A 72,089-nucleotide genomic window follows, 5' to 3' on the forward strand; every position below is an offset into this window, starting at 1 on the left:
GGCGGTCGCTGTCCTGCAATTGCTTGAATTGCAGTGGTCATAGTACGCATCTGCTCCTGCAGATTGGTGATAGCTTGACGCATCAGCTCTGTCTCGGTTGGAACAACAGTTTTCTTTCCTCTTGGCATCGCGATAGGATCGTAGCAGGGCTCTGATACCAACCTGGCGCAGCACAAGAATCGAAAGAGTAGCTCGATCAAGAGATTTGTTAATCGCTTGAGATCTACGTTCGCTCAATCAAGAGTTTTGGATTAAAACTCTTGAAACCGACTTCCTGCTTCGATGAAGTTAATCAAATTGATACAAGGCAATAAGAGAAAATCTTCTTTGATTAATAAGATATCAAAAGTGTCCTACAATGAAGCCTTAAGCGTAGCTTATATAGGCAAAGCCAAAGTCGAAAGTATCTAGAATAAGGAAATATAACTAAATCCTAAAGAGATTAGAAAAATGAAAATCCACTAATTAAATAAAAGAGTAATAAAGATTATGTTATTAAAAACAAGTTGTCTTGCCGCCATTTAAGAGGATGCTACTGCATCACACAGCCAGTACTTCTGAAGCATCGTTCATCTGAGCATGTCCACCATATGACACTCCAAGTTTAGGTTATTTGATATAAGCAAAAGTTTACTCTGTATTAGTATAAATATTATAAACCGGAGATCAATTCCTTTACCTATTGGAAGAAACTGCTATGTTGTTTCAATATACTCAAATCAAATGTGGGAAATTAAGGAACCACTTTTTTCGTGTTTCACTCGAAGCGGTAGCCTAAAGCAGTAAAAAATTTATACAATGAGCAGATAACACAAGGATCTCCCACGTGATGGTGCTCTAGTGCTGAACTCCTAGAACTCAGCCTGAAACATCTCCAGATTCCATATAGATTAGAGACTTAGATAAAAACAAAAAACTAAACTAAAAAAATACAGCAAATAGAAATATTGACATTGATCATACTCATGAAATGAACCAGCTTTTTAGAATGAGGGCTACCTGTATGATAACATTCAAAAAGAAAGCATACTCACCAACTACTTTAACCACTTCTTGTGAATGGCCTTTATGACTTTCATCTTCTTCAATGCTTAAATGGGATTTCAAATCTTGGCTCTGTGACCTTTTCACCAAGCTTTTCCTGACTTTCACAGTATATAGAGAAATCAGAGACTCCAAATAAGAACTAATAAAGACTTGCAAGAACTTGAGAGTACCTTTGCAGATCTACATTCTCGTCTTTGTATTGATACCTCAAAAGTATCATTCAAAAGACAAAGAAGCAAATTCTGCTGAGCTTTGTTTGGATGCAAAAAAAAAAAAAACAATGTGGTATGATAAACATTAATGCAATAAAGAGATAAAGAGAAAGAGAACTAACATGCAACAGTGGTTTTGAATTTGAATTTTGGAAAAGAAGAGAAACATAGCATGGTTTCAACTCTAAATTGCATCAACATCAGCAAAGTCAATCGAAGTCTCTCCCACCAAACCAGACTTTGTAAATCCCTGGAAAAAGTTAAGAAAACTTATTAGAACACAAACGTCTGAAACTATCTTATACATCACTTCAACTATTTGAATTTTGATATTTTCGTCATTGTAGTTGACAAAATTAGATGATACATTCTGTGATTATAAACCAGACACATTCTAAAACCAGAAACCAAATCGAGATCATAGGAGCCTAAAAGATTTAACAGTCGATCAATAAGTCATAGAATAATTCTCTGATTATAGATCAGACACGTTCTGAAACCAGAAACCAAATCGAGATCATAGGAGCATATTTGACAGCCGATCAATAAGTCATAGAACAATATTCGTTGGCAATCAATCAATCGCAAAGCTGAAATATCAACTCCTCCTCATTCATCATAAATGCAAACCCAAGGTCTGGAAATTAGAAAACAAAACCCTAATTGATTTTATTCTTATAATCTTCATATCTATATATTTTATAAAAAAAAATCAAACTGTGTAATATAACATACACCAACAACACGAACATAAACCCTAATTCTATATGTATTTCAAACCCTAATTCTTCAAGATATACCTCAATCGTTATGCAAGATGGTGCCTCCAAAAACAAAGAATGTATAAAACATTAGATGAATTTATAACTGTATACGAAGTTATAAGCAATCTAAAAAAGAACGTATAAAACATTAGATGAACACTTACAAACTATTTCAAAATAGTTCAAAACACAACAACACAATCGCAAGAGACAAGAAAACACAAAAAATACATATTAAAAAGAAGGACATCAAACAGAAAGGAAAGATAGGAGAAGATGCCACACAGACAAAATAAAATAAAAACAATCGCGAGGAGATAACAACAAAGCGAAACAAACGCAAAGTTACAAAACCGCAAACATGAGAACTAAAAAACCTATATATAGCTCGCCAATCATAAAATGCCCTAAAAATTACCAACTCGAATATTCTCTTCTTCATAGGTCGATGTGTTTTAAACTTAAGTATTTTTGGTAAATATTTTTGAAGTTAATTAATTAAGTATATTTTAAAAAATTATTAAGGGACAAAGGATAATTAACCACCCTCAAACTCATTGAGAGAGCTCAAAAGTTTATTTTTACTTTACTTTTTATGAGAATATTAAAAAAAAATACAGTCAGATTTCATTTAAGAATGAGTCATTAAAAAGAGAGTGTAAAATCTTCAAATCTTTGCCACCGAATTTGAAAAGAACTATAAATTTCAAATAATCCGAGAATCATGTCAAGTGATTGATATGCGACACTTTTGAAAAACGAAGCACTGAAAATAGAAAAAAAGTTCCTTCATTAAGACGAAAGAGACTGAGGTACCCAAAATTTTTTTTTGAAATAACATAACATATGATGGGGTTTTAACAACTCAACATGAACCACAAAGATAACAATTAGCTGACTAAGCAGCATTAGAATACATTCGGTAAGCCTCAAAACAAGGAGGAGAGACCAAAATCATTTGCCGCAATGGGCCTCGTGTGAGATCTTCCACCTTTGATTTATAAATCTATTACTAATAATTTTATATGCCGCTAAAAATGCCCACATATGATTTAAAAGTTTAATTTTATTTATCAACATCAATTTTAAAAATTAAAGAATTTCCAAATTTTAAAATTATATCATTAAAAAAAAATTATATTTATAATAAAAAAATAAAAGTTGAAGCTATATGCCTTTAGAATATCCACATTAGATTTAAAAGATCAATTTTATTAATACACATTAATAACTAAAATTAAAAAATTTCTAAATTATAAAATTACATTGTTAATACAAAACAATATAGAAAAAATTGTTAATTAAAATTATTCTATTATTAATAACAGTTAAATATAAATTATTATCAAGGCATCCTTATCAGTATTTAAAATTTTAATTTTCTTTAATTTGGAAATTTTCCTTAATTTTGAATGTTGATGTGGACCAATAGAATTGCTCTTTTTAATCCTATGTGGATTACTACTAGGTGTACTTTTTGAAAGTATAATTGCCAAAAAGGCACTTTCTGTGAATCAGGTGGACTTATCTTACTTTACTCCCATTTTTGGACTTTTTTGTCCATCTTTCCCTTTTATCTTCTATTTACCTTTTTCCCTTTTAACCTTTTTTCACCCCATAGTAACTCACTCTTTTTGACTTTTCACCAGAAAGAATAATTACATAACCCCAACAAGGAAACGAGACTATTATTCTTCCGACTTTTCTCTCTCGTCTCGGCAAAGAAACGAGACTGTTATTTTTGGTTTCCGACCTATCTATCTCGGCTTGTATAGACTTTTTCCGACCTTCTGCTCTCTGCCGCTGTCGTTTTTCTGCCGTCTATAACAGGTCGCTTTCTGTATTCTGTAATTGTTCAGATATGTAGGCACACTCACTCGTTCTTGGTTTCTTCGATTAGTATAGTAATTTTCCAGCTGTTATTTCGTGAGAATTCAATCTTTTGTGTACCAATTTCTTGTCTAGTGCCTCCATGTGGTTGGATTTTTGCGTCTGAATTTTAACCAAATTAAACACTCCATCCACGTGGATGCTTTTTTGCGGCTGAAGTTATTGTTATATTTTGTATTCTTATAGACAGGAGAAGAGAATGCCGAGTTTGGGTAGTGACACCTCATCTAAAGACCCTGAATAGACTTAAGCTGGGCATATGCTGATGCCGATTATGGTATCCCAAAACGCTGTTTTTGTAGCCGGTACATGAAGCTAGAGTCTCCTACTGACTCGGAAACTGGCCTACCAGGACGCAAGTACTACACTTGTCCAGACTGGTTGAAAGAGGTCATATATGTGTTTGTTTTTGCCGGTTTTGTAGTACACTTGTCCAGACTGGTTTTTAACTTTGCAATCTTCAAAATGTAGGAAAGTGGCCCCCATCTTTGGAAATGGTGGGATGAGGCAGTTACAGAGCAATGTGACAGATTGACCATAAGATTTCAGACGCAAACAGAGAACCTGCGAAGGATTGATAGCATCTAAAAGCATTCGATCCTCGCCTCGAAAGGTGCCTTGAATCCTTGGAGGTAGGTCTTCAGGAAAATTCCTTTGTTGCTGATCTTGTGGTTCTGAAGGAAGAGCTAAGCGTTACGCATAGAGAAGTTGGTATGTTGAAGGAACAATATGCCAGTAGAGGTGAAAGCTATCTGATAATGGCGTCTTTCTGTATTTTATCTCTGATCACATACATTTTTAACTAGCATGACAACGTAGTTCCAACGGCTGCTACATAACTATGTTTGACTTAGCGTTAAGACGCTTAATATTCTCAATTATTCCTTTTCTTGTTTTAATCGTCGCGACATATGTATCCCAAACTCCCAGCTATGATGTTCTCCTCGTTTTTGAGAATCCACGTATGATCTATGTTATGTAACACCCAAGTGTCATCCATATGGTTATTCAAAATGTACTTTTATCCTGAAAATTTCTTCTTCAAGACCAAACTCAATTCAACTATGCCCTATAAATAAAACGAGTTATTGCAATCAGCATGGATTGCTAAAAAATTATAATTTGTCTCACCTACACATTGCATATTCAAATTTGTAATCCCATGTTTTTGATAAGGTTCACATTTGCATGAACTGACGAGACAAATGTGTACAAATATACAAAGTAAGATCCACACTTCATACGTAGTAACATGTTGAACTTCAATATCATGTTTCGGTTGGATCTGAATAATTAAAAATCATACTATCCATAATATAAGTAGCATAAATAAGACGACCCAAAATATTAAACCATGACAAACAAGATCACATAAACCATTAGTTCACAACAAACATAAACAAATTCTTAGTAATACCAAACATAATCATATCGATAACCAACTATCTTATTCACCACTCCTCCATTATCGGTCCTCTCACTGCCCATGTGATGTACATAAAGGAATTCCGTGCTTCTTGTGCCCAGTAACATGAGTCGCACATGGCTGGTCCCTTGAGGTTCTCGTGGTGCCAACTTAGCCGCCCGTCTCAAACACCACACTTACAAGAAAACAGTGTGAGGTATTCAGAATGTGTTTCATCCTTCCTCCTCTCAAATTCTTCCAGATCTTTATGCGGATATGCCTGTTCCCCATCATCGATGGTTTTGCCAATTATTCTGCATACTTCATGAACATTTCATACGTGTACACAGCTCTTACATAACCCTTTTACCATCCTCCATCATGTATACAAAGTAGTCCTGCATGCCCCTGATGTAGAGTACTCCTGGATTACTGACTGCATACATCTTCTGGAATAAATCTAAATACTCGATGTTGCCATCTAGAGGCATCGACAGTCCGATTGGGTCAATAGATTTTAGAAAATGCTTTCTTTCCGTGCACGCCTTGAAACGTTTGCATAACATAGACACGTTAGCAATTTGGTGGAAAATTGGCTTTTTCATACCTGATCTTTCTTAAAATGTTAAATTTAGGCTTAACCAATTTTTTTTGGCGTAAACATGCTTAATCATTTGAATTATTTGAATTTCAACCTTAAAGATTCTTTTTTGTGCGTAAACATATTTCTGTCCAGTGAAAGTTAAGTCTCCGTTAAAGCACATATACGTGGATGCCACATCAGCTACGCTGTCGTTTTGGAGTGTTGATGTTTGTTAAAAATAACGACAAAACGACTTCGTATAGTTTCTGGGCTTTAATAGATAAAAAATAATGGGCTTAAGATCACGTGTAAAACTACGTCGTATATTGGTTTGACACACTTCAATATTAAACCTAGAGATGTCAAACGGGCTAACCCGCGTCCAAATAATCCGACCCGATGCGGGTTTAAATTTTTTTCGGGTCTGGCGGCCTGACCCATCATAAGCTGCGGTCCCAAATTGATGTGTCCAAGCCCGACCCGCCTATATTCTGCGGTTTTGCGGACTGGCCCGCGGGTTCATACTTTCTTTTTCATCTTAAAGTTTTTATGACATTTAGATTTATAGTACCAGAAAATCTACAAGAGGAAAATAAAATTTTACTCGTAACTGAATCACAATATGCATAAGAAACAAAACTAAAAAAAATTCTTGTGTAAGCAAATTCGATGAACAAACAAATGAATTCGATAAACTTCTTATACAAAACTCCTAACCCTATGATACCATAAGATTTGAAAAATCAATTTAACGGTAAAAATAGACACTTAGTTTTGAAATGCAAATAAATGAATTACAAATAATGATACACATAAAAACTGGTAATTTAAGCTAAATAACCATCAAGATACAAGCAACAAGACATTCACATATATATATAAAAAAAAAAGATGAAGACAACTTATTTGTTAGTCTAGCGTACAAACAAATGTGATTTTCAAGGAAAACTATTTATTGTCAATTCAAGATTTAAGCGATTTTAAATTACCTTTGTATCGCTGCGGACAAAAGAAATACCACGTCCGTGATATAGTCGATGAGCAAAACCAACAAAAAAACAAACTTATGACATTAAACTGAAATTAAAACTTTAAAAAAAATACTAGTTTTTAGCCGGGAAGACAATGACCAGATTTTCTTCCAAATTCAAAAATCCAATTACAGAATTTGAATCGAATATAATATAAAACACATACTAGTTTGATGATTCATTGATCTCATTGAAATGAAGCTACCACAAAGCCCAATAGTTGAATTGTATGACTCCACTAGGCTTTGATTCATTCCATAAAACTACTACTTCGAAATCCACCAATAAAAATGACAAAATACTTCACTTTTCGAAGTTTACAAGAAAACATCAAATTTTGCGGGTTGGCCCGCCAACCCGCGGATCCGCTTTGACCCGACCCGCAAAAACCCAACTTCCACGCAGGTTTGGACCGCAAAACCCGCATTTTATTTGGACAAATTTTATGGAGCCCAAGCCCGCACCACTGCGGTTTTACTTGGGCCGAACCCGCGGATCAGAGCCCAATTTGACACCTCTAATTAAACCTCTCAGTTTTCTTCTCTCCATCGTCTTCTTCATCGAACAGAGTAGCACCGAAGTGATTTCTGCAAGCCCTAAAAGCGAATTCGCTGTTGAAGTGGTGTTTGTGTTTGCTTATCATTCAGTTCGGTGTTGATCATGAGGTAAATCCTTATGTCATGTTTTTTCATTCTAAATTAGTATAGATCATGTAAATGGTTTATTTTTTTTTAATTCTGTAGTACGATTGTTTTTGGAATTTATGTTTTGATTCTCAGCAGGCTCTTTTTTTTGTCATGAGTTTGCAGTGTGTTAGGTGAGCATAAGCTGGTCCTCGAGGTCGTGAAGAGGAGGAGTGGTGTTTTTGAATTTCGTTTGGTTTCAGTTTTAGTTCTTTGTTTTTCTTATTCAAAACTATTGCTATCGAAAACAGTATTTGTGGCTTTCGTTTTAGTGTTTTGCATCCTTCGGTATTGAAATGAATATCTCTTTGTTTATCTTGGTCAAAACTATTGTTATTGGAGACAGTTTTTGTTCTTTGTTCGAAATGGATTTGAATGTCTCTTATAATGATGTTATGTTTACAACTTTTGAAAAGAGAAGAGCAGAAAGTTAAATTATCAACTGATATTAACAAAACTACAAACGTGACAATACCAACTCTGTTTAGGAGTCTTGGTTACTGTTTTTTTTTTTTAAACTCTGTTTTCGTGATTCAAACTCTGTTTCAAACATTTGTCTAGTACATGGTTTGTTAATGTAACTCTTCGTCAATATAAAACCCAAACTCAGAGTTAAATAAAACTCAGAGTTAAATAATAGCCTGAAAAACAAGAACATGTTATTAGTTCCATAAGGTAAAGTCAGATACATCAGCTAGTTACAGAAAATCAAGACCTATACAGGGTCTATTCTTTTCATAAACGCTGACGCAGCAGTTCGGCGACAAAAAATATACTGTGGATAACTTAAAATTGGTGTCCGTGTTCACACACGTCGGCGACGCAGCAATTACTTTTAACTGTGATGCCGGTGTCGTTGGTGCCACTTGGAAAATTCAGCGTCACTTTTTAGATACCGCGGTCACCTCCGCCACCTCCTGCGACATCTTTTTTTCCAGCAACATCTCCAATCCATCGTCGTTTTGCCTCATTATCTATTACAGTTGTCGCCGTTTCACTCTACGAAAAGAACAGACCCACATTAGCAGCAGTCAAGTCTTCTAAAGTGACAACTTTTGTGCCCAAGTGTTAATCATCTCAGTACACAACTGCAAAGTTCTAACAAACAGACAGCTAGAATCGCTTCAATCAATAATGTGGAGCATGAAAAGATCAAGATTTCCAAAACAAGCTAACCTACTAATCACTCCAATTTAGAACAGCCAATACGCAAAAAGCAGTAGAATTCCAAAAAAACAAAAAACTGAAGAAGAGGCTCTGTAATACTGAGGAAGTAATACCAAGTTATGTAACCCATAACTGAGTAATAACTTGAGCAGTAACAATTTCATATTTAACCAACTATAACTATCCATGTAGTTAGACGTCTTATTAACCGAGAAAATCTCCACTTACTTCCTTCATCTCTGATGTGACACCACCTCTCAAAAACCATACCAATAAAATTACATGGTTATTTTGTCAATTTCTGTTACCTTCTTACTATCTATTACAGCCCTATCCATTTTTCTTACTGACTTCTCGGTTTTACTGTTCCTGTTCCACTCAGCGAAATTCCAAATCGCCGTAACCCTCCCCGTTTCTGACAACGACCACAATCCTCCCCACAATTGATCCAAGCTTGACTACCAGTTAGTTGTTCTCTACTCCAACATTATAATTTCTAATTATCCATGCGCTGCTCTGACTTCTATTTCGTCGGTTACCCCGCTGTACACAGTTACGAACCCTAAAATTATGATGCCCTCTTTTTCGGCCCATTGTTATCCCTGCGCCCAGCGCCATTGTTATCCATTTTATTTACGGTGCCCGTATAATTTTGTTTCAATTCAATACGGAAACGATGACTCACTTCCCTTAGATGTTGCAAACCATATAATATATAGCATTTCTGTTTATTTTGAAACTTCACATTTACTTCAGTCTAATTTCTACTATCTAATTGGCCATTGTAGGACCAACTATGGAACTGGATTTGAATCTTCCCCCCCAGACTCTTTGCAACCGATAGATTCCCGAATAACTGATTCAATATCTACTCGAAAACAGATTGCCTAACTCTTATACGTGACATCATAAAAGGAACTTCCGAGTTTGATCGCATCAGACAATCATGTTTTGGCCCTCTCTTCGACCTACCTGCGTTTAGATGTCCCGTCTCCTGCAAACTTATCCACACCCTATTAACCAGGCAACTGATGACCAAAAAACAATATGAGTTGTGGATAGTGTTTGGTGGTCACCCTTTCCACTTCTCCCTCCAAGAATTCTGCACTGTTACGGGTTTACCGGCCGGAGAATACCCTGAAGACTACGTCCCTGATAACAACACATCTTCCAACAAAAAACTGGACGACACATGGTTGGAGCTCATAGGTGATGACCCTGGGACGTCTTTGGCTGATATTGCAAAACTATTAAAAGAAAAAACGGACATGTCCAGTGGGAAGAAATTACGTTTAGCTCTGCTACTTATTGTTGATGGTGTATTCATTGCTAACACCCAGGTGCACAGACCAACTCCTAAATACGTCAGAATGCTCACAGATGTAAACGGTATCCTCAGTTTCCCATGGGGTAGAGAATCTTTCCTCAAGACCATTTCTTGTATGCGTCCAGCGAAAAAGTCAAATACCTCCAACAAAGATCCGGTGGCTAGTTTTCGACAACAAATGAGACAGTGTTCCTTTAGGCTCGTCGGTTTCCCCTTAGCTCCACAGCTGGTTGCCTTTTTGTGCTAGAGGCTAGAGATCAGATACGCTGTCAAAATGAGAAAATAAAGGATCTCAAAGGCTCTCTAAAACCATTCACACAGAAAATTAAGACAGGGTCATTTGCGGAATCATCTGACAGCTTTGCTGACATGTTTGAACAAATTGCACAGGAGAAGAAGAAGCTGGAGCTTAAAGCTACGACTTTGAGAAATAGGGAGAGCTGGTTGCGCTAGGTCTATGTTCTCTCCTGGGCTGGATTCATTGTCACGACAGGCATGATTCTAACGATTGTATGCAACAAATAATTATTAATTCGTGTCTGATCCCTTTATATCTAAATTTCCATCGCTGGTTCTCGCATGACCTAAAAATTGTTGCATCGTTCTTATTGTTAACTCGACTCCTATGTGAGAATTTGGTGAATTAAATAATTCGATATCTGTAATGTTGTTGTTCATAACTCCCTAGTTTAGTTTGTTTGGTAATAAACAAGTTAAAGCACTCAAAGCTCTAACATTGACCATATACATTTACTCATATGATTAGTGTTAAAATAACTAAATCTAATCGTTTTCTACATATTCCATTATATTCTGCTTGCACAATCAAATTTACACAGTTTTGAAAACAAAGCAACAACAACTGAAACAAATTCTCTAATATTATATATGTCAAAATGCTCTGCAATTTAAAATGCTATCATTTTAAAATGTCCCTCCTGCACCACATGATTTCAAAATGCTATCAACTGCAGGTAATGCCTTATATCCTACCCCTATAATGCTCATAACTTTTTCTTCAACAAAAACATCCACAAAAACCCATCCATACGGCCTTACATAATCCAAACTATCAGAGTTTAAATCCCTGAAATAAAGGTGACAGCAGTCAAAACCGAAATGATGGATAGCAGCTATATGAAAAAGAATAACTACACACATCTGTCTATCAAAGGCGTCACACCTAATTATTTCAAACTGGGAGCTAAATATACAACTGGATACTATTCAAATCAAATGTTTTCACAACCAGAAAGGTTAAAAAGCCAAAAACAGGATACAACATTACGTTATATTAAAGTTACTAGTTACTACAGACCATCTCCACTATAAATACAACAGACCTGATAAGTTAGTAGTCACTCCCTCATAAACACTTCTTCACCATCCACATACGCCTTACTACTAGATGGCTACCGATTCATACTCTGAAATACCAAAACTTCTATTCTCCTACTCAAGGAAATTAACCCAGAGACACTCGCGGAGTTGCAGACATCCACTGATGTTTCTGGTCAACTTCGATTTAAGTCATTGCTCCTTTTGTTCAGAGCTTCACAAACAGGTTTTCAGTTTCTCAGGCCTGTAATTGTCATAGCTGGTCGAAGATGTGGCGGTAAAGAACCCCGGGCCTTATTAGTTGCTACGGCTGAAGATGCCAATATGCAGTGTTTCCCTTTGGCATTTGCCCTCGTCAGAAGTTTCCAAAGAATCATGGCGTTGGTTTACCATGATGCTACAACAACAATTTCAAGACAGCAATAACCTAACACTCGTTTCTGACGGGAATGCTATGATCAACCGCGCCTTAGAAGCCAGTTTTCCCCAGGCGAATAAAGCTCACTGTATTGTTCAGTTACACCGGATTATCAAGCTTCTCTATAATCGGGAACTCGCTGCTTTAGTGTTAAACGCAGGAACAGCATTTACTGCCATTGAATTCATAAACTACTTCAATCTCATTGAAGCCACTGTTCCACACTGTGCACGATATTTGAAACGCATAGGTTTACCGAAGTGGTCAAGGGTTCATTTCCAAGGCAACAGGTTCAACATCATGACAACATCACTGGCAGATAATGTTCTGAATCGCATTGGATCTAGAAATCAATCGTGCATAACCGGTATCATTGTGTTCATCCAATCCTGGATGAATCATGTTTTCACAACAAGGCGCACACGTGTTTTGGTTCGTATGGAGCACTTCACGCCTGCCGTTGAATCCCAACATAAAAAGTTACAAACGCTGGGGTCGCGACTCAAAGTTTACATCCTCAACAAAACGTCCTGTGAGGTTGTAGGAACAAATGGCGTTCGCCATCTCACTACTACTACTAGCTGTACGTGTAAGGCTTTCGAGAAGATTCAAATCCCTTGCATCCATGCTACCAAAGCAGCTCAACTTTGGGAATTGCTTTGGGAATTGCTTTGGGATCAATGGTATGATCTTATTACACAAACCAAACATGGTTCAAGACATACCCCTGTTCAATCAACTCGGCTGAGGATGCAAGTGATATTACATTTCCCGAACACATCGCTTCTTTTGAACTACACCCTCCTACACCAGGAATTCCTTTGCCGGGGAGGCCAAGGAAATTCCGCAACTTGTGGATACGTATATATTCTAGAACATAACTCATTCTTTACATTGAACTTCCATTTTCAAATTTAATATTTGTTTGTTCACTAATGTCACTATATTTCTGTCATTTATCATTTCCCCTCCCAGGTTCTACGATGGAGGAACACCTGTAGGCTATGCGGAGATGAAGGCCATAACTCTGCGACTTGCCATAACTAAGGCGTCTTCTGAGTTTAATACCTTTTGGACTTACAAGAAAGACTTAACTTCTACCTGATATATGCATGTCTTTCGATTTATTCTCTTTTATTTTCTGTTGCAATTAGTTCTCTTTTGTTTGCAACGTTGTCTACTCGCTTAATTAATATATGATGATTCTGTGGTTACACCAAATTAAGTTCCGACTCTGTAACGACTATGTTGCAACACCTGTGGATTGTTACCACTACGTCTGAGTATTTCATTGAATTGGTTTTCCCAAATTGATTAAAATGTGGTTCCATTGCTAACTAATATCTTTAGTACATAATTGGTTATTGAATATCCACTTAGTATCTATGAAATTATAACATAAGTTTTAAAAATACGTGCCAAATAGCAAAAGATACTGTTTGATACTTTTTACCAGGTGTTGCAGTCTTATTACACAAACCAAACATGGCTTTCGAGAAGATTCACATCCATCGCATCCATGCTACCAAAGCAGCCCAAACATTGAGAATTGCTCAGGGATCAATGTTAGCATCTTATTTCACAAACCAAATATTGTTAGAGACATACCCCCTATTTACTCTATAATTTGTTTTTGAACATCGCATTAGTCTAAAAATAATAACAAAAAACTTTTTAAAAAAGCGGACTAAAAGGCAAAATCTATATATGTAACCATATGAAGCTCTTTATGTTAAAAATCTGAATATGTCAAAGTCTAACCGAAGTAGTCTTCTTTTCCGGAAAATAACCACATAGACAATGCGTATTGGATGACTGTTAATTAAACGAATTATATCCTTGGGAAATGCTACTGGCTTTAGAAAATTCATGATTACACGTAACTATTCGGTGAATAGCTGTCTTGAGTCGTCGCCTAGTTAACACCCTATATAAAAATTCGGCGTTTAACCATATTGATGCAACCTGAGAACACAAGACACAAATAAATTTTAGTGCGACAATGGCTACTTTCACTGATCTCCCAAAGGATCTTATAACAGAAATCCTCGTCAAGGTTGCGAATACTTCTTTTGCCGACTTCATCAGGATCAAAGCTGTCTCAAGGTCCTTCAATGAGATAACTCAAATCGATGGATTTCTAAAAAATGTAAATCTTCCATTCATGCATTATCCATGGGAACATAGAGACCCTTTCCTGACAGATTTCAAAAACCGATGCCTCGATCGCGGGAATCCAAGTGCCTTGTTCCTCTACGGCGCATCTGAATTCTTCAAGTTTAGCAAGACCGGTGAGGGCTACGTCATCATTTTACAAGCAGCAAAGGCTGGATCATCCATGGCGCAATATTACATCACCATGTTTGACCTTCTAGCTTTTGAAAACATCAAGGAAAACACTCATATCTTCGCCAACTTGTCCCTTCAACTTGATGTTGCGATTGCGCTTCGGAAGGCTATGCAAAGGTGGTGGCCTAAACATTGGGCTTACCCTGTTCCTCAAGAGTTTCTCGACAGACAAGAAGCATTATTCACTCTATACTTTCGATGACAAATGTTCATGTTTCTACTTTCTACAAAGAAAGCTACTGGTGTAGCGGTCTGCGATGGGCGTCTTCTCCTCCGTGCAGAACGTGTGCCTGGATCTTCGAACTCAGGACGTTCTGCAACACAATGCCCGAGTTCATTTATTACTGGCCTTACTAGAAAAAATGCCATAACGCTCTTTTTTTCCTTCTATTTTTGTGATTTCCTATCTACTCAGTTTTAATGAATATTATCGACACAATGACAGTTAATGAATGTTGTATTCTCTTATTTTCTTAATATGTGAATTACCTTGTGATCTCTATCTATAGTTTAACTTTCAGAGTAACATTCAAAATTACCATATCAAATGGAGATCCTTAAGGTAACAGTTTCCAATACATTGTGACAGTATCTATACTGAAACGTCAAACGTTTCGCCTAACTAGATAAAATTTAAACCAATATAATAACCATTCTCGCCTACCATGTTTTCTAGGGGATATGACTCGCTGAATGTCGTTACACTTCACTTACAATAAATTAAAAATTTATGGTTACAAGTAAAAATATAGTAGGCTTTATCAAGCGTTTCCAAATTAACTATATAATTACTAATGTAATAAGGCAGGTTTTGAAAAATCCTATAAGAATCCATCAGATTACAAAATGAAATGTCTTAATGGCAAATTGTATCACATGCCGAATATTTAACCACATGGATATCATTCAGTGGATGTAATTAACTTAAGTAACACTCTACCTAAGTAACTGCCTCTGTCAGTCAAAAAACATGATTACACTTAACTTCCCGATAATAGTTGTGTTGATTAGACTGCTATTACCCCTACTCAACATTATTTTTTACTCTAACCAAATTAGGTATAAATATGGAAATACTGTGACAAGATATTTTCCTTTTCAACCCTATGGATGCTTTTAATTAAGTATACACTATACATTGGTAACTGCTAAACGTCTTAATTCAATTTTATATAAATATATATCTTGACAATTAAGTCCGAACAAATTACCGAGGTAAAAACTTAACCAAATGGATACGAATCAGTGGATGTAGTTTCAAAAAGTTACTGTTTACCTTGGTAACTGCGATTTTCTGTAAAAAGGTGTGGTTACACGTATCTTATCGATGAATAGTTGTAATGATTCAACTTGTATTACCCCTAATATATTAACTCCTTTAGTCCACATAAAAAAAACAGAAGCCAAAACACAAACAGAAACTCAAACGCCTTCCCAATGCCTACTCTCAATGATCTCCCAAACGATCTTAAAACGGAAATTCTCATAAGAGTTGGGAACAACTCGTTGCTAGAACTTGCAAGAATTCGAGCAGTTTCAAGATCCTTCAAAGAACTTGCTCAAAGCGATGGGTTCCTAAAAAAGGTCAATCTATTCACGAGTTGTCCATGGCGAGAACCAAGCGCTACCGATTTCAAAATCCTGTGTCTCCAACACCGCAACCCAAGTGCTTTGTTCCTCTACGGTGCCTCTGAGTTCTTCCGAGAACACCAGACAGGGGAGGGCTTTGAAATAATTTATGAAGCAGCAAAAGGTGGTTCTCAAATGGCTCAATATTGTGCCACGATGTTATACCTTCTAGCTATGGATAACATCAAGGAAAACTCGGGCATTTTCGAGGAGTTGTCACTCAGTCTTGATGTTGCAATAGCTATGAGGCATGCCATCAAAAAATTCTCCATCAGATCTTGGGATTACCTTACTCCACCCGAGTTTGATGACAGGAAAGATGCTTTCTACTCTTTTGACTGGGATGACAAATGTTCCTGTAGCAAAAAGACAGCTATTGGCTTCGGTGTCCCTATTGGGCTACTCCTCCCCCCTGCAACACGTGTTCATGGGTTTATGAAGTCAGGAAGTTCTGCAAAATAATTTCCCGGTTCATCTTTGAATGGCCGTACTAGAAGAACTATGCTCTCTGTTTACGTACTCTATTTTTTATGTTTATCCTATCTACAATGTTTCTTGGATATTATCTATTATTTTTGGTTTCTCAATTCACATATACAAAGTCGCCTGGTTAGTGTCTACTATGGTTTTGTTTTTCTGGCTTTGTATCTGTTCCCCATTACACTCTAATCATATTTTCTGTTTACTATGGTTTTGTGTTTTCCTGCTTTTTGGGGTCTCTGTGCATCATTACCCGCTAATCGTATTTATCTGCTGTCTGCTCTCTAATTAAGGTTATCAATATATGTAACAACTTAATGATTAATGCGGATTGGGGATAATTTTTGTAATGATAATGCGGATTGGGTAATAAATCAAAGACGAATTAGAATTATAGATATAATCACCTAATGCTATAATTCCCTGTCTTGTTGAACAAATTGTTGTAATTCAAGGAATTTAAACACCATTAGTCATGAAGTTTACCATATAATTACCGTCCCCGGAAAACAACATTCCAAAGAATCATTCAAAAACTCATTTGCTTATGAAACAATTTTCAGACAAAAAAATGTTAAGGGTCATATAGCATGGTCCGCCATTGACTGTCAACGTCCATACAAATAACATATTTAGTAACCAGGAAATCCAAAGCAACATCCATTATACCATGAATATATGGTCGCGATCATGAATGCTTTAACAGAACTCATATGATATGGACCTTGCAAACACAATAAAATATGTTTCTATAAATGTTTTAACAGAACTCATATGATAATGATTAAACAACCATATAAATTCGGTGTTACCGTATGATGGTAAAGAGCAATGCAATATGAAAAGTAAAGTGCAATTAAATTTGCATAAAAAAAACATAGATATTCCTTCACAATTCACTGTAATACTTATGTAACTTAGAAGCAAAGTGTTGATTTGATTACATAACCATTAAACGAATAACAACATCATAAGTATTCCAATCCGCCAATCTCTATCATGCATGTCAAACTTGTATGCCCTTTGCCATTACAGCGATCACAAATACAAGCTTGGGAGGGCTCCAAACAATAATCCTGATAGATGAAAGCAAATCAAGCTTACAGTTATTTTCCACATAGTAATACTAACGAAACTTACTTGTTACAACAATAAAAAATTTTGTAAACACAACTTACTTGTAAAATTTGACTACGTCGACGCGGTCTGGCAATGGAACGCATTAAGGGAGGCCATACACACTTTTCCAAAACGTACTGCGGGAGTTCATCATCTGCAATTATTGCCAACAGCATCACAGGAAAACTATACGTCTTCAACCATTGCCCAGTACTGTATGTTTTACTCACAAGTATGTCACTCGGGATCCCCAAATAATACGCAGCAACAAGACTATGTTCTCAGGGAACCATTGCCTTCTGTAAAACCATACACGAGCAGGTTTTCTTTATCAGATCTACTAAGAAGACATCTCCATATATGGACACAACCTCACAAATACGTCCACAGACAATACTATACCCCACCGGCCAACCGTCTTCAACTTTTTGCTAACAAGCTCTTCGATATATGGACTTAGGGCGCCTGCATGGTCAAGGGTTTTGCTGTACCTCGTAACGAAAATAGTTCAGACATAGTAGTGAATATGATTCAGCAATTCTAATATAGTTTTTTCTACTCTCAGGTGTCGCAACATCAAGAATTCGTTTAATAAAATGTCGTGTCGATCACCCTTAGAATGTGCCATGCTCCATTTTTCAAAACCAAGTTTATTTAGGAAATCGGCACAATGTATATTATTCCTACTAATACCTTTGTATGCTTTTCCGAAATCAGTTGACGTATACGCCTTCGTCGCATCTTTTACTAACCCGACCAAACCAGGGTTTCTGTAGCTTCTCCGAATCTTGGCCCAAAGATCAATGACACATATCCCCTTCTCTGCTTGCGGATACAAGGTGAATAAGGAGTTGAATGAATACTGTTGGAGAGTTGCGACTATCGTCAACTCAGGACTATCTGGAATAAATTTATCAAATTCGTTAGAAACCATTTCCATGACTCACGAGATTTCCGATCCACACAACCGAAAGCAAGAGAGATTTGTTGATTATTGGCATCAACGGCTGTCGCAAAAAACATAAAACCTTTGGTAGCACATCTGAGATACGAACCATCGATGATTATTACTTGTTTCATTTTAGCAAATGCACGCCGACAAGCTCCATACGCCAAAAACAGGAATCTAAACCTTTGACGCCCATCAAGGTCCGCTTCTGTTTCCAAGTCATAAACAATTCCAGGGTTAGATTCCTTTAAATGGTAGAGAAATCTCGGAATCTCAGAGAAAGACTCATCCATTTGCAAGGCCATTTGCAAGGTAAACAAATCTCAAAATCTTAGAAAAAAGGGACGCCTAATTTTGGCTGCAAGGTCAGAAGTTGCAAGTAATAATTTTGCTTATTCTTGCTCTAGTTATAGTGTCCACAAAGGTATAGAAAATGATGTTCTTTTAGACTAACTATGTGGACATCCTTTTTGTGGTTTCCGTTATTCATAACCACATACTACAGTTATAAAGACAGCCTGATTCATATTTAACCACCTTTAATAACTGTAAACATCTTACCTTGTAACTGGCCTATTAATTATTTTAAATCTTCTTAGTAAGGTGTTTTTTCATCTTCCTCCTCTAAAATTATTATGTTGTCCCAAATCTAATAATTGGGAAACAATTAAACTGTAAACATAATCACACGCACATCCACCTATTCCACTTTAACAACTCACTTTGTATCGCGTACCATTGTTTAAAAAAAAATATTCATACATTTATTGTCATAGTCTGCACCACTGTGTTCAACATATTCTTTCCAAACAAACCCACAATTTAACACAACTCACGAACACACTAAAAAATAAAACAAAGGTAACTAAAAGAATCAAACATATGACTAATTAACAAGGACTCGGAAGCACCATATCTTGGACAATATCCAGTACATAAGCCTTTCTGATGTCAGCCACACTTTCAGAAGTGAGTACTGGCAACGGGCATCCAAACAAATGAATTTCCATATAATTTAAAGTAACGGGTCTTGAATCGGCACTCCCAACCTCGGTCCTTGCTTCAGAAATCCTCTCCAAAGTAAAAGGGCCCAATCCCCGCGACTGAGTCTGCTGGGCGGGGCAAAGATTCCTGACAATTAGTGGTAGGAAATACAACACTAGATTCATATTCTCAGCCACTTTTTTCTCACTTACTATACCTGGGGCCGGATCAAGAATTCGTACAGTCCACAAAACAAGTCAATCACTACGCAAACTCAATGATTTGTTCCCCATATCAATTGCTTGTCCCACCGGTGATGAAAATTTGTTTCAACCAACCAGGGATCGGCAAAAATGGTCTTATCCCATACCAAATGCAATTTGTGTCTTTGACCAAGAAAATACACCATCTTCGCCATGTCCTGATAAGATAGACGATGGGTTAGCAGCAAATGTATACATTTTAAGGACCACAATTTCAAAGAAAATGACAACTCTAGCACTTTAGCCAAACAACATTTTCCACTTACATTTGTAGTCAAAGGTTTTCGTGGCATTGCGACCCCAGCTAGGAAATTGTTGTCAAACTACGTATGACTGACCAGATTATAGTCCCTGCATGTAACCTCTAATTATCCGTTCGTAATTATGCACACTAACAAAAACATAAGTTTAGATACATACATTCTCTTCGCCTCAACCAGAAATTCATGTAACAATCTGAAAACTTCTTCATCCACCTTAGGGAATAGCTCATCTATTTTTCTACGAGGTAGTCCTTTAACAAATTGTGAAGTCTTTTGTAACAACTCACCCACGTCTTCAGTTAGATTTGAAAGTCCAGTAACACTTGCTGATGCCTCATCTTTATTAAACCTAGGAACCTATACCAACAAAAAATATGCCGGGCAATTAAATTTTAAAATTTAAGTATATGTTAATGGATATATAAATTTCAAACCACTTAAAAATATCTATTACCTTCTCGATTAGAGTTTCTTGGTTAACGCCTACTCTGCCACTACCTTCTTTGTTTGACCGATTAATATCTCCATTCATATAGACAGTATTATTCAAATTTCTCTCTTTGGGTAAATTCATTTGATCGGTGCCTGAATCCTTCGCAAAAACAAAAACCAACACAAGTCAAAAAAAACAAATCCTTAATGGACGGTGTTAACCATATAGTTAGTCGGCGTGGTCAGTGTTTTTTACAACAACAGAAAATATGCTCTAGTACCACGAGATATAATTCTTTGACTCCCGAAACAACGTTTTGGACTCCACTAGGCAAACACCTTCCCTCAATAGAGAGTAGTGACTCAGCAATTGCTGTTTCCTGGAGCCTTACACCTTCCGTTATTTCTTCCGTGCCCCCTGCTTGTACCTGTTTAAACACACGTTTTAAATATTCCCAAAAAACTCTTATTCAAATATAATTGCGGGTACTTATACCTCAACAGTATCACCAAGCTTCTTTCGCTTGTAAATGACCAACGAATTACATCCACCACTCAACCTTTCTTTACAACAAACCGATTGAACTACTGTTAGCGGAGCATTTAACTCCTCCCCAAGGTATTCTTTTGCTTCCTGGAAAAATGGAATTTAAATAGATGAGCGTCAAACTGCTTAAATTATGTTTTCATTGCTATTCACACAAATGTCAAAATGATTTAACCTCTGTAGGATTCGCAACCTTAGCATTTTGGGACATCTCGTTATTGTTCTCTTCCTCAGTTTTCTGCAAATATCCAATATAAAGGTCAACAATGCCCATTTCCAAAAGGTAGTGACAAATTTATCCATTGCAAACAAACACCAAAACACCATCCTAAGATACCAAAAATAAGCGTACCTCCGTCACATTCCTTTCTATCTCTTCTGGTTCGTGATACGCTAAGTATATATTTCTAACCACACAATCAGTATCATCTCCAATAAATACGTCATTCTTCGGAAAAAACGAACAAGCTGGTAACTGTAAGCGCTAATTCTCCATTTAAAAGTACAAGTTAATGTATCTATTTGGACATACTTCGGTATATCCTTTCTTCATCATTGATCCCATCTGGTTCAGAGGCGGTGACTACACATCCAAAAAAATCATAAACATCTAACTTAGAGTCTAGTTTACAAAATTATCTTAATAAACATTTAGAAACACACAAATTCATTATCTTCGACTTCGCCTTCAAGAACTGCAGGGACCTGCAAATAAAGTCATAGTTTAATACCCTATACATTGATTTCGTAAACAGCTTAAAATTTATGTTTACATCGTCCAAACCTCTTGCCCCGGAGTTTACTTGAGGCTATCTCACCACCACACGACTCCGCCAGTTTTTCGTGGTCACTAAGGTTTCTAATCCCATCTTTTACAGGTATCAACGCTTTACTAGGTCCTGTCTCCTGCTTTGCTGTTTTAACCCTTCTTTTCCTTTTCACTCCAGCAGTACATGGTTTCCTAATTAGATTCTCCAGTTTTGCTGCCTTCTCACTTAACAAAAACAACTGCTCTATAACCCATTTCTGACAACCCTCGGGATCCTCGGGTGCTTCTGTCAGAATGGAATTACAGCTTCTGACACCAACTTTCTTATGCTGTTCCTCTGTCCTCCCTTTCTTATTCCCCCTCCTTTCTATGAGATGAATCATATGATTACATTTGGTTCCCTCAGGCTCTACCCTGCTTAACGGTTGAGAATTATCACCGCCAAGCCAATCAAGTTTTTGAAACTGATGCCCGTTCTTTATCAAACCCAACATGTAAAAAACCTTCTTATCTCAGTCTTTGTCATCCCACTCACCCCATTCATCAGCTTCGTTTGTGTCATTAGCTAAACTGGTGTGTACTACCAACTGAAAATATTTACAATTATCCTCACGAATTCAAAAATAATAAGTTATCAACACTACTAAATTAGTAAAGATTAATTACTTACAGTATCATCTGACTCAGCTTCAAGCACTTCATTCATTGACAACGAAGAATGCTTAGATAACCCCAACGTGTTTAAATCAAGAAGTGTAAGATTATCAGTTGTCTCAGGAAGCTTAGCTACCAAGGTGGGCACACATCGTAACGTTACTAGCTGTAGGACCAACAGAAATCATTGCGTTCTATATGTCTCTTGTTTCAATTGTTGAGCAAAATGGGAGACTGGGTCTTCAGCTCTTTTAAAATGTCTTACGCGCTGGAATCATTGATGCAATTGTCACCCTGAAAGATTCTCGGCCCCATGGAAAACTTAAAAATGCGTCCACGTCATCTACAACCCTGACATAACGCGGCGTAGGTCTATGTGTCTGTGTTTTTGCAATTAAAACACACTCAACTATGAGAATTAGTGCAAGGCGAAGCCGTCTGCCACCGTTCATGTCTTTTTCAGACATCAACATCTTCGCAATATCAGCGCATGTCGTCCTCTTGTCATCACCAATCCACTTACGCCAACAATTATCCACCCCAAGTGCTTCGTTTTGAAATACTGAATCAGGATCGTAATCCTTGTTAAACTCACCACAAGGCAAGCCAGTCTCCAGCTGAAACTCTTTCAACGAAAACCTTATTGGATATCCACCGAAAACCGTCCACATCTCGTATTTCCTTTTCGTAACCAACTGACGAGTTAGTAACGCGTGGATAAGCTTGCACGATATTGGTGCTCGAGCTACAGGGATGTCGTAAAGCTTTCCAAAACACGAGTTTCTGATGCAATCGAACTCAGGCGTGCCTCGTAACACTTCGTGGACCAGTGTCAAAGTATCTGTCGGTCGTGAATAGATGTTTAAACGGCGACAAGGAAACCGATCTGTTGCGAACAAACGCCATGGTAATCTTAAATTAGGCCGGTCACCTATAAGATGCACAGTTTAAGTCTGAGTGTCACCAGAAATTTACAAATCATAAACTACAAAACAAATATTCAAATACGTACTAACCTTCCATCACTAGCTCTTCAATATCGTCTTATGCAATAACAAAAGTCTAACCTGAAAAAAAAGCTTGTCGGAAAATTTTCGCCGAATATAAGAATGAATATTAAAGTTGTCGGAAATATAAAATTTACTGTTAAGAGCTCAGTAATAAGGAAAAGAGGCGAAAGGGATATTATTGTCATTTGTATCAGACAAACAGTAGAAAAGTGTGTTTTGTGGTAATTAAAATACAAAAGTCCCTTTTTTAGACATTAGATAACTTAAAAGTCCACCTAATAGTAACACACTCTTTAATATATATGATAATATATATGAAAACCGGAAATTATCTACCATTTTTATAAGATTTTTCTACACTTTAATTAGTAAAACAGAACATAAGCTATAGTCACAAAATACAAAAACTTTATAAAAAAATACACACAAAGAAAAAGAGTTTTTTTATAATGCCAGATCTCAGAATAGGAGATGTGCAACAGATTCTACACGATTCAAAGGATATTTGTAATGAGTTAGCAATTCAATTAAAATTATGAAAGACCACCATCTGAAAAACAAACACATAATATACATGGTCAATACAGTTTAAATGAACAAACAAAAACTATTTTACGAAATTTTTATTATGGATCTTTTTTAAAAAAATAATGATGATGCACGATGTATTTGTTCTTTAAACGGATGATTCACAATATTAGTGTACACTAAACCAACAAAGATTGATGTTAATATATCTAAGAGAGATGTATCTACATCCTTTTTTGGTCGTCAGTATGTATATATCCTTTATTAGAAGATTTACTTATGCAATTTTTGTTGTTGATTCATTTTGTTTAATGATATTTTATTTTATTTTTGACAAAAAAATAAATTTTCATGCAAGTCCAACCATGCACCAAAACACCAAATTTCGTGTTGATTTTTTTATGTTTTGTGAATAGGTGTAACACTATTTACAACATATTAAAATATTATTTTTTCATTTTCTCATATAATTATATTATTATTTATTAGTTAATTAAATTATGTTGGTTTAGAAATGTAAGATCCATTTTTGTAATTTAGAATTGCACAAAATATCGTTATTAATATGTAAATAGATTAAGATTAAAAATACATAATAAAATTCAATTAAACAATTCAACATAAAATTACTGAATAAAAAAAACATAAAAAAACAAAATACAACAAGATAATTTTAAAGACATATATAATCAAATTACATAAGAAACATTATATAAAAGTTTATAAGATTACTATAAACTTATAAGAGTTTATAAAACTATAATTATTTTGTCAAGATAGGTAAATTAAAGACCAAAAAACTCATATTGAACTTCGAAATGCATTTATTGAACATTTATGTTCAGGATATGCTAATTCTGAAAATTAGTACAATATAATCTATTTGGTACTATTTTTTATCGATTGTAATCTTTTTTATCATCGAATGTAATGTTATATGAAATTTATAATTAATATATTCTTTGAATAATTAGTATTCATCAAAATTATTAAAAAATAAAGAGAATTTTAAATTTAATAATATAATAATATAAAGTATTATTTTTAGTGTAAGATTTTGTATTGTGGTTGAAAATAAAAAAAAACACTATTTATTTTTACACAAAATTTTACTTTATTATCAATAACAAATTTGGTGTTATAATTGGAAATGATCTAAGTTCTAAGAAAAACACATTATTTTTCGGGCCAAAACAAAAAGGCTCTTGCTTTGCTAAATTAAGAGAAAATGAAAACAACAAAACTATTTGACCAAAAAAAAAAACTACAAAACTGATGTAACTAACAACAAATTACAACACAAAAAAAAAACAACAACAAATTACAAAACTCCTGACCTTACGTCCTATTAGCAAAATCCAATAAAAAAAGAAGTAAAAAAAAAAAATCAACTTTAACATTAGCTTGAGCGCGAGAGTTTCTTAATTCCAGGAGACTCGACCTCTTAAACCAATCATAAAGCACGACCTTCTCCAAATATCATCTGATCGGGATCGAGATATAGTGCTTTTAAATCACGATCGTAGTGGAGAAGATGGATGATCGGAGCGAAGACCGTGATATAGAGGTTGAAGGAGGTATTTACGCGTATGACAGGAAGATATCTGGGATTACTGATGATGGATCTGTCGTATACCAACCTCTGCTCGCAAGCAGGAATCGAAAGAACACAACTTCGCAGATCGCAATTGTCGGAGCAAATACTTGTCCGATCGAAAGTCTTGATTACGAGTCTGTGTTTCTTTTCCCCTTCTCTCTTTCCTATTCTGCGCAGACTTTCCAATTTCACTTCTTTTATGATCAAATCTATGAATTGTATAAAGTTTTGATTTTGTAGATTATGAGTCTATGAAGTTTCCATTTCCTGTTCAATTTCGTAATAGAGGAAAATCAATGAGATAAGGTTTATGATTATGTAACTTTTTTGGGTCCCATCTACTTTTAAACATAGTGTTTATTAATAAGTAAAAAAAAAAATTGAAGCTTTTAGCTTTTGGAACATCATAGCCATTTGAAAAAGTGCAAAGCTTTTTGTTGGGTCTTGTCGGAAATGGAGAAGAAGGAACTAATCTTTAAGATGCAATCTTATTTATTTTCAGACTAAATTAACTTTTTTGTGCGTGTGTGTGTGTCCTACTGCTAATGCTTAATTGTTGTCTTGCCTAATTTTGGTAGGATAGTTTGGTGTGTCTTCTCTATGTAACGTATCAGGATCTTGATTTATAAGCTCAATTATGGCAGGATATTTGAGAATGATCTTTTCAAGCAGGACTGGAGGTCTAGGAAGAAGATTGAGATACTTCAGTATACAATTCTCAAATGGGCGCTTGCTTTCCTTATCGGTTTATCCACTGGACTCGTTGGCTTTTTGAACAACCTTGCTGTTGAGAATATTGCTGGATTCAAACTCTTGCTCACCGGCAATCTCATGCTCAAGGAAAAGTAAGTCTAGTTCTTTCATTGTTTTCATCTCTGCTTCTTCTGCCTAATTTAACTCTTATGTGTGTGTTTGAATTCAGTTGATCCTGTTACTCTTATGCACCGATTATAATGTAAGCTTTCTATAATACTGCAGATATTTTCAGGCATTTTTTGCATTTTCCGGCTGTAACTTGATTCTGGCAACAGCTGCTGCTTCACTCTGTGCTTTCATTGCTCCGGCAGCTGCAGGATCCGGTATACCTGAGGTTAAAGCCTATCTCAATGGTATAGATGCTTATTCAATATTAGCTCCGAGCACACTCTTTGTCAAGGTAAGATCCCCAAAACATCTTTTCAAGCGTCTTTCTTCATCTGATTAAAGGATATAGTTACGGAAGAACAACTTCCAGTTAGGCTCTGTAGCCTTTTTCTAAGATGAAATATTTCGTATTGGCAGATCTTTGGTTCTATATTTGGAGTTGCTGCCGGATTCGTAGTTGGAAAAGAAGGGCCTATGGTGCATACTGGTGCTTGCATTGCTAATTTACTTGGACAAGGTGGTTCTAAAAAGTATCGGTTGACTTGGAAGTGGCTCAGATTCTTCAAAAACGATAGAGACAGAAGAGACCTGATCACTTGCGGGGCTGCCGCTGGTGTGGCAGCTGCTTTCCGTGCTCCAGTTGGGGGAGTGCTTTTTGCTCTTGAAGAAGCTGCTTCATGGTAATTTTCTCTTCCTCTCAAAGTCCTTATAATAACTTATCCAGTGAATATGCAAGTGAGGTCATTGTAGTGTGCAGACTCTGCTTTTGTATAGTAGCTTATGGCGTATGCTTCATAATGCAAAAATGACATTTTAATAGTCAAAACTAGGACAGAAAAAGGTATACTGCAAAAGTTCAAAAAAATCACTATGCTTGTCTAGTTTAAAACATAATTCATGCAACAGGACTAGTAAGCGAGAAATCTAATTGATACGTAGTGTAGACGATTTGCATATTTTCTTATATCCAACTTGGAAAAGATTATGTCTTATTTTGTTGAACTTCGTTAGGTGGAGGAGTGCCCTTCTTTGGAGGACCTTCTTCACTACCGCAGTTGTAGCGGTGGTGTTACGAAGTTTGATTGAGCTCTGTCGATCTGGGAAATGTGGACTGTTCGGGAAAGGAGGTCTCATCATGTTTGACGTAAACTCGGGACCAGTGCTTTATAGCACTCCAGATTTGCTAGCAGTAGTATTCCTAGGAGTTCTTGGCGGTGTGCTTGGAAGCCTTTACAACTACCTTGTGGACAAAGTCCTCCGCACATACGCTTTAATAAACGAGTACGTCACTTCTCAACAAGTTAACTCTTTCGTAAAATTTAATTCTTTCAGTGAATCAGTTCCTTGCCTCTGTTGCTACTAGATCGTGCCTGGAAGTTTTAATGTAATTTTAAATGTAATTGGATTTGGTTTAATTTGCAGGAGAGGTCCGGGATTTAAAGTTATGCTTGTTATGGCAGTTTCCATTTTGACCTCGTGTTGCGCATTTGGTCTCCCATGGCTTTCACATTGTACCCCATGTCCTATTGGAACAGAGGGCAAGTGCCCAAGCGTAGGTCGATCCGGAATCTATAAGAGTTTCCAGTGTCCTCCAAACCACTACAATGACCTTTCCTCCTTACTTCTCAACACCAATGATGATGCAATCCGCAGTCTTTTCACTTCCAGGTCTGAGAATGAGTTCCAAATCTCCACACTTGCCTTGTTTTTTGTCTTTATCTACTGCCTTGGCATCATAACATATGGCATAGCAATACCCTCTGGGCTTTTTATTCCCGTCATTCTCGCTGGAGCCTCTTATGGACGGCTAGTGGGTAGACTTCTGGGTCCAGTATCTCAGCTTGATGTAGGTCTGTTTGCTTTGCTTGGAGCTGCTTCTTTCCTTGGAGGCACAATGAGAATGACGGTCTCTCTATGTGTCATACTTCTCGAGCTTACAAATAATCTCCTTATGCTGCCATTGGTGATGCTTGTACTCCTAATCTCAAAAACTGTCGCCGACTGTTTCAACAAAGGGGTCTATGACCAGATTGTGACAATGAAAGGACTGCCTTACATGGAAGACCACGCAGAGCCATACATGCGCAATTTGGTTGCAAAAGACGTAGTTTCTGGACCTTTGTTATCCTTTTCAAGTGTCGAAAAGGTTGGGGTAATATGGCAGGCTTTAAAGATGACAAGTCATAATGGTTTCCCTGTTATTGATGAGCCACCTTTCACAGAAGCTTCTGAGCTATGTGGAATCGCCTTGAGATCCCATCTCCTTACGCTTCTCCAAGGGAAGAGATTCTCGAAACAGAGAACAGCATTTGGTTCTCAGATCCTGAGAAGTTGCAAAGCCCGTGACTTTGCGAAAGCGGGATTAGGCAAAGGGCTCAAGATTGAGGATTTGGATATAAGTGAAGAGGAGATGGAAATGTATGTTGATCTCCATCCAATCACTAATACATCTCCTTACACTGTGCTTGAGAGTTTGTCTCTAGCTAAAGCGGCTATTCTTTTCCGGCAACTTGGCCTTCGCCACTTGTGTGTCATTCCCAAAACAGCAGGGGTCAGTCTCCCTCTCTCTTTCTCTCTCTCCCTCATTATTTGTCTAGAGATTTGTTTATGTTTATAATGTGTTTATCTTTGTATCGCAGAGACCGCCTATTGTTGGGATACTTACAAGGCATGATTTTATGCCGGAACATGTCCTGGGACTCTACCCTCACATTGATCCTCTCAAGTGAATATGGTTAGCCGTTTAGTCTTCCTTGTTGCCTGCATTTGATTTGAGTTTTTTTTTTTTCATCTAATTCCAAACTGTTTCATTTGATTTTTTTTTTTTCAGGGGATGAGGAATGGAGAAACAATTCCTTAAGAGTTCCTCAGTTTATAATCGATATAATGAATATGCACATCAAAATCTAAACCCCAGATGAGCTCTGCTTTGCTCTCATGCCGGCATTTATATTTATTTATTTCAATTATTTGTTGAAGAATATTGGGAAAGTAGGGGAATGGAATTGTGCAATGAAGTGAATTGGGTAATACAAGGTTGGTTTGGCTTTCAAGTCTAAAAGGCTTAGACTAAAATCTATTATATTAAAACAGAAACACATTTAGTACTTGCTTTCAAACATTTTTAATTTTTTTTTAAGTGTTTAAAAATAATTTTAATAATTATTTATATTTAATTTCGAAAATTAGTTATTAATTTAAATATTTTTAGAGTTCCTTAAATATAGGTAATTTAGATTTGATGATTTGATTAAAATAATAAATCAGATATTAATTTAGATTTGATTTAAAGATTCTAATTTAAATAATTTCTATACTATTAAACATTTTTATCAAAAATATCTAGAATTTTAATAATCATAATTAATTTTAATACTATAAAAATATATCTAAACACAAAAATCAATATTTTCACTTATTAAAAAATATTTTTATAAAAATAATTATATCTAAACTCAAAAACACAAATTATATTACAAAATTCGTTAAACAATAAAAAATATTCTCGTACGGATGCACGGAGTTAGATTCTAGTATTAAATTAAAATAGAAAATAAATCACATGTATCTTATTATGTTGTAAGCCAATCTCATTTTTGTGCTTTAGTAATCTTTAGGGGTGTATTCCAATGAGGCATTTGATGTTGTTTCTGTTAAAAAAGAAAATTATGATGCTATTCAATATTAGATTTTAAACACTCCTATAAAATCTGGTGTTGTCACTGGTTTTCGTAAATGTTTCTTAAAATTTCAAGATTATTGAAGTGGTGATTTAGAAAGTTACATTCAAAGCTACTGTTCTTGAAAATAATTTATGCATTATTCTTTTTGTTATTTTAGTGTGTAGAAAATACAAAGATGATTACATGGATTTAAATAATTTAAAATGATTTTAATAACAAATTATAACATCTCTAAATTTCATCCAAAATCAATAAAATACTCAACAAAAACTCAAACCATTCCAAATAGTGTAGATTAAGGAAAACTCCAGACATTCCCTATCTATTTCTGATGTTGCAATAAATGTTCTTTTCTGATGGACTCAATAAAATGCTTAGTGCACTTTGTTTGTGTAAATTAGCATAGATTCCATAACACAACTTCTCATGATGTCATTATTCATTTTTCAATGTGTCTAAATAGAATAGCAATAAAATTTAATATTTTAATAAAACAACAAAGCTAACACATATTTTAGTGACCATGATCCAGACACACATTTAGAGACATTATATTAGAACAGAACTTGGGCATTGTGTACAAATTAAACTACACACTTGAAGAATGAAGACATGGGAAGTGGGTACATCAAAAAAATAGAAGTGTTGGAGTTTAGATAGAAATTCGCATTAAGTCCTACGTGATGTAGCTACATCTTATCTCTATTTCTTAAATTGCAAGTTACTCTATTTTTGAGTTATTTTCAACTTTTATTACTATTTCATTTTTCCTAGATCGAACTTCTATTAGGGTTTATTTGTGTTTAGGTCGAGCTTGACCATACCTATATAAGGCTTTGTATTCTTTCTTTTGATACTCGGTTTTTGATCATTAATAAGAAGAGCTCTTCTCTTTAACGAAGTCTTCGAATTCTCCTTATTTTAAAAAGAATTTTGAACAACAAAACAGAGCCTCTTGATCCATTGATCTTTGAGTTTTGTCTTGCCATTTTATCTGCTGCATTAGTTGGTATCAGAGACCAAAACTTCCTGAAGATGCCGCCTAAAAAGAGCCTTTAAGCAACCCTCAAGGATCACAACGAGGCTTTTAGGGATTTGATGATGGAGTTCAACAGAATTTGAGCAACTCTATGCGCACTACAATGGAGGCTGTGGTGCGAACACTCGTGCAAGCGCAACAAAATGCTGCTCCAGTGTTTCTACCTCGACGGGATTCAGTCTTCGACATTGATGACGATGAAGAAAAAAATATCTTCGCAGATCAGTTTGATCAGCAGGGCGAACCGATCCAACGTGGAGGGCGTCAACATCGCGATCTTATTGCTGTGCCTCGTGAGGATAATTGAAGATGGGAGTCTGGTTTTAAACTCGACTTACCTGAGTTCACCGGTGGACTCCAAACTGAAGAATTTCTTGATTGGATCAACACAATAGAGGAGCTGCTCGAACTTAAAGAAGTCCCTGATCTGATGCGAGTGTCCCTTGTGGCCACGCTTTTTCGAGGTCGGGCTTCTATGTGGTGGCAGCAATTAAAAGAGTTCCAAGCTCGAGCATGGAAGGAACGCATATTGTCGTGGGAAAAATTGAAGAAGATGATGAGGAAAGCTTTTCTGCTGTATAACTATACTCGAACTATGTATACAAAGCTGCAGAACTTGCACCAAGGAAATCGTACGGTTAAGGACTATGCTTCTGATTTTTTTCTCCTTGATGGCTCGTAATTCATTGACAGAGAACGAAGAACAGAGGGTGTCTCGGTTTATCGGTGGTTACGTGCACCCATTCAGAGTGCACTACTTCAGTTTGATCCTTTGACGGTTTCTGAAGCTCACCAACGAGCTGTGTTAATCGAACAGCATTCACGGAACCAGAACTTGTCATGGATCTCTCAGCGTATCAGACTAAACTCTGTTTCCCAAGCCAGTTTGTCAAAGTCAATGGAGCAAGCTAAAATTGCAGATAACACCGACGGGAATCCTCCTATGGTACAACAATGCCGACAACTTTTAAGTGTTTCAAGTGTGGTGAAACAGGTCATCGACAATCGGCTTGTCCTAATCTTCAGCGTCGTGGCTTGTTGGCGAAAGATGATCCTGTTTGACGATTATGGAGATGACAAAGATGTTGGTGATGATTTAGAGGAAAAGGTGGTTGGAGATTCTGGTCCTATGTTGATGTTGCGCAGGAATATCTCATTCCCCAAGGCATCGAACAATCATGGCTTCGAACAAACATATTTCAATCGACTTGTACGATACGTGGAAAAGTTTGCCGCCTGGTTATTGACTCTGGAAGCTGCATCAATGCAATCTCTGGAAGCTGCACCAATGCAATCTCTGGAACTGCACCAATGCACTGAGGTGTGAAGTTTCCATGGCTTAGCCTCTTTTTATAGGCGATTTATTCAGAATTTTAGTAGCATTATGGCACCAATTACAGACAGTATGAAGTCTGTTTTTTTTTGCTGGACTCCCGAGGCTGAGCTTACGTTCTAGACGATTCACTTTAGCCCCTGTTCTCATTCTCCCTAACTTCAATGTGGCTTTTAAGTTGCATTGTGATGCGTCTAAGACAGGAATTGGAGCAGTTCTTAGTCAGTCAGGCGTCCTATTGCCTTTTTCAGCGAGAAGATTGCAGGTTTGTTTGCGCGTTATAGCACTTATGACGTTGAGCTCTATGCGGTGGTTCAGCCTGTGAAGCATTGGACACACTATCTGTTTCATCGGGAGTTTGTTTTTTACACTGATCATGATGCTCTTAAGCATATGGGTTCTCAGTACAAAGTCTCCGCGCATCATGCTTCCTGGATTGCTTACTTGCAGCAATTTTCTTTCGTCATCAAATATACTGCAGGGACTCTCAATAAGGTCGCAGATGCACTTAGCTGTCGACATTCATTGCTCACAACTTTACATGTCTCCATACCTGGTTTTGAAGTACTTTCGGAGCTATATCCTATTGACCCTTTTTTTAGAAAGATTTGGCGCGATGCAGAGCAGGGTGTGGGTTCTGACCACTTGATCTTTGATGGCTTCCTGTTCTGTGGTGCTCATCTGTGCATTCCCGAGTGCAGCTTGCGTCTGCAGTTGATCCAAGAGCCCCATGGAAAGGGTCATATTGGGAGAGATCGAACACTTAAGCTGGTCAGTTCGTCGTATTTTTAGCCGAGTTTGAGGCGTGATGTTGAGCGGTTCATTCTGCGTTATGGAATTTGTCAAGCCGCTAAAGGAAAAGCCACTAACGCGGGTTTACATTTGCCTCTTCCGATTCCTACAAAGCTGTGGTCTAACATAAGTACGGATTTTGTGCTCGGTTGACCTAGCACTCAACGAGGTAATGACTCTATATTTGTTGTTGTTGATCACTTTTCGAAGATGGTGCACTTTATTCCTTGCTGGAAGACGACTGATGAGGTTCAAGTTGAGATTTTATTATTTCGGGAGGTGTACAAACTTCATGGTCTTCCTTTGTCTATCGTGTCAGATAGAGATTTACGTTTCCTAAGTCATTTCTGGCAATTTTTTTGGCGTCTCCTTCGCACGAAATTGGACATAAGTTCGGCCTATCATCCTCAAACCGATGGTCAAACCGAGGTTACTAATCGAGCATTAGGAGATTTTCTAAGTTGTCTCGTTGGAGATAACACTGAGACCTGGGATTCAATTCTGTGCCAAGCCGAGTTTGTGCATAACCGTGTGGTTAACCGCAGTACAGGTTTTAGTCCATTTCAGGTGGTTAATGGATGTTTACCTTGCTGTCCATTGGATCTCGCTCTCGCCCCCGATCGTTCACGTTTTTATGGCCGCGCATGTGATTTTGTTGATGATTTTTGCTGCAGTTCACGAGCAGGTGCATTCAAATTTGGAGGCTGCAACTGCAAAGTATAAAGCCGATGAGGATGTTCGACGTCGTGATGTCTAGTTTGCTGTTGGAGATATGGTTTGGGTGGTGCTTACTAAAGGTCAATTTAAATCGGGCACTTACAATAAGCTCAAATCAAGGAAGATTGGCCCTCTTCAAGTTGTGGAGAAGATAAACAACAATGCTTATCGTTTGCAGTTGCCTCCGCAGATGAATACGTCTGATGTCTTTAATGTCAAGCATCTTGTTCCTTTTGTTGCAGACGATGATGCTGAAAATTTGAGGTCGAATTTTCTTCTTACCCCGGGGGAGCTGATGTAGCTACATCTCATCTCTATTGCTTATTCTATTAAGGTTTATTTGTGTCTAGATCGAGCTCGATCATACCTATATAAGGCTTTGTATTATTTCTTTTGATACTCGGTTTTTGATCATTAATAAAAAGAGCTATTCTCTTTAACGAAGTCTTCGAATTCTCCCTGTTTTACAAAGAATTTTGAGCAACAAAACAGAACCTCTTGATCCATTGATCTTTAAGTTCTGTCTTACCTTTTTATCCGCTGTATTACTATGACTCTTGCATGTTTTGGCATATTTCTAGGTGTTTTGGAGTTCTTGGAGGCAGTGAATGGAATGGGAAGCTTGGAGCAACTGTCTTTGGAGTCTTGGCCACAAGAAGAAGCTTAGTAGCAAGAAGGAATCCGGACCAGCCAATATCGAGCTGACCAGCTCAGTTTGGATGGTGGCTGAGGTCTGTACTTACGTTTTTTCGAGAAGAAGGAAGTCAATACCAAGCACACAAGCTCGGTATGGATGAAGGATAGGCTTGGTATAGACTATCACGATCCAGATTCACCAGGTCAGAACCTGGTTTATTCCTTGCTGACCCGGTTCAATGCAGAACTCAATAAATATGCTTTTGACCTAATGTTTTGGATTATTTTGATTTTTCTAAAGAAAAATTCTTCTTTTGAGAGATTAAGGGTGATTGTATTGAATCTTTCTAAGTTTATGTAAATTTAGATTTCTGTTTCATTTTATTTTCTCTTTCTCTTTTAATCATGATTAACACCCTAATCTCTTTAGATTTTCTGGGTTTAGTCATGATTAGTGAATAGTTATCTATTAAGCTTTTGGGTCTATAGAGTAGGGTGCTTAGATGTTTGATCTTTGATGTTTAGGGTTTAGATTTTTCATTTTCTTTCTCATTTAGCTGTTCTTAATGTTAGATTTTTCTTGATCAGCTTAATGTAGACTCATAAACATTTTCTGTACCAAAAGTGTTTGATGAAATGCCCGAATGAGTTAAATGAGAGTTTAATACATCTTGTGAGAGTGTTTATTAGATCATTAAATGGTAACTAGAATTGGATATTAATGCTTGTTGATTATTTTTTTCATTAATGAGAATATATCTTAATTAGTTAATTGACATGTTAATTATCATCATGAGAGTGAGTTAATTGAGATTAAGAGTTCTTAGCTAAAGAAAATATCTTTTTGATTGCTTTAACATTCTGGATTAACATTGAATGCACTCTGATAAATTATCACACCCAAGAGTTTATATTTTTATCAGATGAATCAATCTCTGATTAGTTATTGCTTGTTCTTGCGTAATATGTTTACTTGTTTAGTTCTGATCATTAGTAATTAGTTCTTGAAACCTAAACCAATCTTGTTTGCTTAACTCATTAAGTTCTATGTATTTTTATTGTCTGATTCATCTCATTTGGATTGATCATGAAGTTCTACAATGACATAAGTAGACTTTGGTAATTGATTTAAATTCCAAAAAGACATACATAAGGCTGAACTCTTTTGATGGGCCAAGAAGGTGTGATGGCTTCCTCCTGAGCTGGGTCGTGTGTTGGTGAAATTATGAACATGGTTTTTTTGGCTCTACTCCTTATCAGGCGGGCTGAGGAGCGGTACAGGTAAGATCTTAGTCAACAAAGCTGATCTTCTAGTAACTTCTGTTTTAGCTAGAACCGGTAGAAATGTGGCTCGACCAAAAGCTTCTCCACAGTCACTTGGTTGATGAATAGGTGATCACTCAGTGCCTTCCTTGCATGGTTTCACCGCTACAGCCTCTACAAGGCGTTTCTTGGCTTCAGATGGGCTAAATGACTCTTTTCAGAGTATTGTGATCACATTGGACTGGCTAGATGGATCGATGACCACATCAGGCACTACCTCCTAAACATAGCCAATCACAACCATATTGAAAGATGATTGACGCATGCCTTTGATAGTGTTAACGAGGACATATATAATAGAAGAAAAGAAGAGATGAAGTTTATAACCCAGCCAAACTTAGCCATTTAGCCTTCTCACATATTTGGATTTGCGATTTCTAACATGAACATGGCTGCTCAGGTACTACCTCACAAACATAAGCCAGTCACAACTCTATTGGAAAATGCTTCCGCGAGGTTAAAACAATGAAATGATCTAACATTAGAGTCGTGATAGAGCCATGTCTTTGAGTGTGCTACCAAAAACTCATGATGGAATAGAAGTGTTAATTAAGGTTCAACCAAGCTCAGCCTTATGACATATACATATCGTGGATGATGTGTCAGTTCAGAAATAACTTTAAAACCCGGCCAAAATACTTGTAGTTGATGGTATTATTGGAGTTTTTTTTATTTTAGTTTGTTGTATTTGTTTAACCCACATTCTATAAACTGTATTTTTGTTTAAATCTTGAATTCAAGAGTTTAGTTGGTTCTTAGATATTCGAATTGTTTTCTAAGTAACCGGGCGAATGAATATGTAAAAAGTAAAAACACTCCCAAAAGTTTATTTCTTAATAATCCCTTTATTACATTCCCAGCCAAAAACATTTTGAAACAAATTAAATTTGTGTTCATTAGTATTTTCGTTCTAATATAAACCAATATAAGAATTTCTTTACCATCCTATTTATTACAACACTGGAATCTCCGGGGCATATTACTAGGATTTGGCCATTTGCTATTGTGTCATTTTTTCTGTTAGTTTTTAATGCAAAACACTTTTTTCTTTGGTAAATTGCTTCCAACTAGTATGTTTATCTCTATTCGCATTGTTTCGATGATGTGTCTAGATGAACCGGCGTCATTAGTACTTATAAGAACAAAAAGAACCGCTCCGACTAGTGAGTTTAACATGCTCTTTCTAGGCCCGTGGATCCACCTTTAACCAATGATTGGTGCATTGTCCGGAAGGCTTGTAAGACTTGTTTATTAATCTTACAAATCATCACGTGATCTTTTTCCGTGTTTTGTTTTCATTTGCACGGTACCGTGGATCACTTCCTGGTAGGAGATTTTTCCCAACTAAAGCACGCTTAACTCTGAAATTCTCTCAAGACCAGTGTCTAGAAAAATAAGTGCACTTTAATAATATTGATAGCCAAATCAATTCTTATAAGTCTATCCACTGGATGTTACAAAAAAGTAAGCATACTTTTTCTGTTTGCGTAATTGGTTGATTCTTCTTTCACTATTATTTTGATACTAGATTTTGCATCAACGCTACGCGTGGGTAGTTTGTTGATAAAATTTATATGCAATCAATTATATTTATTAAGATATACATTTTATATATTAGTATTTTAACAATATATTAAAAATATTACGGTGTTAATCTAATAATTTTTATGTCATATTTCAAAAGCGTATTATTTTGTCAAACACTTTTAAGTTAGGGGTACTTGCACATATGACCCATAATTTGAAGTCAAATGCAAAAATAACCTCTTTTTTCTCCCTCTTCAACAAATGCCATTTTCTTCCTACTATCTCCTCACAACCACATATATTCACGAAAATGCCATTATGTTTTCAATTTTTATTTTTTCTAAAAAATAGCAAAAATACACAACCATCCTAAAATATATCACTTATTTACGAAAATGCCATCTTCTTCAATTTTGCCAACCACCATTACCAACCAATTTTGAAGCTCTAAATGTTTGCCCAACCAATTTAGAAGTCTGCTATTAAATTAATTAAGATTCGGTCAAATGCAAATCTGACCTACAAGCAGACTTCATAAGCAGACTTCTCTACTATAGCAGACTTCTTTACTCATTAGCTTTAGAAGTCTGCTCTAAAAGTCAAACTTTTGGTCAATTGCAAAAATAACATTTTTTTCTCGCAGCCTGCGAAAAGAAGTCTGCTACGAAAAGTCAAATATTTGGTCAAATGCAAAAATAACCTTTTTCTAGAAGACTTCAACGTGAAATTTTCTCAGCGGACTTTGAACGGATGTCTGCATTTTAAAAAAAAAAATAAAATGCAATTTTATAAAATATTTGTAATGTTTTTTTTAATTTTTTAAATTTGTAAATGCATTTTAGGTATGATTCTTTCACTTGTATGAGTTTGGTGTGTTTATGTGTTATAATTATAAAGTTATGAATTTTCTTGATTTAAAAGGTAATTAGCACATCTAAGCAGACTTCTAAAAGAAGTCTGTAGATGAAGTCTGCTGTTACGTATTAGCATATCATAGCAGACTGCATAAGAAGTCTGCCTAATTATTTTTTTTAAAAATTCATTTTTGAAATATTTGTTACTTGTAAAAATGATTTTCTTGTCTTGACATGTTTATTTGTTTTTTATGTTGCATCTATATGAATTTGACGTTATTATGTGTTATAATTACAAAGTAATGAATTTTCTTGTTTGATTTAGCTATTTTCGCAGACTTCTAAAGAAGTTTAGAAGTCTACTTCCTTTCAATTATTTTTATTTGTTATTGTTCTTGCATTTGTATAAGATTGAAAAATCAGTTATTCTTGCATTTACCTGTCATGGTTTGTCCTCAACTTTAACTATTGGCCACTTTTGTTAACGGTCTTGATAGTATATAAATTACTTTATTAACGCATACAACGTTAACAAACTCTTGTGGTCTGGTGGAAACAGATCCTCTTGTTGCCCAAAGTACGTGGGTTCGAACCATTATGCTTCCAATTTTGGTTATTTTTTTATGATTTTATATATATAAAGGTTATATACTAGTAAAGTTGAATATATGACCTATATGTCAACGTGGTGTATTGGTTAGGGAGTCATATTTATTGCTTCCAACCCGAGGTTCGAGACTTTTAAAGAGCATTTGTCTTGTTTTTTACTTAAATGAGAAGGATAAAATCGTCATTTTTCCATGAGTCATCTTCTTCCCCTAAAAACCCTAGTGGCCACCATTGTCTCTGTTTTTTTTCTTCTGACATTTTCGTATATCTACCTTTTTTCATCAGTTACACACATATCTTGATCAAAATAGCTTAAATCTTTCATTAGTTTACCGATTTATAACCAAAAAATTAAGTTTTAGATAATTTTTTTCATTTTAGCCGATTTTTTAACCGATTATAGCCAAATCGGGGCGGTCCACCATCTATTAGCGCCTACTCGGTGCCTAGGCGGCCGAAGAAACCGATTTTTAGAACACTGGTTTATATTATTATTAGTAATAAAGATAAACGTCGTAAAACATAAGCATCTCTGATGATGAGAGCATAAAGACCAGCGAATCTAAAAAGTCACCGGCTCCTAAAATTATCTTCCAAGTTATATGTGTTTTTAGCACGAGCCATAGCCTGAGACAGCACAAACAAGCCCTTGCCATTGGACGGCGTCGTTTTCCAGAACGAGACTCCTCTTCTTCTCCATTATGAATTTCTCTACCTTCAAACGAAACTCATCACTGCTTAGTCTCTCTATCGCCGATTCCGTCCTCCGAAATTCTGTCACCGGCCGAATATTTTCCTTCTTCGTCTCCGATTTCGTGATAAACGCCGGAACGATCTGCTTGTTCGAATCATTCTTCTCATCGGAGGCGGTTACGATTACGGCGGAGGAGAAGGAGGTGTGTTGTTCTGGTTGATCGGTACTAACAATAAGATGAAATAACAAAGAAAACGACCAAAATAGCATTAGAAGAAGATGAAAATCAACAAAAATTTGTAAAATAATTAAATGGGACAGATTCTTACGTGGTCGTCCGAAGCTTGGTCCTTGTTGTAGATGATTGCAGATCCGAACTCAAGTGAACAAAGAACATAGCAAAAATGGAGAACAGAAAGAAAGAGGTTACAGCAACAGAGAAAATGCAGCGCCGTTTTTGGAGAGAGGGATCAAAGTGGAGAGTTTCTGAATTAGGGTAAAATCTCATTTATATAATAGGGCAAAAATATCCGGTTATATCTGGTTAGGTTAATTATTTCCGATTTAAATCAATATTTTGTTTTAATTTCGTTTACGGTTTGAGCAGACTTATAAAGAAGTCTACAACCCTAGTTTAAAATTATTCATTTTTGATATTTATCTTAGATGGTTTAAAATGATTTATTTTATTAAATTATAATTTATATAGATCATACTTGTTGACATTTGATTTATAGAAACAAATTTCAATTTAACTTATTTTTATATAATTTTAAATTTTAAATATAAAATTTAATAATATAGCAGACTTCTTATAAGTTTGCTCTGCAGACTGATAAAGAAGTCTGCAGCCCTAGTTTAAAACTTTTCACTTTTTATGTTTATCTTAGATGGTTAAAAATGATTCATATTTATTAAATTATAATTTTTATAGATCATACTTGTTGACATTTGATTTATGGAAACAAACTTCAGTTTACATTATTTTTATATAATTTTTAAATTTAAAAATAATATTTAATATTATAGTAGACTTCTTTATCAGTCTGCTGAGCAGACTTCATTAGTATTTGCAGACTTCGAAAGGTTATAATCGTAATTGAGACATCCGTTTTATTGTTTACTCATGTAGGAGATAATGGTAATTTTTCTACCCCTCTGACCTATTTTTGCAATAGGTTGAATTTGGGGTATACTTTTGCATTTGGAATCAAATTGTGGCCTATTTTTAGCAATTTCCCCTTTAGTTAATATACCCAAACCAATTAATTTTTTTACAAATTAATCAAATGCTACATTTTAAACATATTATTGACATGATGATAAAATATTATACATTGACTTTCATAAATCAAGAAGATAATTTTTTTAATCATTTTTCACTTTTATTCCAATTATAGATGTGTTTTTTAAGCAATTAAAAACAATTAAATTTAAAATTAATCTTTTTTCTTCTTTTGTTTACCAATACAAATTTTTATTTTGATATATTAATTTAAAAATAAACTAATAAATAAAATGTTTGTTTTGATTGAAATCAAAACAATAGTTGAATTAATATGAAATGTGTGAGTGTTATGTCTTTGAGTCGAGAGAAGAGGGAGTTTTACGTCTCAAGACTAAGTACAAGAAGACTCTAATGCTGAGAGAGGGTTTCGTCTAAGCAGATCAGAAGTGACGAAGCCCATAAGTAATCCGTCAGGCCCAAATGTTGAAAGGAAAAGGAGCATCACGTGGCGCGCGCGTGAGGTTTTCCGAAAACGGTTTTAAACAGAGATAGTTGGTGAAGACTCTGTTTCTACTTGAAGAAGAAAGGTTGCAGAGCCAAGTTTGGACTATTCTCTAAGGTCGGCTATAGGGTTACAGGCTAAAGCATGCGTGGTTTGTAGTAGGTGGTTGTATGGTGTATAAAACTAAAGAGATTCTAGTGGATTCCGGGTATCAGATCCCGGCGACAGTAGGGTTCAAGTTTATGACCCGAAGTCGTTAAAAGCTTTTGTGTTCTTTACTTTTCTGCAAGTTCTTTCACTTCTTTAAAACACAAATAGATCGAACAAAAGAGAGAGAGCGAACTAGAGTGATTAAGAATACAAAACAACATCATCGTATTGTCTTTAATCCTAACAAAATGAATAAAAGTACACAAACTTTATGAATTAAAGATATTTATGTCAATTGGTTGTGTAAACTTCTAAATAATTTTTCAATGATTATACGTCATCTCTTCTAATAAGAATGAAATTTTGTTTTTCATTATGTTCATTATTATTATTGTTATATCTGTTTTTAATTGAATATATCATATTTATTTAATTTAATAATTTTTATGATTATATTCAGTTTCATCATATTCATTCTCACTTTTTCTAATTATAATTAAGTAGGCAAAACTGGTACATTTTAATACATACAAATTTAGAAAAATGAAATAACTAATTAAATAACTCAAAACTAAAAACTTTTACATTAATGTATTGCAGTTCCAAGTCGAATATACAAAATATAATTTTTTGATCATTTTTGCATAATATATTACATGAGATTATGTGGAAATATGTTTTGCATATATTAAAAATTTTAAATCATTATTATTATTTGAAATTCTTGGTGAAAAACCTTATAATCAAGTAACCTAAGCTTGTATAAGTAGCATGTATTTTTAATAGAAAAAAAATTAAATTTGTAAGTTAGAAGAAATTTTAATATCATGTTGTTTTTTCTGTTAATAGAGATTTCTTTATTTTTAATTTATTTTCCTAACCATAATATTAGAATTCTAATTTTTTTTTTAATTTACAATTTTGATATATATAAATAAAATTGAATTTTTAAATACTGATAAGGATGCCTTGATAATAATGTATATTTAACTGTTATTAATAATAGAATAATTTTAATTAATAATTTTTTCTATATTATTAATAATTTTATAATTTAGAAACTTTTTAATTTTAGTTATTAATGTGTATTAATAAAATTGATCTTTTAAATCTAATGTGGATATTCTAAAGGCATATAGCTTCAACTATTATTTTTTTATTATAAATATCATTTTTTTGTTAATGATATAATTTTAAAATTTGGAAATTTTTTAATTTTAAAAATTGATGTTGATAAATAAAATTAAACTTTTAAATCATATGTGGGCATTTTTAGCGGCATATAGCTTTAAGTTTTATTAATAATAGATTTATAAATCAAATGTGGAAGATCTCACACTAGGCCCGTTGCGGCAAATGATTTTGGTCTCTCCTCCTTGTTTTGAAGCTTACCGAATTTCTAATGCTGCTTAGTCAGCTAATTGTTATCTTTGTGGTTCAGGTTAGGTTGTTAAAACCCCATCAGATGTCATGTTATTTCAAAAATCTTCTTTGGGTACCTCAATCTCTTTCGTCTTAATGAATTAACTTTTTTCTATTTTCAGTGCTTCGTTGTTCAAAAGTGTTGCATATCAATCACTTGACATGTTTCTCGGACTATTTGAAATTTATCATTCTTTTCAAATTCGGTGGCAAAGATTTAGAGATTTTACACTCTCTTTTTAATGACTCATTCTTAAATGAAATCTGACTCTATTTTTTTGTTTCTTTTTTTATTTGAAATGGTTGAATATATAGAAAAAACCTTAAAAATTATTATAGTTATGTGACAAAATTTGGATGTTACTGTAAGAGCCTCTAAATATGTGTATATACATCTAATTTGAATTTAAAATTTCTTATGTTAATATTATTTATTTTAGTTTTTAATATTTATTTATCTTCAATAATTTTAAAAACAATAATTAAATTGAAAACTTTTTAATTTTCAATGTTAAGATGGACCAATGAAAAAATTATACAGAATTCTTTATTCAGAAATAATATTAGAATTTGTAAACTTTCTTAATTTTCTTATTCAACAATAATATTAAAAATTAGAAATTTTCCTTAATTTTGAATGCTGATGTGGACCAATAAAATTAGTCTTTTAAATCCTATGTTGACGCATTGAGAAGCATTTAGCTTCAACTTTTATTAGTATAAGATTACCATTTTTCTAATTGATTTTAATGGAAAGCATGCAAAAGGATGTGAGTTATTTAAATTCAGATATCATATACAGTTTCTTGTGTTTCTCCTGTACTCCCTTATGGCCTTGCCAAATATTTGTTGACAGACAAGTTGATGTTTTACCAAACCTGTCTTTTGTATGCCGAACCATTTTAGTTCTTGAAGAGAATAATAACAGCTCTAAAGGAATACCAGAAGAAGAGCTTTCTTTTTAAAGCAGCTCTTTACGAAACCTGCCTACGCATGTAAATGTTCTACCGAACAACCTTTAGTTCTTAAAGGGAATAATACAGCACTCAATGAAAACCAGAAGAAGCTTTCTTTTGAGATCCTAGGAGAATGGAGAATACCGTGAGGAACAAGCAGGTGATACTGAGAGACTATGTGAAGGGTTATCCTAAAGAGTCTGATCTAATGATTATCACAGCTTCAGACAGGGTGGAACTCAAGGTTAAGCCCGGATCCATGGTGGTTCTTGTGAAGAATCTTTACTTTTCTTGCGATCCTTACATGGGGATTCTCATGAAAGAACCAAATCCTTCGACTTTCACACTTTTGGATGCTTTTGTCCCTGGCAAGGTAATAACATTACAAATACATACATACCCCACAAGAACACATGGCTTTTAACGAAGAGTTGTTGATTCTTCTGTGCAGCCCATATCTGGATTTGGAGTATCTGAGGTAATAGATTCTGATGATCCAGCTTTTGCAAAAGGCGATTTTGTTTGGGGAATGGTCGATTGGGAGAAGTATAGTACTATCAATCCGATTGGTAGTTTCAAAATCGATATCAATATCAATGTTCCTCTATCGTACTACACTGGAATGCTCGGTTAGTATCACGTTTATATATCACGGGAATGAGAAACGAGAATGAAACACTAAGAAAAGAGCATGGAATTTCTTAAAACTATGTTTTTACATAACAGGTATGACAGGTTTGACTGCTTATGCCGGGTTTTTCGAGATTTGTTCACCTAAGAAAGGAGAAACGGTCTGTCTCTGCTGCTTCTGGTGCTGTTGGACAGCTCGTGGGTCAGTTTGCTAAGTTGATGGGCTGCTATGTTGTTGGAAGTGCCGGATGTAAACAAAAGGTTTGTGCCTTTGTTCTGAAACTTATCTATCAAAATTTTTTAAACTTTTCTGCTTTTTCTCGTACATTTTTTGGTTCCCTATATGTATGTAGAATTAAAACAAGTGGATTCATGCTCTAAAAGAGGTGATTAAGATGAGAATGAAATCAATAAAAGAGATAGCTCATAGAGCTTTATTCAAGTGCATAAATAAAAAGAAAAGAGGAAAAAACTTAGATTGTCACCAAAAACAAAATAGTTTTAGATTGATTTTCTTAAAAGGAAAGGAAGAGAGTAGCGCAAATCGCAACCCTCAAAGTTGACTTACATTGATACTCATAACACACACACACACATATATATATATGAATTACTTGTAAAAAGACCTAATTACATGGGCTTAAAGATCATGTGCTTATAGTGTTTCAAAATGTGGGGTTTGTGGACTTGTGTCATGTTCTCTAATTAATACCTTAAAAAGGTCGATCTTTTGGTAAACAAATTTGGATTCGACGGTGCATTCAATTACAAGGAAGAACCTGACCTTGATGCCTCCTTAAGGAGGTACAGTCACTGGTTTACTCTGCTCCTTACAATTATATTTCTTGAACCAAAGAATTACATTGCCTGTGTATTTCAAGGTGTTTACCACAAGGCATTGACATATACTTTGAGAACGTGGGAGGCAAAATACTTGACTCGGTGCTAATGAACATGAAAAGTTATGGACGCATCGCTGTATGCGGGATGATATCTCAGTATCATCTTGAAACCAAAGAAGGGATTCAAAATCTGCCACTCGTTATCTACAAGAAAATCAGGATGCAAGGGTTTGTAGCGCTCGACTTTATCGATAAATTCCCTAACTTCTTGGAGTTTGTGCTTCCATATATAAAAGAAAGGAAGTTGATATATGTTGAAGACATTGTTGAAGGAATTGAGAATGGTCCCGCTGCGCTTGTTGGACTCGTCCATGGACAAAACGTTGGGAAGCAAGTCCTCAAGATTGCTCGAGAGTGAGATATATCAATTATTGGTATCGGTTATGTAGAACTTATACTCCGACTTACAAAGTGTAAAACTCTTAAAAATAGAATATTTGGTTTACTGTGATCATAAAGTAGAAGGAATAACCAAAACCCAAATGAGAAACGAACATGCGCCAATTAAATGGTACACTGAGTCATAAACCTAGGGCTTATACAATACATGTCAATACAAATAGATGTACAAGAATGTGTGCTAATGCGTCTACTCTATTGTCTCCTTGAAGGGTCCAGATTCATGTAACAGCTTGATGACATAATCCACCTGCGAATGTACAAAGTTACATTGTTTAAAGCAACGATCCAATTAGATACCAACATTGCATTTACCCTTAAAACTTTACCAAATCACCATAACTCCAAATGTACCTGATTTGATTCGCGCACTAAAAACTCGTCTATGGCTTGCTTGAAACCTTCATCGAATATGTAATGGCAACTATATGTTTTAACAGGAAGGTAGCCCCGCTGAATCTTATGCTCACCCTGAGCTCCTGCTTCTACTGTTTTTAGATTAAGCTCTATTGCTGCTTCGATTGCCTGTGACCATTATTGTGAAATATGACCTCACAATCATATATTTAGTGAATGTTCGGTCCCAGAATATCCATTTCTGATATTTTTGTCATCTGAAATATGGTCCTACAAGAAAACTCTGGAACTTTGTAGCAACAAGACCAACCTGGTAATAGCACGCTTCGAAATGGAGACTAGGATAATAGGAATCAGGACGACATCCCCATAATCGACCAAATAAAGTATCTCCTCCAATAAGATTCAATGCTCCTGCAACAGGTTCCTCGTTTTCTTCAGCAAGAACAAGCAATACCCCATCTCCTAACTTTGATGCCATGTCGTGGAAGAACTCCCTTGTTAGATAAGGTGTTCCCCATCTACAAAATATCCGGGAAACGTTTCAACATGTGGAATTACAAGCATATGTATTATCAGAATCGCAACGCAGGTGCGAAACACTTGAAGATGCCAGTATGTGCATTATACATAGAGACAAATGTTTGTATGTAAAATATGCTCGTGTTGCTAAGAAAAGCAAATTGTCTCAATGATATGGACTATACTTGTTATCAGTTGTGTTTCTGTAGAAATCATAGAATGAATCCCAGTGCCTAGCCTGCAAAAACATTAGGAACAAAAGATAGATTGAAAAAATGATTGATTATATCCATTAAATAAAAAGATACTCTGAGAAATAATCGACTACAAAAGATAGTGCCATCTTGTGGCAGTCTAGTTGCGTACCTTAATTTCATCTCCTCGAAGTCGTCTCATTTTCAAGTTCTGGGTACCAATCTACTAGAGAAAAGGAGCATTAGAAGTCAGCAGCCTTCTTGAAAAAGATCATAAGGAAATAATAAAGAAATAAGACTATGCATCAAACGTTGTATGGGGTTGAAAAGGGAATAAATATTATATTTAACTATAGAAAATTACTATTCCACTTAACTATAGAAAAGGGCAAAGGAACTGAAGAGACAATGATAATTCTCAAATTACTGGCACAACAAATGTGTATCTATGTCCTTTTTACGTTGCCTTTTTCTCAGCCAAATAAAATAGATGAAAGAACATAAAAATGTGAAGCAAGGAGTCGCTTATACATATATCTTCTAAGACTAGATGATCTCTCGCTCAAATGACTTGCAAAGAGCCACAAGTGACTCCTGCATTTCTACATCCATAAGCTTAGATAGGATCATTTTCATTGCTTCGGTTTCACCGGCATTATCACTCTGTATATCTGTCTTGCTACTTAAGGTAGATTTCACTGATCAGCAGGACGATATCGAAAGAGGAAAATAAAAAACCTTTTTGCGCTCCTGCCGGATATTTTTCCTTTTGCTTTGCTTCATGTCCATCAAGAACTCATCAAAACTGAAGTTAAAAAAAAAATAGTTAACATCAGTCATATATTTTAACTTTTAAAGTAAACAAAGTTGAAAGTCAGCAGATCATGACCACACAGAAACCGATGCATGAATACTAGTATAACCAAATAAAATCTAAGGCATCAATTGCTTCACGGAATTGAACTATTATATAAGACGTTCACCAAACCCTCAACATATAAGTTACCACAGTCAATTGTTGAATGGTTACTGTGAGGAAGTTTACAACATATACACCTAAACTGTTAAACAATCTTAAGCTGAAAAAGATTGCCGACCAGTTCAAAATCTCCTAAAGCATTTAAAAAATATAAAGTACTATAACCAGTCCAGTCAATGTTAAAAAGTATATTGGCAACGAAACTTCAATTTACTTTTTATAGCCACGGTTTTTCCAGTGGTACTGCATCCCAATTCTCTGCGAGAAGCCTTTCTCCTTCAGTATGTTCCACTCAGCTCCAGATGGAAAGGTAATGTGCAAAGATGAAACTTGCAACTGCCAAAATACACAGAATAAAACTAAACATGTTGAAAGCAAAACTCAACGCAAGAAGCCATTACAACTCTAAGACTGTAAAAGGTAAGATTGTTCCTTCATTTTTATTGATAGCTAATATATAGGACACAAACATGAGAACACAAGTTTATTCATGTTACAAAACTCAACATGTTCCTAGTTTTTTTTTCCTACCTATTAGCTATCATACCTTAGCTGCCAGTTCAGTCATAGCAGAAACAATAGCATCAAAAACTTGGTCTTTACAAGGATGATTACGGATAAGAATCCTAGGGCCAGAAACTGGGGTGAAAGGAACACAACACTGGAGTTTAGGATAATATCTTCCGCCGAAACTGCGGTATGCATCAGCCCAAGAGTGATCGAAAACAAATTCACCGTAGGAATGGCTGTATCACATATTACAAACACATGAGACTAGTCATAGAAAGTCCTAGTCAAAAGGTTGGATACATCCACATCAAAAACACATCTACAAGATAAGACCTTTTGAGATAAAGCGGCGTAACGCCCAAAACATTCCCGGATTCATCCTTTGCAACAATATGTAATGGCATCCAACCTGTTTCCTGAAACAGTTGCATATAAGAAAGACAAAAACATCAGAATTAGCTTTGTAAGAAGGAAAAATTGTGTGTTTTTTACACCGACCCTAATGGCACAGCCTGTCTCTTCTAAGCTGGAGAGAAACCCATGCATTAGAAATGGATTGTAGCTTTCAGGTTGTGAAGAATCCAAGGCACAAGCATCCCATTCAGCTTGTTGTATCTCTGATATTGAAGTAACAACTGAAAGTGAAATGACATTCTTCTTCCTCGAAGCTTCCTAAAATCAAAGTCAGAAAAATCACTGTCAACGAGCAGAAGTGATGATGAATATAATATCAACAATGGATAATATACCTCGGTGCCTGATCCAGTTAGAGTATAATTTTCAAGTGAAACATCGAATTCTCGTACTTCAGGAGACTTATTTGACCTCCAAAACATAGCAGTCACTGTTGATGCTCCTCTTGAGCTCCGAACATTTTCTCTCTTCCACAAATTTCCCTGCAGAGAGATCAATTATCGGACTCTAATTCATAAAGTCTAACCAAATTCGCAAGAGTAATACCACTTAGTACACCGAAAGAATCTGGGAATTGGAATCAGGGGAAGAAGAAAGAAAACTCACGCAGCGGCGATGGAAGCGACGAAGAGGAAGCGAAGGTTTGCAATAGGAAAGAACAACGGCCATGGAGGAAGCAAAGCTTGAATGTGTGTGGCTCCTCGCTCAGTTATGTGGCTTTTTTTATGTCATCAAATTACATTAAATACCCTTCGCAAGTCAATCAAAAGTCAACATTTCGATCACAAAAAGTAGATTGCATTTTGCAAACGTATGAATATAGAAAGGATATTAACACATTGATTTTCTAAATGTTTTCAGCTGAACATACAACAGATTCCATTCCGTTCTGGTTTTCGGATTCGGGTTCTAGAAATCATGCCGGATTAAACTGGAATTTTTTTTTTTTTGAACGGCGGATTAAACTGGAATAAAACTATGTTTCGGTTCGGTTTTTGGGTAGTTCGGGTTCTAGAAATTATGGCGGATTTAAACGAGTAAAATATCAGTACGGTTTCGGTTAATTCGGTTTCTTTGAAATTTTGCTGAATTGATCAAAGTTTCCGGTTTTTAGCTCAAATTCGGATAAATTCGGTTATTTTAAACTGAATCAAAGTTTCCGGGTTTCAGTTCAGATTCAAATTCAGTTAGTTCGGTTCTTTAAATTTGGAACTGTAAATGTAGTTTCATAAAATTCGGTATTGTCGGTTTAGGACTCATTAGAAAAAGAGACCAACACGAACACTGGTTTATCGAGAACAAACTTATGTTCTTTCTGACAATATCCACGCCATTTTTCTTACATACCAAAAATAGAGTTACTGACACCACACATTCTCACAGGGATAGCCGAATCACAGAGATAGATAATAGATAGGTCCTGTTCAAGGCTGCAGCTTTTCGCTTTCGTGTTTCTATTCAGCGGGATTTATACATATACAAGAAGAAAAAAAAAACGGGTTGCGAATAATGACTCGACGCTCTCAATATAGCGTGCGGCGGTTGAATGATTCCATCGTTAGATTAGCTGTAAAAGCTGGAATCGAGTTGAACTTCCTAATGAATATCTCTATCTGCAAGTAAGTAACACACAAAGAATAAGATTGTAGAACACGAAGGGACAAAAATTATGTCTGCAGTGCACTTTACCTGCTTCGCTATCTCACCCTGAGAGGTGTATTGATTGTCCTGGTGGAATGAAATCAGTACCAGTTAGTGAACCGAGACCAAAAGGTTTAGAATACAGCATGTGAAAGGTATATAAGTTGCAAGAATTACTTACCAGAATACTGGTGTTTCCTGATTCGTATTCAAATTCGAGTTTTTCGTCATCGCTTTGAGCATATATAGACTGGAGAGTAAACCGAGTAACTGGGATTCCATTGGGACGCTGATGTTCGTCCATTACAATCTGCCAGAGTATTTCAAGAGGAATTTCATAAGATAACAAGTTTTGTAGATGAACAAGAATCTATGATCATTTATCTACACGAATAATGGAGAGGTAAGCCAGCTAAAGACGCAATAGCTTAACCACACAGTTCATAGATCGGAAAAAAATGAAGACACAAAGTAGGAACATGACATTTTAGAACTTGCTAGTAGCCAACATCATTAGTTTACAAATACAGTCCGGAAAATATTATATCCAGAATCATTGCCTTAAAGGAACCATTGTAAATCTCAGCAAAGAAAGACATTTTTAAGTGCTACGACATGGATACGAGGAAAGGGCATACCTTATAACCGAAAAGCTCGCAACAAGCCCTTCTAAACACGGAAATTCTATCAGCAAAAACAGTTTTGTACCTGTTTCATAGACTCCACATGCTTCAGTATATGAAAGCAAGGTAATAGTCGCACAAAGTTAGTGTTAAGGTTTATCGACAACAAACCTCTCTTCACGTTTTTCAAGCGTAGCAACTTGCTCTTTTAGTTGAGCAATTTTTCCAGTTATGTGGGAGTCAACTAGCTTACCAGCATCTCCTGAATATTCATAGGAACAAATTAGAATGACACCTTTAAAACACTAAAATATTTCTTCTCAAGTCTTCCAGAGACAGAGCAACAACGAGGTTTTTGGCCTCCAGTTTATTCTCTAGAAACACAAACTGTAATGCAGAGTATAGTGTTACAGAGAAATTAAGGCATGGCTCTCCAACTTGAATAATTTTGTAGTGATAGTGAAATGAATGGTAGACTTGGGGCAATCCCAATGTCAAAAACAGGAAAAGGTCGACTATTGGAAAATTACCAGACTGACTCTTCAATTCTTCAACAGCTTGAAGTCTTTCTTTTGTCTTCTGTAACTCAGCCTGTAAAGCCTCTATTGTTTGTTTTGCCTCATTTTCGACACCAAGAGTATTCACCATGCGTAAAACCCTTGTATTGGCAGCAGAAAAATCTCCATGACCCAACTGCCAAATATAAGGGAATCCAAATAAATGTTACTATTCCTACCAAACTCTAGAGTAGAAGTTGCAGATCCTAAGTAGCATCCCTGGTTGCAACAATACAGTAAATATAATTCACCATTCACCCTGAAAAGCTCTTGAAATTCATTTCGACCATGGCAGGTAAAAGTACCACGAGATAAAGAAAGATGTTCGTCAGGAGTTGATTTTCAACAATGTACTACAACTAAGTATCTTGCGTAAAATTTGCAAGCATACATATCTGGTATATGTACCTTTGACTCGAGCAAAGAGATCTCAGAGCGAAGACGATCGCCATCCCTTTCCAGCGACTTATTTCTCCTTGCTTCACTGACTAGTTTTTCATTTAGCAGTTCTATTTCATTCCGTTGACGATTATTGACATCCTTCAGTTGACTTAGATCATTCTCTAAATCCTTAAGATAGCTCTCCTCCTTTGCGAGAGCAGATCCAAACCCCTGTACGTAAAAGGAAACTAAGAATAAGAAATATGCTACAAACAAAAAAAAAAGTGAAAAATATGGCCAATGTTATTCTATAACCAGAACAAGGGTTCCATCTGTGGCCCCGGAGACAGGTCCTTCACTGTTGGACTTCCTTAGTTCACTAACAACAGCTTTTAGTTGTTCTTTCTCCTCTGTGACTAAAGAAAGCTGTGATTATAAAGATTATAGATCTGTTAGCAAGAGTGTAACAAAACATGTTTGTATCAAACATGTCCCTGTCAAAATACTTGAGATGTTCTCCTACGAAAATTGACTCTAACTACAGAGCTTCTATCAGCTTCTTATGAATGCATAAACCATTTATCACACATGAAATACGAAGCTGAACTACCGTATATCCAATAAAAGACACTGATACCTGGAGAAACCAAGTAAAGGATATTGAATAGAAAATGATGCCACCAATTTAGAATGCTAGCCTATATCCCTCGAGAATCAAAAATCAACTTAAAGGCCTCGATAGAAAATGAAAATGCACTTGTGACCCTTAACACAGCAGAAGCAACTTCAATCTTACCATTGCTTCAATCCTCTTCACATCTGATTTGAGTGCCTCATATTTCTCTTTAGCTAGTGCAGCCTCAGTTTCAGCATTCTGCCTGTCAAGTTGTGTAGCATCCAGAGCCGCCCCCAATTGATTAAAACGTGTACTTGCTTCCCCAATCTTCATAGTGCTATCAAGCACCTCCCTTCAAAAGGCAGAAACACAAGTCACTGGGAAGTTTCATAGATGCACAGGTTACCTCAGAGAGTTTGGTAGTGTAGAAATCAGTACTAAGTTACTTTAGATTCTCAGAAAGCCACACTTAACCTGCTAAGACTTGCACTACCAAGCCTGAATCTTAAAATATAAAGCTATATCTGCACAAAGCGGCGTTGCAAATATCTTTGATATATAATATCTAGTTCACCTAAGAGAAGTCGGGAAATGGCCACATAACAACCACCTCAGTTTTCCACATATACTTTTATATGGCAGGCATAGTTATTTAAAACATATTAGAAGAAGACTCTAGTGATAAGCTAAAATCTGCTAATACCACGTTGACATACTTTTGCAGCGCCGAGAATTTCATAATTATGTCATCAGGACAGGATACACCAGGAATGTCATTTAGCAATGACTTCCAAGAAGACAATTCATTCTCCACCTTGTCCATGCTTAGCTGCAATTCATGCATTTTTGATAACTCTGATTCTGCCCTCTCCCTACGCCTTTTTTCTTCCAAAAATTTCTCTTTCAACAGCTCTGCATCTAACTGCTGTGATTTAATCTTTCTAGCTTCTCGCACTTCAGCTTCCTGATACCATTATCAAGAATCAATATCATCAAGATATACAATATGGAAACTAGCATAATCTCTCAGCGTGGTTTTCTGCTTATGGCAGCTCAACAGACTGAAACTTTGTTAGAGAATCATTAAGATTGGGAGGGCTAAATAGAGTTAGGAGCAGAAACATAGAGATCACTGTGGAAGTATCTGAAGTTTGGAGATTTGTTTATCTCGAGAGTAGTTCTTTCATTAATCAAAAACGAGTCAGCTTCTATGGGTGAGCAAAACAGAGAGTTTTGATCCGTGTTCTTACCACTCTTATACTCAATTCAATAAATTATGCATCTTAAGCTGGGACAAACTAAGAACTGGTCAAACTTACATAGCGCTTAAGTTCCTCCTGGAGATTTTTTACCAAAATACTGTTATCTGATGGAGATGCTGCTTGGGAAATGAACGACGAAAACTTCTTGTCTACTTCAGTTTTTTCATGCAAACACTGCAAACAAACAAACCAAAAAAAAAATCAAATAAGACAGCGAAAAACGTACCTAAACAACTGATATCTAAGATCCAAGTCAAACATAGCTTACCTCGTCTAATTTCTGTTTAAAATGCTCCAGCTGTGATCTTAAGAGATCTGATTCCTTCTCGGCACTTTGTGCTCTACATCGCATCTTTTCAAGCTAAAAGCAAAAGAAAACAGGTTGCTTATGGAAAAAAAAACGAAAAAAAAATTTAAGTCAAGATATCAAATTTCCTATATGATACTTACATCTGCACCAATTCTAGATACAGAAAGCTTTGCTTCTTTACTCAAGTGGGCGATATCATTGTTCAGACGTTTTTTCTCCCTGTCCACACTACCAGAAACCTGACTTAGTTTTTCTTCCAAGAGTTTAGCTTTTTCTTCTGCTGTTGCAGCAGAAGACTCGGCTTTCTTTCGAAGGTTTGTTTCATTTTGAAGCTTTACCTGGTGCCAAAGAGGAAATAAGGTTAATGATATTAGCACCAACGACAACAATTAAAAATGAGAAATTTTTAGATCAACAACCTCCAGTTCATGGCAAGATTGTAGTTCTTTTGTGTACCGCTCTTGAGAATTGTTGATCTCGCTTAAGAGCTGCTCCTGAAGCACCTTTTCACGCCCCTTGGCAGCAGCAAGTTCTTGCTCTGAGTATAAGAATTTATCTCGTAATTGCTTTCTTTCTGCGTCTGTTGAATGTTAACAAAACCAAAATTCGTTACACAGTCTCCCAATAATATCAAAAGCTCACTAGCATTCGGAATCAAGAACTTCTAAATGATAAAATAATTCCAAACCTGCTTCGCTGAAATTCTCATTTAGAGTCTGTAATTTCGTCTGATACTCCTGGGCTTGTTTCTCTGCTTTGCTTAAGGCATCTAGAACATCAGCTTTAACCTAAAACAAAGATAAAATTTAGAATAATTCGAACTCCAGATTATTTTCTGGGGCTAGAAAGATATGAGTAAGGACCATTTGGCGGCATTGATAGGTGCAAAGGTACTGATCGGAATGATCATGAGAAGCTGTTTGAATCGGAGCAGGAAGAGGAGAATCTTCGTAAATTATGAGCTGATTGCCGGAACTAGCGGCGCCGGTGGGGGTTTGGCTGCCTCCGGCGTCGGACCGGAGCTTCTTCGGCGGCGGAGTCCTCAGAATCATGTTTGGCTTGAATAATTAGGGTTCAGTTCTCCGCCGGGAGCGACAGAGGAAATCTATCTCTGATTTTGAAATCCGAGGCGCCACTTTCCTTTGCCTCGAAAACCGACGAAATTGATGAGAGCGTAAAGACGAGGAGCCAGAAGGTCTCTCGTATCGATGTGTACACACAAGCCCAATTTTTTTTTATTTTCCAAAATGTATTTATTCAGAAAATTTTTATTTTTAAACAAAAGGCTTCTCCATAATCTTTTTTTTTTCGTGGCTTTTCCATAATTTACTAGATTTTACATTTATATTTATTTAAATTTTAATTTATTATAATTCAATTTTAATCACAGAATTTATATATAGATTTTAAGGTTTCAACAATTTTGTTTAAATTTATATATGTGCCATTTTAAAAATATAATATTTTGTCAAATGCTTAACATTTTATATACCAACTTAAAATGTAACAAACTAATTAAATAATACTTAATATATTCTATTAAAAGAGAAGTATTTTCAGTGTCTGTTTCCAAACACACTTAATTTTTTTTAAATATTTTATTTTATATTATATTAAAGTTTGAAAATTGGTTATTAATTTAGATATGGTTAGATTTCCTTAAATATAGGTTATATTTAATTTAAATTTCAAATTATTCGAAATTTTTTAATTAATTTTAATTACAAAATTTAGATTTAATTTAATTTAAAAATAAAAAAAATTATAAATAAATTTATTACGAAAATTTAAATAATAATTTTAGTTACTTGAGAATTTTTTGAAATACAGATTAGATTTAATTTAAATAAAATTTTCATAATAACACAAATGGTACATGAATATCTTATTGTATTTTATCATATAATCAATTGGTTTAAAGTATAAAATATTAAATATTGATATAATATGATGGAGCAAGTTAGAGTTATGCATTTATAATTATAGTCTTATTTGGATTAGTTTTTCAAAACATGTAAAATATTTAAAAAATAATTTAAAATAATTAAACAGACCGATTTGCCATATGTAAATTGTTTATGTGTAAATCTAAATTTATATAATAACAAAGTTCATAATTAATATTAGATCAATATATACTTAATTAACTCATATCCTTATTCTACTAATATAGAAATTTATATTATTCAAAGTTAAAACATGATAACAAAATTCTTGATTTAAAAAAACAAAATAATAAAATGAATTTTTTTAAATGTTTTTATATTAAAAATAAAAAATAAAAAATTTCCGTGCGGATCCACGGGGTTAGAATCTAGTTAATATTAAAACGAAGAGAAAATACTATATATCACTTATTAGTCACGAAAATAATTTTTTCATCAAAAAAACAATATGTAGTTTTTAATTTTAGAAAAAGCTCTCAGACACGGATTTCGAAGCTTTCCAAAAATGTTTGAATCTCGGCCTTCCCCCATTCCAAATCTTGAACGTTTACCAGAAGTGGAGAGCTCCTCCCTGAACCTTCGTTCCTCGCCGTATTCCGCCGTTTGACAACCTGCAACCATGTCTCTGCCTCTCTGCTCTCTTGTCTTTCAATGACAAAGATTTTCAAGACCACACTTTATCCTCTAGCTAATGCTACGTTTTTTCTTCTGGGCCGCTTGAAAAGGTCTTATACCCGAGCCTCCTCTGGTGCTGTGTCACACTCTTCCTTCTACTGAAAGCCATTTTTCAAAAGATAAGCTGCAAGAACATATCTCAAACTTAAACCTCTATTTCTCAGCCCTGGTGATGCAAAAAAATTCCTCTTGAAGCTTACCATCCTTCTAGCTTCGTGCTAAGAGTTTTTTTCAGTTATACGGACCTCCTCATTTACAAAGCTATCGCTGCTCTGCTCTTATCACCACCATCATAAGAAACCACCTTTTTCTAACAACAATGGAGAAGTCGAAGGATATCCTTAAGAACTCGTACCTGGTAGAAGATGAAGATGAGATTATTGAGCTCCCCCATGTAGACAACTCTCACCTCCTAGCCAGATTCAGCAGAAGTCTTGTGGGTCGGATGTTTAATCAAGAAATCAGGAGCACTGAAGCTCTTATTGCTTTTATGCCAAGACAAAACATTTGGGATGTGGAAGGGAGAGTTCATGGCATAGATCTGGGCAACTCCAGGTTCCAATTTGACTTTGATTCTGAAGCAGATCTGCAAAAAGTTCTGAACAAAAGGCCTTGCCATTTCAACAAGTGGTCCTTCTCACTTGAGCGCTGGATCCCTCATGTAGGAGAAACTTTTCCAAGCAATATGACCTTTTGGATCAGAGTTTCAGGCATCCCAACTCACTTTTGGCTGGAGGAGAACTTCAGAACCATTGGGAAAACGCTTGGAGAGGTGGTGGCAGTTGATGCTAGAGCAGCCAGGGTTCAAGTTTCTATCAATGCCGATGAACCTCTTAAGTTCAAGGCCCGAGCCAGGCTGCAAACTGGTGAAGTTGTTAAGGTGGACTTGAAGTATGAGAGATTGGATCGTTGGTGCCTTACATGCAAACACATATCCCATGATGAGAGAACTTGTCCTCTACTGACTGAAGAGCAAAGAAGAGAAAAGATGTTAGAAAGGGAAGCTGAAAGAAACCTGCAACAAGTCGCTCGCGAAGATCAATCTAGAGACAGAGACATCCTCCATCTCCGTCGCCAAGCCGGGCAAATCTCGGTTCCTCTCCGCGAGAGAGCCCCTGTCTCCCTCCCGTCGGAAGAGCTTCGTTTACCTCCTCCCTCCTCTAACAAAGATCGAGCAGACGTGCAGAGACTTAGGAGAGAGTCTCGTGTCCCTGACGAAAGAAGAGGAGAAGATAGAAGAAGTGACAGTGTGTGGAACCGTATTGAACCATCTAGAGATTACCGATCTGAAGCTAGAAGATATGAACACCGGGCCGTTTCAGAGGAGGAGCAGATTTCTCGCCACAGAGATCCTCCCTTTCAACCTGAGAATGTCTACAGGAAACGGCGTTATGAGGATTCCTTCTTGGCGAGTAAAAAAAATGAAGGAAAGCATAAGGAAAAGGCCCCTGTAACTTCAAAAGACACTCGGGGTGACAAACCTGAGAAGAACATCCCTCCTAATCCTACTAAATCCTCTGATCCGCAAAGAACCTCCTCTGATCTTCCTACTCTCCAAGACAAGGGCAAAGCCAAGCAGAATACTTCCTCTCCGGAACTCATCCGCAGCAGACCCTTCCGACTCAATCTTCTCAGCAAAGCTGCAAGCCTGAATAAAGGAATTGGCTCTGAGGCTGGAGATTCCTCCGATGCAGTTAGTTCTGCAAAAAAATCTCTCTCTTTTGCACCTAACATCACAAGCGACGACAACCACCATCTCTCGCTGAACAAAGACCAGAACAACATTGTAACCCCCATCCCTTCTCAACCTCTATCTACCAAGAGTTGGTACGAGCAGACTCTCGAAGAAGAAGAAGATGAAGCAGCTGACCCAATGGATGAAGATCAAGTTCTCATGTCTGTAGCGGAGAATACATCTGTGGCCTTCGAGGTAGCCGATCCTGATCTACATCAAAATCTAAAAATTGCTGAAGAGGTGCTCATGGAGGAAGACATCTTGGCTGACCCCGTGGCGGATCCCGAAGGTGTGATGCTGTTTGAAATAGTCGAAGGAATTGCTGAAGACGACGAATGGATGGATGATGACGATTTGTTTGATGAAGGACAACTCGACGAATTGCTAAAAGACGACGATCTGCTCGGTGTGGACTCAGGGCAAGAAGAACAGGCTCCGATGGGTGATGAGATAGTGAATCTGACTGAGGAGAACCCAGTCCGGCAGAGAGCATCCTGGTGGAGAAGCCCGCCGAAGTCGGATGATCAACAAGTCCAATCTGCGACGGCCGGAAATCTTGGCCGGAACACCGGGAAGAAATCCAAAATCCCGAAATCGCCGGCTCCAATCGGTGTGTCGCTGAAGAAACGAAGCTTCCAGATGGGCCGCACTTCGCCAAAGCCCAAGGGAGCTGGAAAAACTACACATCCAGGCCCAAGCCCGAAAGGAAAGAAGCATGAAAAAGCAAAAAAGGAAAAGAATGTCAAGGGCCAATCTTCTAAGGGCCCAACTTCTTCTGGTTTGGGTGAGACCCAGAAACCAGCAAACAAGCCCAAATGAATGTGATTGGCTGGAACTGTCAGGGCGCGGGAGCCGACCTGACGAAAGATCATCTCGAAGAGCTCCATAAATGTTTTTTTCCCCGCTTTTTATTTCTATCTGAAACAAAAAACAATCGGATATTTATGCAAGATATGCAAATGTATTTTGGCTATGATCATGTCTGTACCGTTGAACCGAGAGGTCTTAGCGGTGGTCTAGCCCTTTTTTTATGGATGAACCTTTGGTTTTTATTACTTATTTAGATGAACATCTAATTGATATTGAAACTTCTCTAGACGGACACAAGATCTTTTTGTCTTTCGTCTACGGTGATCCGGTTGTAAAAAACCGAGATTATGTTTGGGAGTGTCTCACAAGGATGAGCTTATCCCGAAAGGAGGCCTGGTTTATGATTGGCGATTTCAACGATATAACTGGAAATCACGAGAAACGAGGGGGTCGCCGAAGACCGGAATCCTCCTTCATCCCCTTCTGGACTATGCTCGAAAACTGTGGGATGCTAGACCTACCATATAAAGGTAAATCTTTCTCATGGGTCGGACGAAGACGCTCTGGAAAAGTCAAGTGTAGGCTTGATAGAGCCGTTGGAAATCAAGAGTGGCAATCCAAATTTTCCCACACCATTGTGGAGTACCTTAAATTATGGGGTTCAGACCATCGTCCGGTCTTAGCTATGATTAAAACTGACAATCGGAAGAGGAAGAAATCTTTTAAGTTTGATAAGCGTTGGCTAGGAAACCAGGCTTCAAAGAGGCAGTAACATCAGGATGGGGCTCTTTTAATGGAATCTCATGTAGGGATTTCCATCAAAAAGTAGTTAATTGCCGCAAGAGTATATGTATCTGGAAAAGATCCCTTCCAACAAACTCAGAAAAAATGATAGAAGACCTAAAAAACCAACTAGATTTGGCACAAGACGATGAGAATACAACCACAAAAGAAATCGAAGACATAAGGAGGAAACTATGTATAGCCTTACGGGAGGAAGAAACTTACTGGAAACAGAAGAGCCGTGAGAAATGGCATAATATGGGGACAAAAATACTAAGTTTTTCCATGCTCTGACCAAACAAAGAAGGAGCCGAAACCGAATCATTTCTCTGAAAGATGATAATGGAAACTTAGTGGAGAATGTGAAAGGCATAGAACGAGTGGCCTCGAAATATTTCATAGACCTTTTCACTTCATCACGACCTGTTGAACCAGAAAATGCTCTTCATTTTATATCCAATAAAGTTCCAGATTCTGCTAATCAGCTCCTCCTAACGGATCCCTCAGAGGCAGAGATCAAAGAAGCCTTATTCGATATCAACCCGGATAAAGCGCCCGGTCCAGATGGCATGACAAGTAAATTCTACCAAAAATTCTGGCAGAACTTCCGCCATGATATAGTCAAACTGGTGAAAGACTTTTTTACTTTGGGATCCTTCGATCCTAGACTTAATCAGACAAACATATGCCTGATTCCCAAAAAAGAAAAGCCGCGAGCCATGACGGAATTCCGGCCAATTAGTTTATGCAATGTAAGCTACAAGATCATCTCTAAGCTTATGTGTAAGAGACTTAAAAAGACATTACCAAACCTTATCTCGGAGACTCAATCGGCTTTCATGGCTAGACGTCTTATTACTGATAATATTCTGTTGGCACAAGAGAATTTCCATGCCCTTCGCACCAATACAACTTGTAGAGAAAATTTCATGGCTATTAAGACAGATATGAGCAAAGCATATGATCGTCTCGAATGGAGCTTTATAGAAGCCCTCATGGTCAAGATGGGATTCTCTGAACGTTGGGTTAAACTATTGATGTTCTGTATTACCTCGGTTTCATACCAAGTCCTTATAAACGGTGAACTGAGGGAAAAGATCATACCATCAAGAGGTCTGCGTCAAGGAGACCCCCTCTCGCCATTCCTCTTCATTTTGTGTACCGAGGCCCTCATCTCCCTACTCTATGGAGCAGAGAAAGAAAATCGTATCTCTGGGCTAAAAGTAGCTCAAGCAAGTCCACCGGTTTCACATCTCCTTTTTGCTGATGATAGCCTCTTCTTCTGTAGGGCGGATATCCATCAGGGAACAGAGGTCCTTAAGATTATTGAAACTTATGGAGCAGCCTCAGGTCAACAATTAAACACCGAGAAATCTTCCATTATGTTCGGAAACAGAGTAGCACCAAATTTGAAGAGAGATATTAAGAATGCAATTGGGATAACCTCGGAAGGCGGCATGGGTATGTATCTGGGCCTTCCAGAACAAATCTGCGGATCAAAGAAAAAAGTTTTTTCTTATGTTCATGACCGACTAAATAGTCGTGTAAACAATTGGTCTGCGAGGCTTCTTTCCAAAGGAGGAAAAGAAATTCAAATTAAATCAGTTGCACAAGCTATTCCTACCTATGTCATGTCATGCTTCCTATTACCGCAAGGCGTGACTGACAAACTGCGAAGTGCTATAGCCAACTTTTGGTGGAGTTCAAAGCAAAACAGCAGCGGTATACACTGGATTGCCTGGGATAAAATCTGTATTCCCCAAGACATGGGAGGCCTTGGATTCAGAGATCTACAAGACTTCAACTTAGCCCTTCTAGCCAAACAGCTATGGCGTCTCATCCAATATCCTTCTCCTCTCTTGGCTCGGGTATTAAGAGGCAGATATTACAGAAGATCTGATCCTCTAGAGGACCGAAACGTCTACTCACCATCCTACGGGTGGCGGAGTATTATGGCCGCAAAACCGTTCTTAAAGATGGGTTTGAGGAAAACTATTGGTTCGGGCATGAATACAAGAGTGTGGAGCGAACCGTGGATTCCAGATCTTAGAGCCCGACCTCCAAGAGCAGCCCAACAGATTGGATTTCTAGACCCCCGAATATTGGTGTACTCATTCATCCGACAAGATACGAAGCTTTGGGATGTTCCTCTTCTCAGAGAATTTTTCCAATCCGAGGATGTTTCTCTTATCCTTGGGTTGAGACCTAGCCGAACTCGCACATTGGATGGTTACCCATGGAATCATTCCAAATCGGGATTGTATTCGGTTAAATCGGGTTATGATCTTATTAGGAGGACAAAGCTTCTTCAGGAAGCTGGTGCGATGAGGGAACCAAGCATTACGGCTCTTCAACGGCAAGTCTGGAGAATCCGTGCACCCGGAAAAATGAAACACTTTATGTGGCAATCTCTTTCCGGGTGCGTCGCAACATGCCAAAACCTTACTACCGACATATGAGCTCAGATAAACGTTGTCCCCGATGTGGGGATCCCGAGGAGACTATAAACCATCTTCTGTTCTTGTGTCCTCCGGCGTTACAAGTCTGGGCGTTATCGGACTTTCCTTCCCTTCCGGGTCTCTTCCCGAGTACTTCTATTATCAAAATATGAGCTTCCTCTTTTGGAAAACAAAAGAGATAGGCATGACGGATCCTTTAAAGGATATTTATCCTTGGATCCTATGGTTTATTTGGAAAGCAAGGAACGAGAAGATCTTCAAAGGGAAAGAAATTTCCCCGGAAGATACTTGGATTCATGCTAAAGTGGAAGCAGAAAGTTGGAGGGTTGCGAACCAGCCTGAGGACAGCGATGACGTTCAAGTTGAGGAAGTAGCCCTTCCTCCGGACATGACTGCGATACCCGAGGTACCGCAAATCCCACTATGCCGGATTGACGCCTCTTGAATCAATCACGGACAGGTGAGCGGCCTCGGATGGAGCTTTGTGGATGGCGGAGGAATTGAACTTTTTGGTCTACAGGGATGCCGTAGAAGCCTATCGGCCATTCACGCTGAGATGGATTGCCTCCTCTGGGCTATGTCCTGCTTGAGAGAGAGACGGATACTTTCGGTTCACTTTCAGACCGACTGTTCGGATCTGGTGCGTATGACTGAGTTTCCAGTTGATTGGCCGTCCTTCAATGCAGAGCTAGACACCTTCCGACTCCTACAAGAGAGCTTCTCAGAGTGCATTTTATCTTATATTCCGAGGGATCTAAATGTCCGAGCGGATAGTCTTGCAAAAGGAGCTCGAGCAAGAGGAGTTATCTTTTCCCAAATCGATCATAACGAGCTAATCGATGGTGGTCCACGGATCACTAACACGACGGGCCAAATGTGATTGTAATAGATGGGTAGTGGAAAAAAATAATAATAATAATTTTTTTCATCAATTGCATCCTTGTTATATATGCTTTTTATGAAAAAAATAATAAAGTTAAAAATTATTCTCTTTCCTTAAGCTAGTTTAGTCGATATAAATTTTTGATTTATTCTAAATTAAAAACAAACTAATAAACATAACTTTTGTTTTTATATATTTTAAACTATTACAGTAAATAAATATAAAATAAAATCTATATACATATTTGTGTAGTGATTTGCTGATGTGTCATGCTCACAGCGAGTTTTACAGTATTTCGTTTACGTGTCATCGCCAGAATGAGTTTCGGCTGCAAAAACACATTTTAACCCTATTTAGATAAAATTATATGTAATTTTTTATTGGTTCGTATGTGATAATGTGTTAAAAATAACTTAAAACAAAACGCTCTAAATTATTATGGTTTAATGCTTAATTTCTCTGTCAAATCAAACCGTTTTTCTAAAATTTAATAAAACCGAAATTTTTTTAAAAAAAATCTAACAAAAAAAATTAAAAAAAAAATCTATATATCTAAATAATGGAATATCGATAAAAAACGGAAATCATCTCTAACTAATGGAATGTCGCTAATTATAATATATATGTTAGTGTTTACGATTTTTTATGTTCATATGGTTTTTGATTTCTTATGATTTAGTATAAATATCAACCATTTTTCTCTAATAAAACCGATATTTAGTCAAATCTAACAAAAAGGTAAAAATCAATAAATGTAATGTCTAATGGGATGACGGTATTTGTGATGTCTAGATTAGAATTTTTGACATTAAATATTTTAGTATAAATATGTACGACTTATCTCTAATTCTGTCGCACCTTTCTAAATTGTTTAACTAACTCCTTCTTCTTCGAATAAGTTCGTACGATACTTCAAAAAACTACGTCTAAAATACATATATATAACAATGATTAAAAGATCTTAAATTATTTAAACTAAATTATTCAAATATTAATATGTTTTTATCTACCTTTTTTTACACTGTTTTTACGGTCATGTCTTCAAACATTCAAATGTAAAGAAATCTAAAAAACAAATATACTCAATAATAGAGAATAAAAAACAAATAAATCCAAACTATTACTAAATTTTCAAACAACCAAATAAAAAAATTATGCCAGCCTACGCAAGGCGTGGACAAAGTCACTAGTTTGAAATTAATTTCAAATCACAAAGTCGATGAATTCAATATAAATTTTTGTCAAATTTATCTTAGATTGGTATATACCAAGCTTTTGTTGAGTAATATAATGTCTGTAATAACTTGTAAATGATTTTTATTGACAAAAAAAAACAAAATAATTCTCCTTATTTTACTGTTTTAATAAGTACAAATTATACTTGATAGCTTTTAACTACCTCTTAATAAACTATTAAATTAATTTTTTGGTATATACTAAAATATATTTCAAAATTTATTATCACCTTTAAATTATGTTTAACCACCAGTTTTTTTTAACCACCAAGTATATCCACATATTAATATATGTGTTGTTTTTTTATGTTATAATAAATATTATTTTAATTTGTTTTATAATTTCAACTCGTATAAATATTTTTAAATTCTTCTAATGCTTTTAAGTTAGTATAAAGATAACTAAACTAGTACAAAATAATAAGTTACTATTTAATAAAAATAGTATTGACACAAAAAATTAGTACAATAGAAACTCTACAAATTAATATTCGATAAATTAATAAACACGATAAATTAATAATTTTTCATGGTCCTGAATTGAGCCAGTTCAAAATACGATACAATTCAATAAGATAATAAGATAATAATTTTAACAAAACTCCTATGTAACTATTTGGTACCATTAATATTATAAATTAATAATTATCATAAACAAAATCTGATGGTTTTAATTTTGTTAAATGAAAATATTTTTAGAACTAATTTTTAACTTTAAAAAGGTTGTTTTAAAAATTTAATTTTTTTAAAAGATCTCTTTTAAAATTAATATAAAATAAATTAATAACTCTATAAATTAATATTTTATATTTAAAAACTATAAACTAATAACTCTATAAATCAATAAATATCAAAGTTTCAACATTATTAATTTATAGAGTTTTTACTCTAGTGAAAGAAAATAAGATTTTTTTTTTCAAAGAATGTTATTTTTTTCAAAGAATGAAAGAAAACAAGATTTATAGAGCCCCAACATTATCATCTTCAATTTTATATTTTTATATAAGTTTTATAAGAAAACCCAAAAACAATGTTAAAATTTACTTTCTTTCCTTAATTGATTGCATATTATTTTATATCTAAGTAAATTGATATTTTGTTTAAGAAATGTTTTTGATTTAATATTATTTTAGTTTTTTGTTGTTAATGGAAATTTTATACATAATTTTCTTATTCTTTTATATATATTTTAATAATATTGATTTTTGGAATTTTTTTTAATTTTGAACGTTGATGTTGACCAATATAATTGCCCGTTTTTAATCATATGTGGACATCTTTAGAGACATTTAGCTTTAATTTTTATTATTAATATGATAGGATACACAAAATGGCAGAATTATGTTTTAAACGATTCTGAAATTTTTTACCATTCAACATAAATCTGCAAAGTACTCGCCTTTATCAAATTCCCTTAGCTTAAGTCATTGCCAGTTTTTGCCTTTGATCTTATCAAATAATTTCTTGCTTTAACAGGATTTAATGGAAAAAAATCTATCATTTTTATTTTTTTTTTCAAAAATAATCATCAGCTTTAGGAAATGCAAGTCAATCCTCTCACCTCTCAAGTCACCTGCAAAACAGTCCAAGCCTATATCTATAACGTGACAATTGTGAAAAACACAAACAGAAATTAAAATACAATAATTTGTTGGGGTAAAACGAGTTGATGTTTTAATCTGTATTGTTATTTTTTAACTAACAAAATAGCCTAATGTCAATGTGTTTGCAGAAAATTCATGTAATATACCTCACTAAAAAGATTGACTTACATTTTTTAAAAGTTGATGGATATTCGTGAAAAAAAAAGTGATAGATTTTTTATATTAAAGTCTAATATCATACTTAGTATTGGACATGTATCATATTAAATATTAGTATTGGACATAGGGGCGGACGCAAGTGTAGTGTTACAGGTCATGTGCTCTCTATTCTTTTTTGTTTTTTTTATTGAATATATCTTAAAAAATGTGATTTTATATGTTATTTCAATGGATTTATAGGAAAAAAAATGTCTCTATCATAAAAAATATGTTTTCCATTAAAAGTTGGGAAAAAAAAATTGGAGAAAAAATTGGGCATGTATCCTAACATCTACTGTTGTGGATCTGCCTCGACTGACTAACATATTTTCGTAATGTTTTGCAAAACCTACAATCATCTACACATTTTTTGATGTAATAAACTAATAAGTAATAACTAGTAACTAAAAATATTTAGGGGAAATGAATTGATGATTAGCCCCGTTGACAAGATCGAACAAAAAAAAATAAAAAAATAAATAAAGAGAAAATTATTTTGAAGAAAAAAAAAAGAAAAAGAAAATTAATACGAATTGTCTAACGGCGCCGTTTGGAAAGGACCCAAACTTAATAATAAAAACATAGGCCAATGAAGTTCATTAAAGTGGCCCAGGTTAGCAACAAATCTGTAAAATTGTTTTCAAGGTTCGTAAAACCCTAGTATATAAATTCGCTATTCAATTTTTGCTACCTTTCAACTCTTCGTTGTAGCCTCTCTTCCTCTAAGGTTAGCTTCTCACTTTTCTGCACAGTTCCGAAACCTTATACTCGACAATCGCTCTTTCACAGCTCCAAGGAGATCTGATCAAAAATCTATAAAGGTGTGTATCTCTCAACGCGCCAAGTCAGTCTCTCTCCATTTCGTGTTTCGTATGCTAATTTTAAACGAATTATAATGGATTTGCGTCTGTTCCTTTGTTTCGATGTGTCCTGGGTTTTGTTTTGCTTGTTTGTCGATTTTGGGTCTAGTTTTTTTTTCCGATTTAGTTTAGTATTCTTTACTTACATCTGCTTAATCTCGAGTGTGGTTTCAATGTATGTGCTTTGAAATAAGTGTTTTGCAGCTGTAGTATTGATTAGCCAAAGACGTATGTAATCTGTAGTTTTAAAAATCGTTGGCTTTTGATTCAAAATCAAGTAATTGAGATTATCTACAGCTTAATGTATTTGGTTTCTTTGTAATTTTGGATTTAACTTCGTTTGCTTATCTAATTGTTGGCCTGATTTGTGTTCATGCTTTTGCTTATCTACAGTGTAAATTTATTTTGCCTCCTCTTCTCTTTGTGATGATTCTCAGGAAAATCTCTGTTTTAATATTCTCGTCATAACCAACTTAACGAATTTGATGTAGCTTTGAGAACCTTCCTTGTTATTGGTTCATATATTTCTCTCTCCCTCTCACTTTTATACTTTAAATTAGTTATCCTTGAAAAGCATTGAATCACAAGTTCATGTTTTTTTTGTGTGTGTGGCCAAAGTCGTATCTTTTTGTGGGTGTTTGCTTATGTATGCTTTTTTATAGGTTTGACGATAATCGTTGAAGTTTAAGTCAATGGCAGAATCTACTCAGATGGAAATTCAGTCTGCAACTGAACCTATGCCAATGCCGGCTAAGCCAATCTTTAAGCCATTAAAGGCTCATGAGATGTCTGATGGGAAGGTTCAGTTCAGAAAGGTATCCGTCCCACCAAACCGGTACTCTCCTCTCAAGAAAGCTTGGTTAGATATCTACACACCGGTCTACGACCAGATGAAAGTTGACATACGGATGAATCTCAAATCCCGCAAAGTCGAACTCAAAACACGAGCCGACACACCCGACGTCAGTAATCTTCAGAAGTCTGCGGATTTCGTACATGCTTTCATGCTAGGTTTCGATATCCCTGATGCTATTTCGCTTCTGAGAATGGACGAGTTGTATGTAGAATCTTTTGAGATCAAGGATGTGAAGACCCTTAAAGGAGAGCATCAGTCTCGAGCTATTGGAAGATTGTCAGGGAAAGGAGGAAAGACAAAATTTGCTATTGAGAACTCTACAAAGACTAGGATTGTGATTGCAGACACGAGGATTCATATCTTAGGAGCTTTCTCTAACATTAAGGTCGCAAGGAATTCGTTGTGCAGTCTGATTATGGGATCTCCAGCTGGTAAGGTTTACTCCAAGCTCCGAGCAGTCTCTGCCAGATTAGCAGAATGAATCAATTTTCTCTAAAATGATATGGGTTTGATATGTTTGGAGAATGTTTACAATTTTGTATGAAATTTTGCATAAGAAAACATTAGAAAAGTTTTTATTGTCAATGTATAACAATATTATTGTTGTCTATGTAATTTTTTAATTGATCTTGTAGCACATTACACACCTATCAGTCATTTACCTACTTTACTATTATGTGTACGATATAGTCAAGTTAGACCGAGCTAGATAGAGACATCTCATGAAACGAGCAAATTCAAAAGGAATGATTGTTCTAAAATAAAGACATCTCATGAAACGAGCAAATTCAGTAGTTTCAGAGAATATACATGCACAGTTGTTCTAAAATAAAAGCTATGGTGCTTTCTTTCATTTTTTCGCTCTATTTTTTCTCTTTCGGATTCAAAATTTTCACGCAAAGTTGATTCTTTTTTCAATTCGAAATCGATTTGTCTTTTTTAGTCTGTTTATAAAAAACCTTCTTGTTATTCTTGTTCAGATGTTTTCCCAGTCGAAGTATTTATCTTTGTCAAAATTTATTCACTTTGTATATTTATTAGGAGAGAATCCATGCTACACACCTGTCTTGTTTTATTTTGTTTTTGTAAATGAATCTGTTGTAGATTTTTAGTTAAACTATCAATTTTTTTTTAAAATAATTTTTTTATAACTCTAGTAATATTTTCTATCATTTTTTTTAGTTTATTTGTCCAAATTTTGAATTTTTTATCTAAATTTTGATATAGAGATAATTTTTAACTTTCTTATTATATATATATTTTTATGATTTTTGTAACATATTTCATCTGTTATTTTTTTAGGTTTTTTCATAATCCTGATTAACAATAATTTTAACTTTCTCAATTTATTATTTTCATATTTTTTTATTACATATATTTTATTCAGTCCATCTTTCCAAAAAAATACCTTCAAAAGTTTTACCATGTATATATATTTTTTTTTCATTTTCTCTCAACTTTTTTATATTTTGAAAAGTTTATCAATTCTTTATTGATCTTTTGTATTAAAGTGTTATTGTTCTTATTTGTTATTCTTTACATTTTGTAGTTCATCATCAATTAGTAATCTTTTTCAACCTTTTTTTAATTTTTATTTAAATTCTCACATGACAGTTATTTTGAACTTTCTCAATTTATCATTTTTGTATTTTGTTATTTACAAATATTTCATTGAATTCATCCTTCCATTCAGTACCTGTTATTTGTTGCCATATTTTTTTCTTTCTTTTTTTTTTAATTTTGATATTCTCTTATCTTTTCGATTATTTAATGAAGTTTTTTTGTGTGTTGTAATTTTATAGTTCTCGTTTTTTGTTTTTCAGTTACTTGAAAATATTTTTTTTATTTTTTTTTATTTTTGGTCTCAAAAAAAAATTTCTTCATTTTTTATTAATTGAATTATCTTTGTTAGTTCAAAAATGAGGATTAAATCACACATTACATAAAATAAGAAGACAAACACTATTTTTTAATAAATTTGATTTTCATTTATTCTTAATTTATGATTTACTATTTTTAATTTAACATGATTAAATATAAATTAAATACTTTTTATATATATTTATGTTGTTTAATAGATTTTTTTCAAATTTAAATATTTTGTTTAGTAAATAATGATGTGCAAAAATAAATAAAATTGACCAATATGGAGGGGCTGATGTGTCAACTCTTAGAAAGTCCTTTCCTACTATTATATACTAGATTTATAATCCGCGCGTTGCGCATAATTTTATTTTTAAACAGTTAATTCGTCATATTTATCTTCTTATATTTCTTAATTTTATTAGATTCTTTCACTATTTTCATATTAGTTATTTTTATTTTTGGTCTTCTCTATCATCTTTAACATTTTTGTACTCTTTTCTAAAAATTTTCTTCATCAGCTTTGAGTTCTTCTTCATTTTCTTCTTTAACTTTCCATCTTCTTAAACTTCTATTTCTTCTATTTCTGTTTTTTTTTCCTTTCGGTTTTTTTTAGATTCTTTTTTTTTATTATGTTTCGTGTATGTATTCTTCCTCTTCTATTTTTTCTTCATCTATGTGTTTTTCTTTATATTTGTTTTCTATTGTTTTTCTTATTCTTTTTCATCATTTTTTATTTTTATTTTTCATCATTGTCGTTTACTTCTTCTCATTATTTTTTCCAGCTTTTAATCCTCTTCTTTTTGATAAAAGTAATGATTATAAATAATGTATAAATTAATTAAGTCATTAATTTTAATATTAGTGTTTTTCTTTTATTTTTAAATAAAATTAATTCTATTTTAAAGTGTATGAGTCATTAATTTTAATTTTTTTTATCTATGCTGATGTGGACACCCTATATGGAGAGAAAACCCTCTCACTATATAATAGATTAGATATATTTTATTACATAAAAGAGAATAATTCAAAGTTGCTAATTCACCAGATCGCGACACATGTTAAGTTAATTGATATGATTTCTGTGTGAGTCGAAACTCGCACGATCAAAATTTGTTAAAGAAAAAGAGAGATCTAAAACTTCTAAGTGAAAATCTCAAGAACAAAGATCGAAAAATAGTCTTATTGCTTAGGGTTTCTGTGATTACGTCAAACTTACATAATGGAAGAATTACATCGACTATTTATACTAAGTTTACAAACCGCCTAGCCGAGTGATGTGGGTGTGCTGTGTGAGGGTTGTCAAGTTTTACCCTAATTGAAAAAGTATTTCAAAACGATCCATAAAAGTGGTCAAAATACGGTGTTATCACCGAGATTCTCTTCTGAGATACTTGGAAATTTTCCTTTTCTTTTGTGCGGCTGACGACTCCGATCTCTCTTAGAATAAAATCTCTTGGACTCGTTCATCGGGCCTTTGCGACTATTCGGTTCGGCCCATTAGCACTTTCGACCCTCCGGCTCGGCCCATTCTCTTTCTCCTTCGGCCCAATCCATTTCTCGTTTACGGGTGATTCCTTGGCTCAGGTACGCGAGAAACCTCTCGAACCGAGACCGGCTCGGTTCAGTTCTTCACCCTCCTTGTTTCGGCTCGGTCAAACCGAGCCGTTGATTTGGCTCTGTTTGGCCGAACCAGCAGTTGGTTTGGCTCGGTCCGGAATGGTGTTTGGTTCAACTTGGTTTACTGTGTTGGTTGCGTTCTGGTTTGATCCTTCAGTAAATCGTAGAATTGGGCTTTCCAAACCCCAATTTCGACTCGTGGATGTGAAAACTGACCCCAACAGTTTGCCCCCAACTCATCAGTTTCGTATACGAAGATGCCGAGTTGAAATTAGCAAAACCGAGGTAAACTACCGAATCACGCGTTAAGTCCCCTTTTCGAGGTTTTTGGCTCGGCTTGGTTCTTAGTTTCGTTCGTTCGTTTTTTTTTTTTTTTGCTTTTGCTGAGCCAAAGGAGCACGCTAGGGGGACATTTGACGAGCCGGGACGACATACGACCTCTGCTTTTACCGATCCGAGATTGATCGGCTCGATGCGCTGCCATAGAATTTCGAAGTG

At 35.4% G+C, this 72,089-nt stretch overlaps 6 protein-coding genes and 1 pseudogene across 6 annotated transcripts in view; 4 read left to right on the forward strand and 3 right to left on the reverse strand.

The window, feature by feature from the left end:
* LOC18017942 overlaps positions 1-128 on the reverse strand; it is a 2,004-nt gene extending 1,876 nt beyond the window's left edge. The window contains exon 1 of the mRNA XM_006402154.2: positions 1-128. This exon is cut by the window's left edge and continues 1,876 nt beyond it. Within this exon, the coding sequence (XP_006402217.2) occupies positions 1-128 (128 nt within the window).
* A 15,523-nt stretch (positions 129-15,651) lies between these two features.
* On the forward strand, positions 15,652-16,305 carry LOC112086645 (putative F-box protein At1g67623). Its single transcript, XM_024155616.1, has one exon. It carries the CDS (start codon positions 15,652-15,654, stop codon positions 16,303-16,305), a length of 654 nt encoding a protein of 217 aa, XP_024011384.1.
* An 8,916-nt stretch (positions 16,306-25,221) lies between these two features.
* LOC18017945 (chloride channel protein CLC-c) lies at positions 25,222-29,355 on the forward strand. The gene is made up of 8 exons (XM_006402157.2): positions 25,222-25,572; positions 26,083-26,283; positions 26,417-26,594; positions 26,720-26,982; positions 27,314-27,583; positions 27,725-28,853; positions 28,942-29,036; positions 29,133-29,355. Exons 1-7 carry the CDS (start codon positions 25,376-25,378, stop codon positions 29,029-29,031), a joined length of 2,328 nt encoding a protein of 775 aa, XP_006402220.1. The 5' UTR covers positions 25,222-25,375; the 3' UTR covers positions 29,032-29,036; positions 29,133-29,355.
* Positions 29,356-43,900: 14,545 nt separating this feature from the next.
* Positions 43,901-45,657, forward strand: LOC18017946 (annotated as a pseudogene).
* A 50-nt stretch (positions 45,658-45,707) lies between these two features.
* Positions 45,708-49,389, reverse strand: LOC18017947. The gene is made up of 12 exons (XM_006402159.2): positions 49,281-49,389; positions 49,010-49,156; positions 48,759-48,932; positions 48,594-48,676; positions 48,298-48,496; positions 47,965-48,086; positions 47,510-47,576; positions 46,944-46,994; positions 46,763-46,815; positions 46,366-46,576; positions 46,053-46,223; positions 45,708-45,948 (listed from the first exon to the last, which is right to left on the reverse strand). Exons 1-12 carry the CDS (start codon positions 49,341-49,343, stop codon positions 45,889-45,891), a joined length of 1,401 nt encoding a protein of 466 aa, XP_006402222.2. The 5' UTR covers positions 49,344-49,389; the 3' UTR covers positions 45,708-45,888.
* A 573-nt stretch (positions 49,390-49,962) lies between these two features.
* LOC18017948 (mitotic spindle checkpoint protein MAD1) lies at positions 49,963-55,274 on the reverse strand. Its single transcript, XM_006402160.2, has 16 exons — positions 54,928-55,274; positions 54,753-54,852; positions 54,484-54,644; positions 54,205-54,402; positions 54,023-54,115; positions 53,812-53,928; positions 53,209-53,456; positions 52,673-52,844; positions 52,192-52,302; positions 51,904-52,107; positions 51,469-51,631; positions 51,110-51,200; positions 50,954-51,023; positions 50,497-50,625; positions 50,364-50,402; positions 49,963-50,287 (listed from the first exon to the last, which is right to left on the reverse strand). The coding sequence occupies exons 1-16, from the start codon at positions 55,114-55,116 to the stop codon at positions 50,198-50,200; spliced, it is 2,175 nt and encodes a 724-aa protein (XP_006402223.1). The 5' UTR covers positions 55,117-55,274; the 3' UTR covers positions 49,963-50,197.
* An 11,719-nt stretch (positions 55,275-66,993) lies between these two features.
* On the forward strand, positions 66,994-68,735 carry LOC18017949 (RNA-binding protein pno1). Its single transcript, XM_024156245.1, has 2 exons — positions 66,994-67,213; positions 67,915-68,735. The coding sequence occupies exon 2, from the start codon at positions 67,945-67,947 to the stop codon at positions 68,587-68,589; it is 645 nt and encodes a 214-aa protein (XP_024012013.1). The 5' UTR covers positions 66,994-67,213; positions 67,915-67,944; the 3' UTR covers positions 68,590-68,735.
* The last annotated feature ends 3,354 nt before the right edge of the window (positions 68,736-72,089 follow it).

This window comes from Eutrema salsugineum, unplaced genomic scaffold (assembly GCF_000478725.1).
Source record: "Eutrema salsugineum unplaced genomic scaffold, Eutsalg1_0 scaffold_2, whole genome shotgun sequence".
NCBI lineage: Eukaryota > Viridiplantae > Streptophyta > Magnoliopsida > Brassicales > Brassicaceae > Eutrema > Eutrema salsugineum.

Excerpts from the sequence above, each read along its gene's own strand:
- LOC112086645 (XM_024155616.1), top strand. The coding sequence starts at position 15,652 with ATGCCTACTCTCAATGATCTCCCAAACGATCTTAAAACGGAAATTCTC.
- LOC18017945 (XM_006402157.2), top strand. The coding sequence starts at position 25,376 with ATGGATGATCGGAGCGAAGACCGTGATATAGAGGTTGAAGGAGGTATT. Across the intron at positions 25,573-26,082 it reads ATCGAAAGTCTTGATTACGA|GATATTTGAGAATGATCTTT; the intron begins GTCTGTGTTTCT and ends CAATTATGGCAG. Across the intron at positions 26,983-27,313 it reads CTTGAAGAAGCTGCTTCATG|GTGGAGGAGTGCCCTTCTTT; the intron begins GTAATTTTCTCT and ends GAACTTCGTTAG.
- LOC18017947 (XM_006402159.2), bottom strand. The coding sequence starts at position 49,343 with ATGGCCGTTGTTCTTTCCTATTGCAAACCTTCGCTTCCTCTTCGTCGC. Across the intron at positions 48,677-48,758 it reads AGACAGGCTGTGCCATTAGG|GAAACAGGTTGGATGCCATT; the intron begins GTCGGTGTAAAA and ends CAACTGTTTCAG. Across the intron at positions 46,816-46,943 it reads TTCGAGGAGATGAAATTAAG|GCTAGGCACTGGGATTCATT; the intron begins GTACGCAACTAG and ends ATGTTTTTGCAG.
- LOC18017948 (XM_006402160.2), bottom strand. The coding sequence starts at position 55,116 with ATGATTCTGAGGACTCCGCCGCCGAAGAAGCTCCGGTCCGACGCCGGA. Across the intron at positions 53,457-53,811 it reads AGGAGGAACTTAAGCGCTAT|GAAGCTGAAGTGCGAGAAGC; the intron begins GTAAGTTTGACC and ends TAATGGTATCAG. Across the intron at positions 52,845-53,208 it reads AAATTCTCGGCGCTGCAAAA|GGAGGTGCTTGATAGCACTA; the intron begins GTATGTCAACGT and ends TGCCTTTTGAAG.
- LOC18017949 (XM_024156245.1), top strand. The coding sequence starts at position 67,945 with ATGGCAGAATCTACTCAGATGGAAATTCAGTCTGCAACTGAACCTATG.